The sequence below is a fragment of the Lotus japonicus genome, chromosome 2 (genome assembly GCF_012489685.1).
Source record: "Lotus japonicus ecotype B-129 chromosome 2, LjGifu_v1.2".
NCBI classification, from domain to species: domain Eukaryota; kingdom Viridiplantae; phylum Streptophyta; class Magnoliopsida; order Fabales; family Fabaceae; genus Lotus; species Lotus japonicus.
This window is the reverse complement of record NC_080042.1, coordinates 32,931,893-33,003,981: the sequence shown is the minus strand read 5'-3', so window position 1 is coordinate 33,003,981 and position 72,089 is coordinate 32,931,893. Positions and strand designations below refer to the sequence as shown.

The following is a 72,089-nucleotide window of genomic DNA, read 5'->3' as shown; positions in this document are numbered from 1 at the left end:
TTATGTTGATGACATTATATTTGGTTCCGCTAATCCCTCTCTTTGTAAGGAATTCTCTAAGATGATGCAGGCTGAATTTGAGATGAGCATGATGGGAGAGCTCAAGTACTTCCTGGGAATTCAAATTGATCAACGACCAGGAGTCACGTATATCCATCAGAAGATGTACACCTTGGAACTTCTGAAGAAGTTCAACATGAGTGACTGCAACATCTCTAAGACTCCAATGCATCCAACATGCATTCTTGGGAAAGAGGAAGTTTCCTCTAAGGTTTTTCAGAAGCTCTATCATGGAATGATATGCTCTCTTCTTTACCTAACAGCTTCCAGACCTGATATATTGTTTAGTGTGCATCTCTATGCTAGATTTCAATCAGATCCTAGAGAGACTCACTTAACAGCTGTTAAGAGGATCCTCAAATATCTGAAGGGAACCACTAACCTTGGCTTGATGTATAGAAAAACATCAGAGTATACACTTTCAGGTTTTTGTGATGCTGACTTTGCTGGAGACAGAGTGGAAAGGAAAAGCACCTCAGGAAGTTGCCATTTCCTTGGAGCAAATCTTGTCACTTGGTCAAGCAAGAGACAGAACACAATTGCTTTATCAACTGCAGAAACAGAATATGTCTCAGCTGCCACTTGCTGTACACAAACCATATGGATGAAGAATCATCTGGAGGGCTATGGTTTGTTTCTGAAGCAGAATATGTCTCAGCTGCCATCTCCTTCAGCAAAAATCCCATTCTACACTCAAGAGCAAAGCACATAGAGGTAAAATATCATTATATTCGAGATCATGTTCAGAAGGGCACTCTATCATTAGAGTATGTTGATACTGACCATCAATGGGCAGATATCTTCACTAAGCCCTTAGCAGAAGATCGGTTTTTATTTATTCTTGAAAATCTGAACATGGACTTTTGTCCAGAGTAAGGTATTTTCAGAACCTCTGACCATGGTGCTTCTGAAGTCATCAGATGTTACCTATTCAGAAGGTACTCGATCAGAAGCACTTAACCCACTGGTTAAACTTCTGTGGTAGACAACAATACACGTGTCACTTCTTTTGTGACATAGTTCCTTGTGTCGCGTGGTGTATCTGCTATAATGATGATACCCACTCTCCTCCACTGTGCTATTTTCTGACTAATTATTTTACAAACCGTTGATCTTGTTTTTTGCCTTATGCTTCTTAAAATCTCAACGGTTACTATTAAACCCACTATACGCACGATCTCACACACGATCTAATCCACACACTTACTCAAACGGTTTTCAAAACTCTTCTGTGCATTGCATTTCATTTACTCTTCTCCCTCCAATATTTCCTTCTCTCTGAACCCTAAACCTCGCATTCCTGAGAATCATGGGCAAATCAAGGAAATCGAAGGCAAATGTTACTGCTTCTTCCAAACTGACTGTCGAAGAGCAAGAAAAGCAAAGATTTGAAGAAGCTCAGCAAATTCTGAACGTGGCTAATGCGGTCACCTGCGTCAAGAAGATCGAAGAACTGGTCGTGTGCAATGAGACAAGAGTGGACCTTGATAAACTGGCTAGACACGGGTTTGACATCAGGGATCAAGTCGATCTACAAGGTTGGTCTGGCTATTTCAATCGACTCTGTGGTCGTATCTATTACAAGTTAGTTGTGGAATTCTGGAAGAATGCTGTCTGCAACGACTACTATGTCGTTTCTCATGTGTTGGATAGAAAAATTGTTATCTCCGAGGAATCCATTGCAAAATTGCTGGGAATGGAGTTCCAACAGGGCAAGAGAATCAAGAATGTGGATGCTAATGTTCCTGGCATGAGGAAATTAGTAAATAAGGCCATTTATGACAACTGGTCTTTGGAGAAGACAAAGTATACCATAAAGGAATTGAAGCCAACAATGAAGATCTGGCAGAAGATTTTCATCTACTGCATTCACCCCAGAACAGGAGGAACTGATTACCTCAATGCAACTCAAAAGGTAATCATGTACTATATCTCTAAGGGTGAGCCTGTATGTCTTCCATTTCTGCTCTTCAACTATCTGAAGGAATGTGTTGAGAAGTCAAGAACTACTGCAATTGAGACCAAGAGGTCTATCTCCTACATTCATTATGGCAGGTTGCTCTCAGATATTTTCACTCAGAACAAACTGGTCAAGACTTTGTCAATGATCTGCATTCTCTTCAACTTAGTCCCATTGAGAGCATCTCCAATGGACATAGCCAGATCCTCATGAAGTCCTAGGTCAGAAGAACCACCCTATTGATGACTATCCTCTCTGGTCTAAGAAGGATAATCCAGCCAGCATTCTGGAATATGTGAGAATGCTCAGAAGTGAAGGAGATCCAATCACTCTCGAGGAATTTATCAAAAGACTTCCTGATAGTCCTCCTAAGGTACCAACAAGGAAGTCCAAGAGAACAACTAGCAGCAAGCCTTCAGATCCCAAGGGAAAAGGGATTCTGATAGAGGAAACCAAGAAGATGAAAGCTGCATCAAAATCTGTGGTCATCAGGGAACCAATTCCAGAACCCTCTCCTGAAAGAACTCTAGTGGAGTCACCTCAGAAATCTCAGTTTGATAGCTCTGAGAGCTCTATGACTTCCTCCATTGGAACTCAAGAAGAAGAAGATGACACCAACAGAGGAGGAGCTTTTCACTCTAACTCTGTAGAAGGTTCACTCAGAAGGAATGTCAAGAGGAAAGCTGTCATGGAAGAATCTTCTGATGAGGAAACCGAAGATGATGATGTTCCTCTGACCAAGAGGCAAAGAGTTCAAGCAAATTCAAATTGAGGAGGAAGTTGAGCAGGATGATAATGAAATTATTGGGAATGTGCTCCAAGTTATAAGGGAATCTCCAGAAGCCGAAGAATCCACCGATTCTGATGAAGCGCCCATAGCCAAGATGAAGAAACTGCCTCTGAAGGGTCCACTTCAGAAGAAGGAGCCAGAACCAAAGCAAGCATCTGAGAGTGTTTCAGAGGTACAAAGGGAAAGGAGATCAAAGATAGCTTCTGATCCTGCAAGGACTGCCAGACTCACTAGATCTACCATCCTCAGAGATTCAAGTAAGGAACTTACTGAAAGCATTAATTTAGATTCTGTTTTAGTAGTTATTCCTGAACAACCTGTACCTATATCTACATCCCTGCCAACCTCAATCCAAACAGTTCCACCTCAAATAGAACCTCACACACAAACCATATCTCAAGCCGAAACACAAGCTCCCTACTTAAACATCCAAACTGCTACCACTTCCATTCCATCCATCCCAATTCAAACCTCTTCCACATCCACCACCACTGAGTCTGTACCTCTCTTTAATTCATTCATTAAGGGTATCGCTCAGAGTGAGGCCACCTTGAGGGACTTGGTTCAACAATTCACACCTAAGCCTCCATCCACCTCAAGAACCCTTCTGGTAACTGAATCTGGTGAGATTCCTGCTGTGGAAGATGAAGGAGATGAGGATGTTCAGATTCTAGAACCTCCTTTCAATGTGCAACCTATCCAGCAGGTAGCCTCCTATTTTGAAGATGTGTTCCCAGATGCTGCTATTGAGTCCTCTTATGTGTCCTTGTCTCACTACTCCACAGTAAACTCAAGAGATCTGAGTTTCACCTCGCCATTCCATACTATACATCCAGGCAAAGACAAGAGACCATTCCTGAGATTGAGCATATGGACGAATCAGATCATTCAGGACAAGAGAAGGCTCATGTGAATGAATCTGCACCTTCAGGGCAAATGAGAACTGAGAGTTCTAATGCATCAAGCTCTAACGCAACCAACACTCCTCAGCCAATCATGGATTTGACACCCTCCTTCAGACCACAAAGTCTTACTCAACTCATTCAGGAGTTCTATGATAAAGCAACCAGAAGACCGCAATGGCTATATCAGGTAACTGATAATCAATTTGATGCATCTTTAGTTGATGGTATGTGGTCTGCCTTCGGACGATGGTCAGAAAGTAGAGCTTCTGAGATTGAGAAGCAGCTTAGCAGAAAGAAGCATCTAAGAGTTCATGATGCCTCTAAGATAGCTTATGAGCAGAGGCAGAGGGTGTTACACAAGGTTTGTGAACCCATGAGAAGAGCAATGGCTGCAAGAACATATGTTGTCTCTGAACGTACCTCAGAAGATGCTGAGATGATTCCAGCAGAGGTTGCAGAGGACAGTACTGAAGAGATTATCATTCATGAAGCTGCAGAGGTTGATGAAGTTCAGATGGAAGTACCTACTCAAGTTGAGGCAGAAGTTCAAGCACCTACATATGTTCCTATTCAAGCTCCAGAACCAACTCCACATTCGGAAGTTGCTCTCCTGGCCGCCAGAATTCATAGGATACAAGATGATCAGCAGAGGCTGTTTCAGATGGTTGAGCAACAAGGCATCATTCAGAATGAACAAGGTCAGCAGATTCGGGAATCTACAAGCAGAATGGAGAATATGATGAAGTATCTGATCGAGAATCTACCATCCTCTTCAAAGTCTTGAACCCCTCCCATCTATCCTTCATGCATATTTATTCATCTTATTTGTCTGCGAACTTATTCTATGTTTGACCATGTTTTATTTTCTTATGTGTCTGCTACAACTTATTTAATGCATCGTCCACATCTCTTAGTAACTGACATGCATTTATGTTCGATGAGTTTTATGCATGTTTTTTCTGTTACTTCTCTTCTTTATAATCTATTGCTTTCCTTCTTCTCCATCGCAATTCAATTCATTCCTTTCTCTCCTTAAATCAAAATGTCTTCTGTTGATTTGATTTCTGAACTTAAGGCTCTGGTATTTGACCGGACCTTTCCCTGGAGTGTCAATCTTTCACTCACCCAAATCTCCCAAGCTCTTGGGAAAATTGAGTACTTGCTGGACTGCTGGCTGTCATCGAATCAGACCCACTGTCTGCATACTCTTCAGGAAGTTCTGAAAGAACTCCTTCGCCTGGCCTCTCGCCGGAAGGATCTTGAAGTTCAATTCGAGAGCATTTGTCTGCTCATTGAGCATGAAAAGAGGGAACAAGAAGATCAAGAAGAAGTAGGTGAAGTGCTTCAAGCTGCTACCTCCACTCCTACCATCATTGAGAGTGAGACTCTTAAGGAAGAACTGGCTGCCCAGTTAGCTTCCATTGATCAGGACATTCGTCCTTTGCACCTTCAGCTTCTTTCAATGAAGGAATCTCATGCCTTCTTATGTGTCTAGGAATTGTTCTCCTAGTATTTTCTTATCCTCTGTACTCATTTCCGTTCATTAATAATAACATGCGTTTTATCTAAGTTAATTCTTTGTTGTTATTGTTTTAGTTTTTCACTCTTTTTGCTTATGACAAAAAGGGGGAGTACATAAAATGGTTTTTGATAAACTTTTAATTTTGTTATATAATATAAAACCAGTTGAGGATAATAAGTATCAAATACTTATAGCACATAGATATTGCCAAGCGTCCTAAACAAGGAATACATTTTGTACAATCTTCTGAACAAACATGCCTCTGACTCCTTATCCCAATACATCTGGACAATACTCTATGTTTCCATGTGATCTACGCAAGTTCTGAACCATCAATTTCTGATGAGTGTACATTCTTCTATGCGTATCTTCTGATCACCTCAGAAGACTTCGAATCTAGACACTTCATCATCTCATCAAGTCATAGATTCAGGGGGAGTCAGGGGGAAACCCCAGCTCAGAATCAGGTGCAATCCTAGATTCAGAAGGAGCAACATAAATCGTTACACAAGGATAAGTTTTAACTCTGATCTCTTCTCTCTTGTGTACTCAGTTTATTGACTAAGAATTGTTCATAAAAAATACTTGTTTTGTCATCATCAAAAAAGGGGAGATTGTAAGATCAAGATTTGATCAGTGGTTGCATCTCTATATTTTGATAATTACAATTAAGGTTTTTGAGAATGAACAATTATGGTACTCTAACGTTTGTCCTTTTGAGTTGTGACAAACAGGTTCTGATTCTGACCCAAGCCGATTCCATCAGAAGAAGAAGACCCAAGGGTAACCAAAAGAGAGTTCTAAAGCTTACCATGTTCGTTTAGAACAGTGGCAAATCCTTCAGAAGTTCTGAAGATAGAAGCTCTCAAGAGGTACTGAAGAACCGGAGTCAGAAGTTCTGAAGACCAGATGTTCCAGAAGGAACGGTCCTGAAGTAGAAGACTCAAGTTCTAAAGACCTGCAAGAAGTTGGCTCTGAAGACCCAAGCTATTCTAGCTTTGGAGTTCAGAAGTTCTGAGGAACATGTCCAGAAGCAGAAGTTGCAAGGTCAGAGGATCCAAGCTTCTGTCTGACTCTGATCAGAAGCTTCACCAACATCCATCTGAAGCACACTAGATCATAAGTCAGCTGGTGAAAGGACAGGTCGCTGTCATAGTACACATCGTACAGTCATAGCCTACCCGCCACCTACCGTGTTCAGCCTAGTAGTTTGATATTACAAGATTGCCACTCCAACGGGCAAAACCCTAGCAACGGCTACACCAAATGCCTTGGAGTATATAAGGGTTGAAGATAGAAGAAAGAAGCTAAGAAACTTTGCTGATATTCTTGAATTCATTCTAACCGATCTCTTAGCAATATTTCTTCACTGTTCTTGAACATCTGAGTTTACCATTAGCTTTTCAGAAACATTTCTTGTAAACCCAAAACCTTTTACAAACACTTTGTAAAGTTCCTTAAGAGACCAAGTTTGGTCGGATCTTGAGAGGACTGAATCAAGTTTGGTTCAGTGTTTCGCTAGTCTTGAGAGGATCAGTAGATCAGCTTCTTGAGAGTATACTAGTGAGAAAATTAGTGTACTGTTAGTCACTTTGCAGGTTGCAAGTGCAGTTGTAACATTCATTGATTTTAGTGGAGTGCCTTCATCAGAAGAAGGAAGAAATCACCTTCACGGGTGGACTGGATTAACTTGAGCTTTTATCTCAAGTGAACCAGGATAAAATACTTGTGTGCTCTACTTCGTTCTCCTTAGCACCTAGTTCTTATCTTTAAGTTTTTCTAAACTTAAAAAGGGGAAACTTTGGTTTAAAAACTCTATTCAAACCCCCCATTTCTAGTGTTTTTCGCACCTTCAAGAAATAGAGCCACTGGTAAAAAGTTCAGATGGTTGCTCAAGGATCTCCTGTTCAGGAGTTTCTGAGATGGGGGAAGGGAGAGTGGCAAAGGTTGCCAAGCGATGAACTTTGATTTCCTCCGTAGAGGAAAGGGCCCCAGCAGTGGGCATCGTAAAAATGGAAGAAGAAAGAAGGGATGAAAAAACTAACCAGGAAGGGATTGTGAGAAGAGGAGCAAGAAGGGCCGGAGCTTGGAGTTTGCAAGATCGGCGAAAGGAATCAGTATAACAGCCAGGGACGAATATGAGAACAGTTGACAGCAAGTGATGAATGATGGAAAGAGGAAGAATTTAAAGGCTAAGGAGAATAGTGGTTGGGAAATCGAGCCTCGACGTGGCAAGATGAAATGATTACTCGAGCGAGTGTGACGTGGATTTCGGGAAGTGGGAACAACGCGTTAAGCGGAGGGTTACAACGGTTGAAGATCATTGGTTCGAAATCAAATCGACAGGTTCAATTGAGATTTGAAGGGGAATTTCGGGAATAGCAGTTGAGGTTTTGCAGATTCATTGACCTTTGCATTGTTTCAGCACATTAGATGTGGTGTACACGCGTCAAGGCATTGTGGACTCTAGCGGTCACAACTAAAGTCAAGGCGAGGGAACCAAGCGTCATCGCCGCAAGCCCACTTGTGGACTTGGGCCGCCAAGGGAACGTGGCAAGATGCTCAAAATGTTAATTTTAAAGCTTTAATTATCAAGCCATGTTGGTCATTATTCTTTGTTGTTAGACCACAAGTTTTAGCGTTAAATAGCTTCTCATGGCTGTCGCCCTAGTTTTTCTACTTAAAGACACACTTAGCTCTCATGCTTCGAGCTCGGTGTCTTGTGGACTTGTGGACTGGGCGAGACTCCAGGGTCCCTCGCCCAGGACCGCCGGCTTAGGGCGACGAGCGGACCAGGGACTTGGGCCTCCTCCCAGAGGCCCAACAGGCCCATTAGGAAGGGTTAAAGGCGCCAAGCCCAACTCCGCATCTATAAATAGGGGATGAATACCAATTGTAAAGGACTCTTGGCTCATTTGAGAAATAACAAGATTGAAATTTAGTGACTTTCTCTCTCTAAATCGGTTACGCTCTCATTCTCTCTAGGAATCTCACATCACATTCCTTACACTCTAGGTACTATACCTCATCTCAATGTTCATGGATAGAACAGGTTGCTCTTTAGTTAGTTCTGTTCTTTATGTGTTGATTTCCACTGGCTTTGCGTGGTTTTGAAATTAACTTAAGAGAAGTTTCATGTTGTTGTTGTCACATGATTTTAGTAGCCAATTGATTTGTACGTCTACATAAGAATTGTAGACCTTTTCGTTAGAAAACTTTTGTCGCTGGTTTCATGTCATTCCGACTTGTGTAGCTCGAATTATACACATTTTAGTGAGCATGGGTTAAGCTGTCCCGTTTCTCACGAACTGTTGTTAGTGCTCGATTTTTCCTGAATTTGTACTTCGAATTTTGACTTGAAAATTTACAAGGATTTATAAAACATGTAAAAGAAACCATGATAAAAATATTAGATTTTTCGGAGGGTATTTGACGTATTTAAAAATTTGTCAAAGTGGCTGTACTGTTATGATCGTTTAGACAAAATCGGACATTTTGATTGAAAATGGTTGTTTTGGAAAAAGATGAGAAAACCTTGAACTTTAAAATGACATTACAATGCTTTGAAGTAGGAAAAGCCTCTTTTGGATCTTACTTACGTGCGTTGTTTATTCGCTTATAAAAATGGAGAACATTTGTGTTTTACGCACGGTTATTCGTTAAATAGCGATTGCGAAAGGTTTTGAAAGTCGAACAAGTTTTTGGAGTGTTAGGGAATAAGAGTTTGGATATTATCTTTTTTGTTAATGAATGTTTTAGGCATAACATATTTGGTTAGAGATAGAGCAGTTAGGTTTGGATTCCCGAGTGAGGAATTAGACTTGGAAAGTAGATAGCTCAATTAGTAATTATGCTTTGTGTACTTATGAAGGGTACAAATAACGAGAGCGTTTGGCAACGAAGCCAAAGAATAAAAGGAAGCTAGCCAACACGAGAAAGCAAGGATGTGATTAGATTGAAGTTGCAGCTAAGGAAGGAAAACACCTAACGTAAGGGTAACTCGATTTAGAGCGTCTTTGAGTCTTGCATGATTTATTCACACTGCATGCGTTTGATATGAAGGTGTTTAATTTGATTGGCTATTGATTGAAATATCGGCATCTTTTGCTATGTTGTATACTTGTTGATGTTGAATGTTTTCGAAACTTGTGTCAAATATTTTCTGAGGCTTCGGCCATTGTTAAACAATAGAGATGTGCGTCTCCGTTATCTGGGGCTTCGGTCATTGGTTATAGTTGATAACTTGATTGTTGTTATGTTGATATATTGAACTGAGCTGGTATGCATTGAATTCATTTATGTTTCGTTGAGATTATGAATAACATGTGGTGACTCTGACTTGATTATTGGATTGAGAATTGTGGATGTTTTGATTGTTGTTGTGGTTGATGTTGAGCTGAATCACATACTAAGTATGTGCTTAGTAGTTATATGTTGTGTTGATATTTGTGCATATGCGTTATTGGATTGTATTGTGAAGCTTGTGTGGCATATTGTCGAGCCTATGTGGCATATTGTGGGCATGTGTGGCGTATTGTGAGGCCTTCGTGGCACATTAAGTGGCATTCATGAGTTATCGTTATCCGTCTGTCTCGTCTATCAGGGGCGTTATTAAGTGGCATTCAAGAGTTATCGTTCTTCGTCTGTCCCGTCTTGCGAGACGTTATTGTTTGATTATATTGTTTGTTTTGGTTGATATCTGAGTTGATCTATATTGTTGAAATTATTGTCATATGATTTAATTATATGTTGTTGATTATGTTTATATCTGATTTAATTATATGTTATCTATCCTATTTATCTATGTTTTAATTATATGTTGTTGATTATGTTTATATTTGATTTAATTATATGTTATCTATCCTGTTTATCTATGATTTAATTATATATTGTTGATCCTATTTATATCTGATTTTATTATATGTTGTTGATCTTGTTTATGTCTGATTTAATTATATGTTGTTGATTCTGTTTATATCTGATTTAATTCCATGTTGCTGATTTCGTTGATATCTATCTTGGTTTGTATTGTTAGCTTGTTTATCGGAATGTTGTGTACTACCCTAAGTGGCGATGAGGTGGGTTTGTCCCACGTGATTGTCCCGTCTTTTGAGACGCTAAAGTTGCGATGAGGTGGGTTTGTCCCACGTGATCGTCCCGTCTTGCGAGACGTTATTGTTTGATTATATTGTTGAGGTTGTTGATATCTGATTTGATGTTATATTGTTGAGGTTGTTGATATTAGATTTGATGTTAAATTTCTGAGGTTGTTGATATCTGATTTGATTTTATGTTGTTGCATATATTCCGTCATCTATCTGAATTAAGCTGCTAGCTCATATGCCATGTTATGCACTTAAAATTGAATAGCATGCTTTTTTCTTTTATAGGTGGTCATTGTATGGAGTTAACCCTTTCTGCTTGCTACTTGTTGTTTGGGCGCTTAACGCTATTAGGCGATGAAGAATCTTCGATGGAGCTTAACCTTTGTGCGAGTGGAGATGAGGACTTGAAGAACTGTGGACGACTCGAAGAATAGAGTCAGGTGTAGGGTTAGAGCCTCGGGTTAGAGAGCTTACCGTTATTGGTTTAAGCTTGCATAATGATTTTAGAAATTTATATTTGGGATTTCAGGTACTCGCCTTGTTCAAGGCTTGATATAAATCTATTTGTAGCTGAGAGTATGCATGACATGTTTTGGAAACACTTTGAAAAGAAAAAAATATACTCATGTTTATAAATCCTTTTGGAAAACATTGCATATTTATTTTATCAGGTTACTATGTTGACCCCTGAAAGTCGGGGCGTTACAATGACCCTCTTTTAAAGATAATCTAACATAAAAAACATGTTTTGAAGCCTTGGATTCATGGTTTTCGAATTAAACAAATAGAAACTCATGTATGTTAATTGTTTCGGTTTTTCAAGCTATGGCTGTGTTTTTTAGGTTTATGGGTTGAGAGAAATGTTTTATAAACCTTTTGGAAAGCTTTGATATTCCAGAAACCGATTGCAAGCCAAGGGGAAGAGAAATTCAAATGTTTTTCTCTTTTCTTCTCTTCAAAATGAACATGTTGAAAGCCATGGATTCTTGCTTTGAAACATGTTAGAAATGCTTTGTATAAATTAACAAGGAGTTTTAACCTTTGTACAGAAAAGAATAGGTATGGAATGATTTTCACCTTGAAACTTTGCCAAATAAGAGAAATTTCAATGAAAATAAGGATTTGAAGTACAATATCCATGGACATGATGAATTTTGGATCTGAATGGCTCCAAGGATACTATCATGATGAGGATTATGAGACTTGGAACATGACTTTGGACCATGAATGAGGACTTGTGCACCTTCACTAAGACATGAACCCTCAAGAAGACCTAATTAGTTAATTAAACTAATTAAAGACAGAAAGTATAATTAAGAAATATAATAAGATTATTATTTTGCACAGTGTAAGAGGCAGGAATAGGTCAAGGCGTACAGGTAGCAAGGTGTACAGGTAGTAAAGAGTACAGGTAGCAAAGGAATACAGGTAAGGGGGAGAAGGCATCAACTCAGGATGGAGAATAGTAAGAGTAAATGAGTTTTGGACCCTCCTTAGGTCATTTCTTGTGTTTGATGATGTTTTGTGCTTGTTTTGTTTGTGTGCTTTTATGTTATAGGTTGGATGGATGTGCTTTGTTTCGATGGCTTGCTATTATGCGACTGATTGGGTGTGTATACATCTAATATATTTTATACCTGAGCTTGATGGCATGTGATGTTGAGATTTGTTGATGATAATGAAGTTGTGTTGAAATAAGCTATGTGATTTACATGCTCATCCTTAAGGTATGACTTGATGTGCTGCTTGAAAAGGATGAGGAACCCCATTTAAGGACAAGAGAATGATGTTTTGGAAAAGACTATTCTAAAGTATTTTCTTGATGTTCCCTTTAAGATGTGATTTCTAAAGGCGTGTGAAAGTAAATCATAAATTATACTTGAAAGGCTAAATCGCACTTTTGGTCCCCCACAAATGTTATATGTGCCATCAGGGTCCCTAAACTTCAAAAATCTCATTATACGTCTCCAACGTTAACCTCCGTTAACAATTTTGGTCCCTCATCTTCTTTCTCTGAAAAAACTAACGATTTTTGCCTAGGTGGCATTTTTTAAATAATATTTTAATTGACAAATATTAATTAAATTTTTCTTTAAAAAAAACAGAAGCCTTCATCAGGTCTTCATCTACTTCAACATACAAACCTAGAAAACCATAAAACATTGATACATGAATCTTAACCTAATTGAACACTAATCCAAAATTATTTCAGTAATCTTAAAAGATGGGTCCCTATCTTCTCCCCTAAAACACTTGAAAATAAAAACTCTAAAACACAAATACAATTAATCATGAATTCATTAAGTCTGATTGGGAATCCACTTCTTACTTTTCAGCTTGAGTTGCAGAAGAACCAGATTACTCAGAAAATGTTTCAGAAGCAAAGAACCAAACTTTGCACAACGCCCATGTTTGTCTCAACCTTAGCTTGCATCTCGCAAAGGGCTAGCTTCTTCCTTAGGCTATGTTTGGATTGATGGAACATAATGGAGCGGAGCGGAATGGAATATAATGGAACGGAATGGAGCGGAGCGGAATTGTAACACCCCGATTTCGGTGGCGTCACTTTAGTAACCAAAATAAACTTAATGCGGAAAAACGTGAATATTTTTTTTTTTTGATAATAACTAAGACAAGACTGAATTAAATAAAACCCAACAATAACAATAATCAGAACTAATATACAATATATAAACAGCCCCCGCTGTAGTAGTAACCTCGTCACGAGTAAACCTCCAGTGACGGAAAGAAAAGTGTAACGCCCGAAGGCAAAAGGTACAATCCACAAGAAAGGTCAAGTGTCCGCAACACCATCCCTCAAAACTGAGAATAAGCTGGCCCATCGGCCTGAAGCAAGACCTCCTAAGTCCAACCAACTCTCTGTGATTCTCGTAAAGAACCACACAAAAAGCTATAGGTGGGAAACTACCCTGTCCCCAAAGAAAACAAATGATGTTCAGAGCTAAGACTCTACTCCTGCACTAATCCCATCTCGAGGAGCTCACACCAGCACTAAAACCTACATGCTAGCATGATCGTCGCCCGAATCTGAATCCAGAACGACCTAGTCTATGTACACCATCCGTCCTCCTCTCGCTACCGCGATGCGCTCCTGTTCCAGCATCTCCACTCTAGTTTCCCCCGAAGGGTGAACCGTCATGAACCAGCCCGCCAAAGACATCTGACAAAGGGCGTTTGTCCGCCAAAGCACACACAGAAGACGCGAGGGTCAACTCCAAAGAATTATGTAAATAATAGCACCAATAGATATAAATAAGATAATAGCCACTTAGGCTTATAACTAGGGATAACATCCTAGGGTTGCATATTTCCACAAAGAATATAACGACTGTAAATCACAGTTAACATGCATCAAGTAGAACTAACAAGTATCAAACACACTCATTAACTATGTCAGTATGCATGTTGCATGAAATGATATGCAGGTTAACCCAGTCAACCAATATGCAATCCGGAACGGATGGACATCAACGGATCAGCCCTTCACCAGCCACGGTGGTGCCATTTCGGCCCGCGGGCCTCTTACACCACACAAAGGTAGTCAGATCAGCCGTAACCCGTAGGTCTGCCATTTCGGTCTGCTACAAGAGACGTTTACAAACGCTCTTTCACGGAAATCCGGGTCTTATGACCATTTTGGAATCCGACGAGGTCCAGAGTACGTCCTGTGTTAATACCCCATTAATGTTGCCTGAATGCAGGATGATTAGTCAACCAACGTCTCCGATCTCACTCGACACGTCGCCACGTGTTCTAGGTAAATTAAAGTTTCTAAAAGCTTACCCTAAGGTAAAGTCGATTCTGCGACAAAATACAATAATCATAACATGAGTGCAACCACTCACGATGACTCTTCGGGTCATCAATGCTCTCACGAAGTCTCACGCTTCAGTGAAGTTTCATGCTCTCACAAGGTCTCACGCCTCAGTGGAGTTCCATGCTTTCCACAAGGTCTCACGCCTCAGTGGAGTATCCAGCATTCACAAGGTCTCACGCCTCAGTGAAGCTTCATGCTGTTCACGAGGTCTCACGCCTCAGTGAAGATCCATGCTTTCCACAAGGTCTCACGCCTCAGTGGAGTATCACGCATTCACAAGGTCTCACGCCTCAGTGAAGCTTCTCGGCTCATCCCTTGGATGGCTAACAAACTGCTCAACGAGCGAAGGAGTACCAACATACTCAGAACTTACCAAACTCCTCAACACTTGGATCCGACGACGCTCCTCGTTTTTCCAAAACTATGACTTGACTTCCAATGCCTTCCTTCGAGGTTGTTATCATTACTTAAAGATTTTGAGGTTATTTAAGGTCTTATGAATTTTCTTTATAAAATAGATTCCATTTCGTCTTATCGCAAGTCTTATACATTTGCAGGATCTCCCAATCCCAAGTCGCTTCCAGAGGATGTCTCGATCCACTAAACAAAATTAAGGCCCGAACCTCGTTCGTCCTATCAAACTTTCTCAAAACTCTCAAAATAAAATCGGCATGACCTGCCCGCTATTCTCACCATTCAGAATCTCAGATTCCAGTACAGAGCATAAACAGTAAACAATGTCGAAACATCGACCCTAAGCATTAACTAGAGATTCAGTGAGAAGCCCTCACCTGAAGGTTCTCCAGCAAAAACTTCAAACTCTTCTTCACAAGCAAGGTGTTGATCCTCAGGAAATTCCTCAAAATCACCTTTAGAACAAAACCACAAAAATCAATCAGAATCTATCGGAAACTAAGCTATCGATACTTACTAAGGTTACTCGAAGTAATCTATACTCTAAGGTACGATAATCTAGCGCGAAAGACAAGTTTTCGGAAAAGGAAAATTTCCTCCTCCCCCCTTATAGCTCTCGGCCACTATAGGTAATTGTAGGGTTCGATTTTTCTTCGATCAAACTTGGTTCCTATGCTTTCATTAGCCGTAACTAAGGGTATTCTGAACTCGGAAAAATTATCGGATCAAAAACTGTCGCAGGGGTATTTTGGTCATGATTTTTAACTTAGGATTTTCAAAACTGAAATCCCAAAAATAAAATTTTGCAGGGACGTCACCAACGACGTTTATGACAACTAATCCTACTAGCACTAAGCTAAGGCGATAGTTTTCAGCCTAAAGGTTGAAGCTTTACACCAAAAACTACATAAATGGGTATTTTAGGCTCAAATTGATTCCGACGGAATTCCGGCGACATAACGGAAAATCTAATCCGGCAGAAGTGATCTTGGGCATACATAGAAGAGGTTTAGAATCAGAAATGAAAGATTCAGGATAGTTTTGCAAAAACCCATAAACTATCCACTCAGAAAACTCTACAGAAAAGCTATGGAAAAAGCGATCGGAGGTAAGGATTAGCGACTATACCTCGAAGTCTTGAAGTAGCAACTGATTGATCGACGATCAAGCAAACGATGAACAAAATCTCCTCCTCCTTCTTCCTCTTTGTGGCCGCGGGTTTGGGTGGGGAAATGGGTAGAAAATTTGGTTTTTTCTTCCTTTATTTGCTATATATAGAAGGTGGAAATTCGCGGGAAAAAGAAAGTTTCGCGAATCTGATTTTTCCGGCGTCATTCTCCATGAATTATAAGATATGTTTTGGCAAAAGAATTCCAAAACTATAAAGAGGTCTCCTTGTATTTTTGGCAATTAATGCAAAGTCGGTGCAAAGTCGGTGTAAAACTATTTTACCCGATAAGTTGCTTTTTGCATCGAATGTCGGAATGGAAAACTTCCTTCTGAAGAAAGATTGAAATCATCAAGAGAAATGGGTGTACGCGTGTAGAATATCCATTTGAAGCTCTGAATAGATAAAGTCTTCATTGTCGAGAAATTCTAGGGTTTTGAAATACCAGGGATTCGGTTTCGGCAAACTTCCGATGATTGGAATCGGACGTTCGTAGATCCTAGAGTTTCGCCTCGAAACGATTGTGATATAAGGAAAAAGAAAAGTTCTAACACTTCTCTGAAGATTTTTGGAATTAACTGCCAACGTGCCTAAAAGTGAAAATTAGCTATATACTAGGGTTTCTGACCTAGGTTTAAGCGTAAAACGTTCGTGCTATAACTTTTATCGATCATAATGCAATCCTTGAACTTTTCCTGAACTTTCTCCTTCATAAATATATTTCATTTAATAAACTTTCGTTCAGGTTTTCCTTCACATTACATCAACCCTAATCGTGAATAAGAAGTTTATTCACTTAGCATAAGCTTAAAAACTTGGGCCTTACAGGAATGGAATAAAAATTTCATTCCATTGTTTGGATATTTTACGACGGAGCGGAATAAAGTTACCACTACATTGTTTGGATAATGGACGGAGCGGAATGCGTTATAATTTTTGTTATTCCTATATTATCCTTATTTAAAATTAAAAGACAAGCTGAAAAAGTAATTGAAAATTGGTAGCCAATATTCAATATCTTATGATCTGGTTAATGCCTTTGTTCATAGTTCAGGAAGTGCACACTTACAAATTATAGTGGAGAAAAAAATGAGAAACGATTTGCAGAATACATTATGCAGAACTCAACATCTTTACAAACTATGACAATCTGGTGTCTGCCTTGGTTAAAGCCAGAGGAAAAACTTGAAATGGAAAAAGAGTTGTCCATGTGCCCAAGAAGATCTGCAGCATGTGTGCTTTTATTTAAATGAAAACTGGTTGGCTTGTACTTGCATTAGCATGATATTTTATTTAAATGAAAACTGGTTGGCGTGTACTTGCATTAGCATGATATTGTCGAAATTGACTGCTTTTCTAAGTTATGGCCTAAGGATTTTGTCCTCGTTTTACAATTTTTGGAGAAAATGAATGTTATTAATTTTAGATTTTACAAAAAAAAATCGTGTATAGAAAGATTGCCTACAAAATTTTTGATACAGGAAGAATCAAAAGATTCAATCATCAATGGCAAAAGCAAAGCAAAGGAGAAAGTCAGATTGTTACGTGATGGATGGTAGAAAATTAGGGGCACCAACTAGGAGAAGTTATGTATGGAGGTTATCATGGGTAGAATAGTATTTTTATAATTTAATTAAGTGATTAGTTTTTCTTTCCATTCCTTTCCATCCAATTTGGGGTGGAGCAAATATGAAGGAAAGTAATGGAGCATGATGGATCTTGGACCACTACTTACCACTCCCTTCCATCATATTTTAAATAAAACAAACAATGGATCACTCCCTCCTTCCCCACCACTCCACTCCACTCCATCCCCCTCCCCCAATCCAAACAAAGCCTTAATCTCCTTCAGCCTCTTCTTCATGTCCTTCAAGTCCCGCAATATTCATTCGCAGAGGAAATGGAACCTCCAACCAAAATCCCAAAACAATAATCCCCAACCAAAACCCCAAAACAAGAAGAACAACCCCCAATCATGGTCTCCTCTCTTCCGGAAGAGAAGAATTTCACAGATCCAAATCAAGATCTGAAGCGAGTTGAACGAAAAGAAAAGTGGAGGAGGAAGCTAAACAGGAATTTGGAGCTTGAGAAGAATGATCGACGATGGTTATGGTGGCCGCGGTTGAGAGTGAGATTGGATCTCCATCACTGATCAAAGATTAAACGTTGCGAACCCTGAAAACCCACAATCTCCTTCATCGGTCCCCCACTTTTTTTCTTCCTTTAACACAAAACCAAAGACACCAACTTCTAGTTTGTAATCCTCCATTGTTGCAGAAAATGAAGAATTGAAACCTGAAACAGAAAGAGGAGGAAGAAAGAAGAGAGAGGAATGAGAGGCTTCCGATGCGGAAATCTTCCAATTTGTAATCCGCCATAGTTGTTGGCTTGGAGGTGGCAGCGATGAGGGTTGGCTTCCGGTGAAGGCAGTTGCTGGAGATGGAGGTTTGGGCTCTCTTTCATCTTTTCCCCTTGGGTTTATTGCTGCGTTTAGGGAGGTTTTTCTGGGATATGAGTTTGGCTGTAGAAGGGGGTGATTATTGATGGTGGTTCATTAACAGGGGAAGGTAATAGGTTAAGGAGAAAGGTTGATTTTAGTGACGGGTTATATAATTCATTCATGGTAAAATGGAATGATGATGATGGAAATATTGATTTGTATTTAGTTGGTTTATATGAAGATGATGGAAAAATGGAATGATGACATGAATATCTGGATTTTTCATATGAAGATTTCTATCCTAACATTCATGTTTTCTGGGTTTTTAGTTTTGTAATTTTTTTTGTTTAATTACATTTTTGTCCTTAGAAATGTTAGTTTTTTGACGGAAAACTGTCTGGAGACCAAAATTGTTAACGGAGATTAACGTTGGGGACGTATAATGTGATTTTTTAAGTTTAGGGACCCCAATAGCACATATAGCATTCGTAGGGGACCAAAAGTGCGATTAAGCATACTTGAAAACAATCTTATTAAAATATTTGGAAAATAATTTTGAAAATATATCTCTTCTTGAGAATGGTTTCAAACCTTGTTTTGAAAAGTGATTTTGAAGCCTTCTTACAAAAAAGGACTTATAAACTTGTTTTGGAAATGGTTTTCTTTTTCAGATGTACATTTTAAATGGGGTATTCTAATGCTGATATGTGAGCAAGTCTCAAGATGGTGTATTAGAATGATGATTGTATGGTGTCTTGTTTGGGTATAGTATTGATAATGTTTGTGAGACTTTTCTTGTGCGTGGTGTTTGATGGTGTTATCCAAACATCTTTAACGGTATGGTTCGAGGGTGTTATCCGAACCATTAAGAGGAAGAGGTTCGAGGGTGTTATCCGAACCATTATGAGAAAAGGTGCTCGACAGTGTTGGGAAGATAAATGGATTCCATCTTGGTTGGAATCATCTTGGTTATTGGGATAATCTTGGTTATTTCATGAGGGTGGAATGTGGCGAGTGGGTCATGGCAAAAGTATTAAAGCTTGGGAAGATAAATGGATTCCATCTTCTGGTCCTATGGTGTTTCGTAATGAGGTGGCATGGGAGTTGAATATCACTCAAGTGTTGGATCTTCTTGAAGAGAATGGAGGTCGATGGAAAAGAAATATGGTTGAGTTGTTGTGCTGGCCTCCTACTGCTACAACAATACTGTCTATTCCCCTACCTATGCAACCGCGGGAGGATTGTTTCTTTTGGCTGGAGACTATTAATGGGTGTTATAGTGTGAAAACTGGGTATTATTTTATCAGGAAGAAGCAAATGGAGGAGAATGCATCAACCTCATCAACACCTTCTCTTTCTCATGCGCAGTGGACAAAGCTATGGAAGGCTGAAGTTGTTCCCCGCTGCCGAGAGACGGTTTGGCGCGCTTGTCTTGGCCTGTTACCGGTGAAGGACGTGCTTCACTGTCGGGGAGTGGTGCAAGACCCGTGTTGTCCATGTTGCCCAGGGGTTCCAGAAACTATCCACCACGCGTTGTTCTTTTGCCCGATTGCTAAGCTGGTTTTATTTGGATCTCCATTGGCCATCCGTGTGGATGTGGAGTGCTCTGTGCAACAATTCTTGTCTCACTTCCTTGCTGCGGCGAATCTTGAGGTGGCGGGCATTCTTTTCACGCTGTTCTATGCTTTATGGCAGGTTCACAACGAGCTGGTATACAATGGGAGGGAAGCGATAGTGGCCCAGGTGTTGCAGCGCGCTGTTGCGCTCCCTCCATCGTTAGTTTTGCAGCAAGATGCTCCTCCGGCTGGTCGCAATCTACAGTCCTCATGGCGGAAACCAGTTGCTGGTCTATTCAAGGTAAATTTTGATGCTTCAATGAAGGATTCTCATGATGCAGGTCTGGGTTTTATAGCCCGCAACAGCCATGGAGAAGTTTTAGCAGCGGCAACCATGGTGACTGGCCCAGTTCAGAACCCGGTGTTAGCGGAGGCTTTGGCGTTCCGGTGGGCTCTTGGATTGGCGGCTGAGCTTGGCCTCCAGAGGGTATGGTTCGAGTCTGATTTTCTAGCTCTCGTGCAGGCTTGGGAGCGACATGATAGCGGTTTCTCGCATTTGTACACTGTTGTCCGTGATTGTCGTTTATTGTTGTCTAACTTTGATGCTTTTGAGTTCAGTTTTGTGCGTCGTACTGGTAATTGTGCCGCTGACGCGTTGGCTCGTTTAGCTTTTCATTTTGGTTGTATAGTTTGGATTGAAGAGGATCCTTTGGAGGTTTCCTCTATCATCCAGGATGATGTTATTGCCTCTATGGCTTCTTCTTAATTTGAATGAAATCGAAATTTAAAAAAAAAATTGTGAAGTTGACTAATTAGATAGAATCTTCTATTTCAATGAAAATATGTCCACAATATACATTTGTGGTGATATATTAGCTATGTTCATAGCCGAACCAAATTGAACTAAACCACTCAAAACGATCCAAAAAACCAAAAACTGAACAAACTCAAACATTGAAAATATAAAGATTGTTGTTTTCTAATTGGATTGGATCAGTTTTCAATTCCAATCCAACCGGTCCAATCCAAACTAAACAAAAACAATCATATATATATTTTTGTATTATGATATATTAAATTACATCTTTGCCCGTAGTTATAAAAAAATATCCATTTCCGCCCTTGTATTTACACCACCAATATAAATACTGCAGACGCCCTCATTGAACCCTAGCCGTGATTGACTGCTCTCCTTTCTGAAGATTGATCAATGAAGAGACCTATGACCATTCCAAAATCCAACCCCTGCCTTTCTTCCCGTTAAGAACATCACTGATCAACCCTTCGCCGCACGACTTCTCTTTGTGCACGACGTTTCTCTCTTCGCACGATGCCTCTCTTTCTCTGCACACAGTCTCTCTCTCTAGACGACGTCATTGTTACAAGCTTTTGTAACTAGCTGCCATTGAGGTAAACAAGTTATTTGCAACTTTATGTGTTATTGTTAATGGTACTTTGATTTAGCATGGTGAAATCCTTTAGTTTTCAATGTTGTGTGGTTTTTTATTTCGAATCGACAATTTCTTTCGCAAACAGTAAATTGAGGTTATGGTGTGCATGTTGTGATTACAAGTATATTTTAGGGTAATGTGTTAATAATAAAAGATGATAGATGATTGTCTATATTGTTGTTTTTCAAACTACTCCAGTTAAGAAATTGGATATAGCTTAAGTCATTTCACATTGATCCTGAGACTTCTTATCGTACTTTTATTGTGATTTACACATATAGCTCAGCTTTTGTTCTACTTCTCAATTAGCCTTAATTTATTGGTGTAAGAAATAATGTTTTGTTAATAGTTTCTTGGCCCTCTGAGTGTTTTAACCCTCATTTGTGTATTATTCGCAAGTTGCAACCATGGTTATGTGTTTACATTAAGTATTGAATTTGTTATTGCTAATTGCGTTTTATATTGAGTATTGGCTATGTTATTTTTTGATATGTTATTTTTCTTTTTCAATATCTAATAAAAGTATTTGACATTAGAAAGTAGAAAACATGAAAACAAGTCTTGGAATAGGTAGCATTGTCTCTATAACAGTGACAATAAATTTTACAATTTAATTAAGCTTTTAAATTATTCAGTTTCCTTCAACATTCACACTTTATATGAAAATGAAAAGAATGAAATCTAATCTAATCCAGATCGAAATAAATTGGAATGGATTGATTCGAATTAAAAAAAAAAACATAACTGATTGGATGATGAAGTCATAAAACCGAAGCGATTGAATTAGATGGATTTTCCCTAAAAACGAATCAATCCAATGGTTGAGAGTTAATATAATAATAGTTTGTTATATATTTACAAGTATGATCATAATCTCAACCACTGATTTCTTAACTTGAGAGAAGATTGGAGTAGTCAACTGTATGTATAACAAATGTCAGTTCATCTTAGTATTTAACTAATTTTATTTATTTAAATCTTATAGGATTGCAGGGTGGTTTTCCTTTTATGTCACTTATAGGTTTCTATCTTCCCCCTCCCCCCCTCCCCATCCCCTTCACTATTACTTTTTTTTTTATGAAATAGACAGTTCTCAGGGATCCAATCACTCTATTTGACAAGATATTGAGTTCATCAAGTTTTTCTCAAGGTCCAGACTTGATTAGTTCTCTACTTGAGGGCAATTTGATCTCTACATTGTCTCGACTTTCAAGTAGAGATGCAATTTAAACTAGTTTATTATCTACAAAATGGATTGATTTATAGACACCAGTCACAAGAGTGGATGTTGATGACTTTGAATTCTACGACAAAGCGAGAAGAAATAAGGAAAATATGGCCAAATTTGTGAAATTTGTTAATGGGGTACTTATTCATCTAAAAAATTCAACGATCGATGAACTCTCTCTCAAGTTATCCAACCAACGCTACGATCCATATGTGACAACTTCATGGATATCATGTGTGTAGAAAAAGCAAGTATGGAGTCTTCATATCCATACTATAGGCCATGCGTTCATCTCATCATACTCCCTAGCCAATAGCAGCTCTCTTTTGGAATTGGTTCTTGACATGATCTGTACCATTGGAATTCCCTCCTTTTACTCTCTTCAATATTTACATGTGCTCAAGCTTCATAAGGTTATAATATTTAAGTCCTCTCCTAATGATTCCAATGAGATAGTTCTTAACTTCCCATCACTCAAAGTGTTTGAAGCGTGACATTGTGTATGGTCCAACATCATTCTATAAGCTCCATTGTTGGAAATCTTTTCCTTTATGCTATTGGATCGTGCGCTATCTCCTACCGAAATTAAGGACATACAAGGTTCTTTTTCAGGATTTATGCTTCTCCTTTGACATTCTTATATCATGGAGATCTATTGCATGAGAGTCTAATAAAATGTAATCATGCAATAGATGTTTGAAGCGTGACATTGTGTATTTTGGAATCATGCAATAGATGTTTGAAGCGTGACATCTATTGCATGATTACATTTTATTAGACTCTCAAGCAATAGATCTCCACGCATTAGATCTCCATGATATGAGAATATCAAAGGAGAAGAATAAATCTTGAAAAAGAACCTTGTATGTCCTTAATTTCGGTAGGAGATAGTGCACGACCCAATAGCATAAAGGAAAAGCTTTCCAACAATGGAGCTTGTATAATGATGTTGGACCATATACAATGTCACGCTTCAAACACTGAGTGATGGGAAGTTCAGAACTATCTCATTGGAATCATTAGGAGAGGACTTAAATATTATAACCTTATGAAGCTTGAGCACTTGTAAATATTGAAGAGAGTAAAAGAGGGGAATTCCAATGGTACAGATCATGTCAAGCACCAATTCCAAAAGTGAGCTGCAATTGGCTTAGGAGTGTGATGAGATGAACGCATGGCCTATACTATGGATATGAAGACTTCGGACTAGCTTTTTCAACACACATGATATCCATGAATAGTTACATATGGATCATAGTGTTGGTTGGATAACTTGAGAGAGGATTCCTCGATTGTTTAATTTATAGGTGAATAAGTACTCCATTAACAAAGTTCACAAATTTGACCATATTTTCCTTATATCTTCTCGCTTTTTTTTTGTAGAATTCAATGTCATCAACATCCACTCTTGTGACAAGTCTCTATAGATCAATCCATTTTGTAGATAACAAACTAGTTTGAACCGCGTCTCTAATTGGAATTCAAAACAACATAGAGATCAAAATGTCTTCAGCTAGAGAACTAATCAAGTATGGACCTTGAGGAAAACTTGATGAACTCAATATCTTCTTAATCAAAGTGATTGGATTGATGAGTAATGTGTATTTCATAACAAGTAATAGTGAGAGGGGGAGAGGATAAAAATCTAACTTAACCACAAGTATTAAAATGCAATTCTTATGATCCACACTTATAATGTTGAAAGAATTTACTTTGTTGCTCAGATAGAAACTTGTGGATAGAAAGTTCATAAGATCAAAGAGAGAGTTTGCGTGTATAGAGTTAGCCTCAGTGACATAAGAGGAAAGCCACCTTTCAATCCTATGAGATTTAAATAAATAAAAAATTAGTTCAATACTAAGATAAACTGTCATTTGTTATACATACTGTGAGACCCAAGTTTTTAAGCTTAGAATAAATTGGTAAAATTCCTACTCACGATTAAGTTCGATGTAACGTGAAGGAAGAAAACTGGACAAGAGTTCATCAAATGGAATAAATTTATGAAGGTGATAGTTCAGGAAAAGGTTAAGGATAATATTAGAATCGATGTAACTTGTGACGCAAGAATCATTCGCTTATACCTAGGACAAGAGCATTTGTAAACGACTAATCTACCCTTAAAAGCGCGATAGAAACTGATTCCAAAAATCTTCAGAGAAATGTTAGAATTTCTCTTAATCCTTTCCGTGACAAGCGTTTCGATACGAAACCCTGAGATATACGAACGTCCGATTCCAATTCTCGGAGGTTTGCCGAAATTAAATCCCTGATAGCTCAAGAACCTTAAAATAAACTGTCGATGGAGACTTTTTCTATTTGGAACTTCAAACGAAGAATCCACACGCGTACACCCATTTGTTTCAATGTTTCTCATCTTTCTTCAGAAAGAAGTTTTCTCATTCGATATCAACTGCAAAAAGTAGTTTTTCGGGTAAAATCGATTTACACCGACTTTGGATCGTTTGCCTTAATTCTGAGAAACCTGTTTCGAGTTCTAGAATTCTGTCGCCAGAACCTATCTTAGAATTCACAGAGGAATGCACAGGAAAAATCGGAATCGCGAAATTTTCATTTTCCCGCGTTTTCCATCTCCTATAAATAGCTTGAAAAATCAAAAATTCAAACCCCATTCACCATTAGAGGCTGCGAGCTTGGAGGAGAGAATAGGAGGAGAGTTTTTCGCCGATTCTTGCCTGATCGTTGCACCGCTCGTTGCTACGCGTAGACCTCGAGGTATAGATGCTATTCCTTACTTCTGATCGTAAATTCTGTCGCTTTTCTCTATGTCTTTCTGTGCTCAAAGTTTTGAGCTTTTTGTAAAACTGTCCAAATAACTTGATTTCAGTGTCTAAACTTATTGCCTACATGCCCAAGAGCATGAATATCCGGTTGTTTTCTGCTGAATCTCGCCGAATCGTCGCGGAGCTTCAATTATGTGAAAATACCCATTTTCTGACCAAAGCTTCGTTCTTTGGATTAAAAACTCTCGACTGAGCTTAGTGTCAGTAGGATTAGTTGTTATAAATGTCGTTAGGAACACGCTCATCAAATTTATTTCTCAAAATTCTGACTTTGAGTTTTCAGGCTAAAAACACTGACAAAAATACCCCTGTGTTAGTTTTCGACCCGATAAATTTTCTGAGAGTTTCCCTGGCCTAGATCGAAGAAAAAGTTCGGGAAACCCTATTTTGTTAGTGGCCAAAACTTATTTGCTATTGTACCGTGTCCAAAAATAATTTTTGGGTCTGTATGACCTAGTTATAGTGTAGCCCTTTCAATTGTCGAAATTTTGGCGTCGGTTTCGTGTCATTCCGAGTTCGGTAGCTCGAGTTATGCACGTTTTAGCGAATGAAGTGTTTTTGTACAAAACTTGAATCGAGTCAAAACTCACCCATTCGGGGAAAGCCTTCGATTCGTGCGTAAATGTTGTACTCTGAAGCTTCTTGAGCTTTGTCGAACATTAGTTAGGATTGTTTCGACTGTATCGACTTTTTTTTATTCATTATTGCTTTGTTTGCTCAAAGGTTCAATTGTGGAAACTTTGGGGTTGACTGAACAAGCTTGTAAGGGAGACCTACACCGCGAGACTGGAACAACTCAAGGTTAGGGCAACTTACTTACTAGCTATTTGTATTGTAGGCGTCGATAACTTCGACTTGAATATTGCTTGATATTGAGGATTGCATTGAATATTGTTTATCGTTTTGAATTGGAAAATCTTTTCGGGAGGCTTCGGCCGAGTAAACTTATGTGAGACGTGTGTCTCCGTTTTCTGAGAGGCTTCGGCCGTTTACTAGTTTTCGTCTTATGATTTCCGCACTGAATTATTGTTATATTGATATTGTTATTGAACTGAGCTATATGCCATTACTTCTGTTGCGTTTACGATGTCCTGCATATGCTCTATTGAATTGTACTAACTTGAGATAGTACATGATTATATGATTTCGAGGTGTGGGAAAACGTGATGTTTTGCCATGCTAATGACGAGGTTTGGGAAATGTTAGGCAGGCTCTGACCGGAGGTCTAAGCCATAGTCATTTTAGGATCGAGACCTTCCCGGGGAATTACTTGGGTTTATTGGGATCTTTTTACTTATAGAGTTTTGGAACAAAAGAGAAACGAAACTTGACTTCATAAATGAAATTCATAATGCATTAACCAAAGATAGAACATCTTCAAATAGTAATAACAATTTCTTGGAAAAGACTTAGGATCTGAAATAAGTTTGAAAACGGGAAGTGTCGGCGATCCTAGCGTTGTGACTGGGACAGTCACTGAGTGCGGATGACACTCCTTGCTCCTTGAGCATTTGGTTCAGTCTTCAAGAGGATGAGTTGTTGTGACGAGAAGTCACAGAATGCGAGCAGCATTCTCTCTAATCGTTGATGAGTTGTTTGGCCATCGAGATGGTGAGCCAGGGTAACTTGAAAGGTCACTGAGTGCGAGATGCATTCTTTTGCTCGTGGAGCAGTTTGGTTGGCCATCGAGACGATGAGCCAAAGTGACTAGGAGAGTTACCAAGTGTGACTAGCACTTCCTTGTTTACCTTAGGGTATTGTAGAGACAATGTACTCTAGCTAGACACGCGTACCTTGGTGAGGATGTTTCGTTGTTTGGCTAACCATATTGCATTCATGCATACATTTCTTGGAAAGTGTGCTACTTTCCGAAGGACGATCTCAGATCGGACTTCATTGGAGCGAGATGCTTCACAGGAGCGTGCTGCTTCACAGGAGCGAGATGCTTCATAAAAGCGAGATGCTTTAGCGGAGCGAGATGCTTGGCTCGTCCCATCCATCGAGATGGTGACATTTTATCCGGATCATCTTTTGAGCATGACATTGCATTGGCACGCCATGCGCCTAACTATATTTGTTGATGTGTTGAAGATCCAATTGTCATTTGTGATTTGATGTCGATAAACAATTGTTATATATCTTGATGATTTGATGTTGATAAATATGCTATGTATATACCTTAGGGTAGGCAATACATAAGTTATACGTATATATACAGCATATATATATACCCCCTTATTCTTCAAATGTTGGTTGTATATCTATTGTATACTGTATGTTGACCCTAGCGCCTTGGCTTTGTTTGTATGTCTGTGTTTGGGCGGTCGGCCTGCTACCAGACGTTCGACAGCTGGTTCGTGATGATTCGTCACTCGGGGAGGACCAGGAGCATAATGACCATTACTAAAGTTTCGGCGAGGACCCGGACTGAATGCATGACCAGATGAGGGTCGATGATGGAAGTGTAGGATATGGGTGTTTAGAGCCTACTAAGGTTGGGTGTTAGTGTCATAGCTCTGATTTTCATTTCTTATTTTAGGGCAGGGTAGGTCCCCGGCGATTAGCTTTTTGTGTGGTTCTCTTCCATGAGGATCACAGGGAGTTTGTCGGACGTAGGAGGTCCTTTGGAGGCCGTTTTGGGCTGACTTACTTTCTTGGAGGACTGTATTTATAAAACTTATGACTTTGGCTATGGGTCGCACTTGTTTGTCGTTGGGCAATACTTTTAGTTACTTGATGTTACTTTCCGTCACTTGAGGACACTCGTGACGATGATTTTGGTTGCAGCGAGGGTTGTGCTTTTATTGTATATTAGTTGTTGTTAATCGCGAATGGGCTGAGTCTTTATTTCGACAAGTCTTTTTATTTAAAAAGAAAACAAAAAAAAATACCTGCTTTTCCACTTTATTTTATTTTTGAGTTACTAAAGTGACACCCGAAAATCGGGGTGTTACACATACAGTTGAGTGCTCCAATCAAATGGAAAATTTAAGTACCTCATTGTTGTTATATGTGCTTTTTTGGATTTGCCTCATCTAAAGTGATTAAGTCATCACAAGGTAAACTAATATATTACAATCAATTAAGAAATTAGTGGTTGAGATTATGATCATATACTTGTTAATATGTAACAAACTATTTGTTAAGTTCAATCGCTATTAATATCGCTATATATGACAAACTATTTGTATGTATAAGGTGATTTCTAAGGCTCTTGCAAATAGACTCACGGGAGTGATATTTGATATAATTGATGCCTGCCAGTTTGCTTTTGTGGGGGGAAGAAATATGCTAGACAGTGTTCTTGTGGCGAATGAGGTGGTTCATGATGCAAAGAAGAAGCAAACATCAACATTTGTTCTCAAAATTGATTATGAGAATGTCTATGATTCTGTAGACTGGGTTTTCTAATATACATGCTTAGAAGAATGAACTTTGGGGAGAAGTGGATAAAATGGATTAGAAGCTGCTTGGAATCTTCATCAGTCTTCGTTTCAGTCAATGGAAGTCCTATGAAGGAATCCAGGATGTTGAAAGGTCTTCGTCAAGGCGATCCACTAGCCCTCTTTTTATTCATTATTATTGCAGAAGGATTCAATGAACTCCTGAAGCAAGTTGTACTACAATGACTTTTCTCTCCTTATAAATTTGGTTTGGTGGGGGTCCTATTGTCACTCTATTACAATTTGCAGATGATACCATATTTATTGGGGAGGTGTCCCTTGAGAATAGTTTTGTTGTGAAAAGCATATTACGATGTTTTGAATTGGTTGTAGGTTTGAAAGTGAATTTTTTTGAGAAAAATTGTTGGAATTTTTTAATATTGGAACCTTTTAAGAAAAATTTCAAATTTTGATCATCCAGGCGAGGTAGGTACCCACTACAAGTCTAACGCGTGAAGAAATAAAGGGCGATGATTGCGGTGCAAACCTTAAGGCTAGGCGAGCGCCCATAAATTTCACAATTAAAAAATTATCAGCTCAAGTCAGCATATAAAGACATTTCAGCTCTCAAACCTCAAGCCTCATGTCTTGTGGGCATGTGGGCTAGGTGAGCGCCTAGAGACTTCAAAGCTACTAAATTCATCTCAACTTAGGAGACATTTCAGCTCTCAAACCTCAAGCCTCATGTCTTGTGGGGTTGTGGGTTGGGCGGACTTCTCACAAGCCAACGCTCGCCCAAGCGCTAGTCAGAAGAACAGTTAAGGCTCCAGATAAGGTAGGGCGACCACCAGGGCAGCGAATAGACGCTCGCCCGCTACTTGGACCAGGGCCTGTTTTCTCTTATTTGCATTGGGAGTTGGGTCTCGTTTGTGATGTCGAAATCCCAAAATTTTCTAAATAAGGACAACACCCACTATAAAAGGGGTCCCTCATTGTACTAGATACATTTTTTATCTTTAAGGAAAGAATATTATTATTTTACATCATCTACCATTTTTTACTCTGCTAGAATTTACTAGAATATTCAAATATTCCCTTAAGTAGACATTGGTACGAAATAGTAGCCTACACAGTTATAAAGTGCGATCGATAAAAAAAATTAAGGGTATTTTTGGGTTTTGAATATGTAAAAGAGATGAAACTAGATAAGAGACCGTTAATAACAATCTTCTTATAATTGACACTTCTTTGTGAACCCACACCACCACATCTTTCACTTAACCACTCTCTCAACTGTGAAGTGATAGAAAACATTTCGTCTCATCCGTTGCTTCCCGAAGCTCGCCGCGAAATGGCCGAAACACAGACCAAAATCCGGTTCGGAGTGATCGGGTGCGCCGACATAGCACGCAAGGTCTCACGCGCCATCTCACTCGCTCCCAACGCGTCACTCTACGCCGTCGGAAGCCGCTCCCTCGACAAGGCGCGCGCCTTCGCGGCGGCGAATGGCTTCCCTGACGGCGCTAAGGTGTACGGCTCCTACGAGGCGGTGCTCGATGACCCCGAGGTAGACGCCGTCTACATGCCGTTACCGACGAGCCTGCACGTGCGGTGGGCCACGCTGGCGGCTCGCAAGGGGAAGCACGTACTGCTGGAGAAGCCGGTGGCTCTCGGCGCTGCGGAGTTTGATGAGATTGTGGCGGCGTGTGAATCTAGTGGGGTGCAGCTCATGGATGGTACCATGTGGATGCACAATCCAAGAACCGCTTCTATGAAGGATTTCCTCTCCGATGCGCACCGTTTTGGTCAGCTCAAATCGGTACTATGCTTTTCTCTGTTGCATTTTGTTCAAAATCTTGCTTATCTTCCGTGTTTCATTTTCCATGCTTGAATGAGTTTTTCAATTGAATAAGATTGTTACTCATTTAGTCACTGATTGTTGTGATGCTTATTGTTTACTTTTCCGTTTGGAATGAGAGTTCAATTTACAAGAGACAAGTACAATTTTTCTCCTGTTGTTCCCATTTGCGATATTTAAGTGCAAGTTTCTGCTTTTCTGTTTTCTTTGGTTTTGTTTGAATGCTAATTAAACGTTAATGTACAATTTGAAATGCTCTACTTATCCCATTAAATCCTCGTAGAAGAATGCTGCAGCTTTTAAGAAACAGTTAGCTGTGAAACATGTTCTGCAGATTGTCATAAATTTTTGTTGTCAATGGTCACTGTCATCGATGGTCAAAAAAATAACTGTGGAGGATCTCAACCATGAAAGTATTCTGATATTTAATTAGAATAATTACAAATTCAAACTCAATGTATTTGGTTCATCAGATATAATAGAAGGGTAAAGGGTTTTCCAGATGAGTGTAAAGTGGTGCTTCATTGAAGCTTTTTGGCTTGAGATGCAAGAGTTGATTTTGTGTTATCAGAGTATATAAAATTTGAATCCTTAAAAGTAACTAAGTTTTTTTCCCCTCCTTTCGTTTTTCCATATTTGTATTTTGCGGTTCAGTTTCAATTTCGTTATTTAACCCGTGTCTTTTTTAATTTTCCTGCTTCACATGTGATTTATTAAGTTAACAATTTTTTGAAATATAAGCATAGATATAAGTTGAGCTTTGGGTTTTTCATGATGTCTTCTGCTTGCTGATGTTAAAACATCCAGTTGCTTGCCTGGCATTTCAGTCCCCAGTGGTGTATCATCATTGCCATATTTGGTGAAGGCACACTGCCGTGTGGGCCGTGATCTCTTTGTCCCAAGAGTTCAAGGTGAATAGGGTAATGCTCAACGAAAAAAATACTTTTGTTAATTGAATATAACAATAAACTGTAATATGACTGTATATGAGTCTATGAGACTTTTGAGTATTAAATATGAGCCAGATTCATAATTAAGAGCCAAAGAGCTACAACTGAATTATGTAACCGTAGAGTTTCAGTAAGTATATTATTAACTGCAATTTTACCTATTTTGTCCAAGTTTCATTTGCTTCCTTATTCTTTTCTCTTTGACTCTGGTTTTGTTACTTAGTTAACTGTTTCAAAATTTTGGGATTTACTGTTGTAATTTTCTTAGCAAAGTTTGTGTAAATATTTGACTCGATTCATTATTCTTCATATCTTTACTAATGCATGCAATGCAGTAATGTATATTGATTGGACTTAATAGCCGTTACTGTCAGAGGCTTGGACCTTTTGCCATGTTAGAATATTAGGTAGATTTTGTTCAAAGATGGACATTATTTTCAATGCAGATATTGCTCCTCTGAAGTTGTTCTCAACTAAGTAGATTTTAACAACTTTCCAGTTTATTATACATGTATATGTATTTCATTACAATCTTAACTGTGAATTTTTAATGACTGTTATAATTCCTTACTTTTCTTTGTAAATCGTACGTTTCAGAGGAGTCCAATTCTGTGTACATGTTCTGATACATGGTTTCTTTTTGGTTGGCACAGATTCACACCTGTTTTACATTTGCTGCTGATGCTGATTTTCTTGAGAATGATATTCGCGTGAAGCCAGATCTGGATTCTCTTGGCTGTCTAGGTGATGCAGGGTGGTATTGTATTAGGGCAATTCTGTTGGCTGCCAACTTTGAATTACCTAAAACTGCAACAGCCTCACGGGGGCCTGTGCTTAATCAAGCCGGGGTTCTATTGTCGTGCGGGGCTTCTTTACACTGGGAAGATGGAAAAGTAGCAACCTTCCATTGCTCTTTCTTGTCAAACTTGACAATGGATATAACTGCTGTTGGGACTAAAGGAACTCTACATGTTCATGACTTTATTATCCCTTACGAAGAGAAGGAGGCGTCATTTTATGCATCTTCAGAATCAAGCTTTGATGATCTTGTGACAAGGTGGTCTTCCCCGCCAAGCAAGCACACAATAAAAACTGATCTCCCTCAGGAGGCTCTTATGGTAAGTGAATTTGCCCGGTTGGTGGCGGAAATCAAATTCAACAACTCGAAACCTGAGAAGAAGTGGCCAACAATTAGTAGGAAAACACAGCTGGTATTGGATGCTGTGAAGGCCTCAATTGAAAGGGGCCTTGAGCCTGTTCAGATTCAGGAGTGAAGGTGTATCTGTACTATGCTGAATTCAAATCTTTGTCTTGTAAGTGCATGACAAATAAAAATGTGTTATTATTTTGTATGTATTTTGAAGCAATTCATTGCTGCTATACAGGGTCTGTATCACAATGAACTCATGTCCTACCGTATCATATCCTATTTATTACTTTTTCATCTTCTTAAATTCTTTCTTTTACTTCGATGAAGAAATTATTATGAAGTGACTAGTGAGTATACAGGGTAGAAAAATATAGCAATGCATTGTGGGGTTCATATGAAGGCATTTTGTTTTTGTTTGATAAGCTCATATGAAGGCTGTTGTTGCAAATAATTATCTATCTTGTATTTATTTCCAAATGTTTTTTTATTTGAATAAGCTGGATAATTCAATTTCATTACAACCTCAGGTCATACAATAGTAACTTTTTTTAAGGAATTTTCTCCTTATTTTTCATCTCATGGTTAAATTTCTATTGTAGGATTTGTGAGTCAGTTCAGTGGCGTCGCTAATGAACTGGTTATGGTAACGAAGGCAAGCATATGTTATTAAGGTTTCTTTAGATCAAGATAGTCATTGACCAAAAAAAGAAAAGATCAAGATAGTCAGAATGCTTCAAATGAGTCATGAGGGTCCTTAAAAACAAGTGTAGATCCCCACAATTGAGTTAAGAGAAAACTATAGAAGTGGATCAGACACAACTTTCACCCATAATCATAAGTTTACACTGCCAATGAAAATGTAAATAATTTTTTTTTTGAAAGAAAAATGTAAATAAATTTTAAACAGATAACTAATAAGATTTTAACCATTTTATCATCTTCTCACACTCAAATCATATTAAAATTAAAATAATAAGACTGAAGGCCAATCATCGCTTAAATGAGACAAATGCTATCCTGTTCCAATGTTTATCACATTTTCTTGGCACAGAAGTCACACTATGTTCTTCAACACGGAGGCATGTCTGGAGGCGGAGGTAGTAATTTCTCATCATCTCCTTCTCCTTCGTTTACAATAAACACTGTCTCCATGCCCCAAGAGAGATGGCGCTCTAGATGGCAATGCACAAACCACACTCCTGAGATTGAGATCAGCATTCATGCAACAATGAGCTCTGAACATATAAAACAGACATTGAAACAGAAAATGACGATGAAGTGAATGTTTGGAAATTCGTCTGAAAAACAGCTAAAACCATGGTGGACAGAAGTTAAAGCTAACAGAAGTTGCTTCTGTACACACCACACCTGAACGACTTTCCAAACATGCACTGAAGAGTGAAAGTTTTGCATGCCACATACCTGGGTTACTAGCTCTATACCTTATGGCGGCCCAACCACTTTTAGGCACTAGCACTGTATTTATAAAAGGAGGATCTCTGAGATTGTATCTCAAGGGGTCCTTATGTTAATCGAAGTTCCCAAACCCGTATACAACAACATAGAAACTAGTGCCATGGAGATGAACAGGGTGGTCTAACCCAGCCACCAAGTTTGTATCTTGGAGAACAAGTTCAACTGTTGAGCCAAGTTTAATCACTTTAACCTCAGTTCATTTCTTAGGTATCTCAAGGCTCAGAGGCAAGTACTCTGCAGTGAAGTCAAACGGGAAAGGAGGGAATGAGGGAAATCCCTTGCCATAAACCCCTTTGATGTGGTAGTAATAGGCTTCCAAGATGTGAATGCTTAGTGCTTTAAAGCTTATGTTGTTCATGCTAGCAGCCAAACGTGTTCCATTTGGTCCCTCGCAGGTTTCGCCTTCAAGGCAAGGGAAGGTGTTAATAGAAACTGTGCTCACCATATGAGTAGTGATAGTTTTTGGGACTTCATAAGGGTATGCCTCAGGCAAACCCTTAAGGCTACCAAAATACTCAAAAGCTGCAGTTGTGTCATTGTAATAAGGAAGATAAGGTAATGACGGAGATGAATTTGGAGCATGATTCCCATTGTAGTGGATCCTGGCTGTGGCTGTGGTATTATCAAAGGGAATTCCATTTGCACTTGAATATGCCCTTGCAGCCATGTAGTAGTCCTTAGGCTCTTGGTTTGCATGCAACAACGCATCCACTGTTTGTCCTGGTGCTATGCATATGTAATGTCTTGTCAATGGCTTAGTGTAGCTTGCATCAGAAGCAACAACTGTGAGATTGTGCTTTGCAACAGAGACAAATAGAATGAGATTCATGGCAGCGTTAACGAAGTGCAAAAGATAAGTTTTGTCATGGTCTACATTAAACTTGAATGTTTCTGAAATTTGAAGAATGTGATATAGTTAGTGACTGTGAAATGAAAATGTTTGCCTGAAAATAAAATATTAAGTGTGTCAAAATATGCTTGTTTTGATGGAAAAGGGTGGCCCGGTGCTTTAAAACTCCACTGTGGGTAAGTTCGGTAAGGGGAGCCTTGGTACAACAGTAAAAATTTGCAGTCATGTCACTGAGATCCAAGTTCAAGTCCTGGAAACAGCCTCTTGGGTAATCGGCGAGGTAAGATTGTTTATGACTAAGGTCGTTCCCCCTTCTGAACCCCACGCTTGCGGGAGCTTTGTGCACCCAGTACCCTTTTTAATGCGCAGGTCCAGGAAAGGGTCCGACCACATGGTCTACTGTTACACAACCTGACCTTAATTTTTATACATGAGATTGTTTCATGGACTTGAACCCGCGACCTAAATCACATGACAACAACTTTTTACAGTTGCGTCAAGCTCCTCTTCAGCTTGTTTTGATGACTTGAGAATTAAATTTTGATGCCTACCTGATTCAGAGCAAGGATAGAGGTCACCAGGTTGACCATTAATAGTGATAGCATCAGAATCATTTGGGGCTCCTCCATTACTGAGGAATTCATAATAAACATCCTGTATGAAGGAAATCAATTCCGTGAATATTATTGATGGGTAAACACCCTATTTATACAATTATATTGTTGACTTTTAATAAAAGCTAAACCCTAATTATAGGCATAATAATTACATAAGACTAATTACAAGAATATTCTATTCTATCACACCCCCGCAGTCGAAGCGGGAGGTTCACCGACGCTGAGACTGGAACGAAAATCATCAAAGAGGACCCGAGGAAGACCCTTGGTAAATATGTCCGCAATCTGATGGCGGGAAGGAACATGAAGGACGCGAGCCTGGCCACGCGCGACCTTTTCCCGGACAAAGTGGATATCCATCTCTATATGTTTGGTTCGTTGATGATGCACTGGATTTCCAGAGAGGTAGATGGCACTAACATTGTCACAATGAACCAATGTTGCCTGAGACAGAGGAAAGTGAAGCTCCAGAAGTAAATTGCGGATCCAACAAGAATCGGAGACAACATTAGCAACACCCCGGTATTCAGCTTCAGCGCTAGAGCGAGAGAGGGTGGGTTGCCGCTTTGAGGACCAAGAAAGGAGATTGTCATCGAGGAAAACACAGTAGCCAGAAGTAGAGCGTCTGGTGTCAGGACATCCCCCACAGTCAGCATCCGTATAAGAAACAAGTTTCTCAATAGGGGATGGATACAAGTGAAGACCGTAAGTCAGAGTGCCATGAACATAGCGTAGTACACGCTTGAGAGCAAGCATATGCGCGGTGCGGGGAGCATGCATGTGTAAGCACACCTGCTGAACAGCATAAGAAATGTCAGGACGAGTGAATGTGAGGTACTGTAAGGCACCAGCAAGGCCCCGATACAAAGTGGCATCCTCACAAGGAGTCCCAGAAGAAGAACTGAGCTTCTGCTTGGTGTCAACCGGGGTGGCAGAAGGGTTGCACGATGCCATGCCAGCGCGGACAATGATCTCACTAGCATAAGTGCTCTGACTGAGGAAAAGGCCAACAGCATGCCGAGTGACAGCGATGCCAAGGAAATAACTCAGAGGACCAAGATCCTTCATAGCAAATTCAGATGCAAGAAGTGCCATAAAGGATTTGCGAAGATCATGAGATGAAGCAACGAGGATGATGTCATCAACATATAGCAGAATATAGGCAATGTCAGTACCCCGCCGGAAGATAAAAAGGGAATGATCTGAACTGCTGTGTTGGAAGCCAATAGAGGAAACATAGTCAGCAAAACGCTGATACCAAGCACGAGGCGCCTGTTTCAGACCATAAAGAGACTTCTTCAGACGACAGACATAGTCCGGGTGCTGAGAGTCACGGAAACCCAAAGGCTGATGCATATAGACAGTCTCATGGAGATCACCATGCAGAAAGGCATTCTGGACATCCAACTGATGAATGGGCCAGGATCTGGAGAGAGCAATGCTGAGGACGGTCCGTATGGTAGCCGGTTTCACCACGGGGCTGAAAGTCTCGTCACAATCCACACCTGTAATTTGAGACCTGCCATCACCTACAAGACGAGCCTTATAACGCTCAAACAAACCATTAGACTTCTTTTTATGGCAAAAAATCCACATGCAACGAATAACATTAACATCACAAGGACGGGGAACCAACTCCCACGTATTAGTTCTAATAAGGGCATTAAATTCAGACTGCATAGCGGACTTCCAATTGGGATCGGATAAGGCTTGTTTTGGGTTACGAGGCAAGGGTGAGATGGACGGGTCATCAATAGAGACCGAAAGACTAAAAGGATTTTTAGGTTTGGAAATGTCGTGCATGCTACGGGTAGTCATGGTTCGTACGGGTGGTGCAGGGGGGACCGGAGGCAAGGGCAAAGGCGAGGGAGAAGCGGTAGGGGAGACGGGAGGCGATAAGGGAGGCGAAGAGTCAGTGGGACTCGACGGCGGGACCAGAGGGTCAGGTGGTCGAGAGGATACGGTTTGCCAATGGTGGATCAAATAAGGAGGGAGGTCCTCGGTGAAGCACTCATAAGAAGGGGCAGGAGTCAAGGATAGGTCAGCAAAGGGGAATCGGGTTTCATCACAAATGACATGCCGCGATATGATAATTTTTCTGTGTGACAAATCATAACATTTATAACCTCTGTGATTCATCGGATACCCCAGAAAAACACACGGAGTCGATCGTGGTTGCAATTTGTTTATTGTAGCGGAAGGAAATAGAGGAAAACATAGACAACCAAAAACACGTAAGTGTGAGTAGGAAGGGTCGCGATGATACAACAGCTGAGTAGGAGAATCATTCTGAAGAGTCTTGCGTGGCAAAATGTTCAGAAGGTACGTTGCCATTTGAAGGGCATGATGCCAAAATGAAGGAGGAACTGCGAATGAGCTAGGAGGGTACGGATCATGTTGTTAATGGTGCGAATTTTCCGTTCTGCTTTGCCGTTTTGAGAAGAAGTGTGAGGGCAAGAGAAGCGAAAAATAAGGCCATTAGCATCACAATACCGATGAAAGGATTCATTGTCATATTCACGTCCATTATCACATTGAAGACATTTAATATGTGCTGAATATTGTGTTTTAATAAGTGTAGCAAGAGTAGTAAACATTTCATAAACCTGAGATTTCTTGCTAATCGGAAACGTCCATAAAAAATCAGTGTGTTCATCCAAAAACAAAACGTAATAACGATGACCAGCAGTACTTAAAACAGGAGACGTCCATAAATCACTATGCAAAATATCAAATGGTCTCAAAGTAATAGTTTCAGATGAACAAAAAGGCAACCGAACATGTTTGCCTAAAACACAAGAATCACAAACAGAACTAGAACGCGAAGGTTCACACAAAATAAGTTTACTATTCCTATGATGGTTTAAAGCTGAGGAAGCTGGATGACCAAGTCGATTGTGCCAGACACTAGAAGCAAGACCAGCAAAAGGAGAGGAACGAGTGACTGGGTAGAGGTCGCCGAGGCTGTTACATCTCAGGAGAGGCATCCCCGTCTTGAAGTCAGACACTGAGAATCCAAATGGATCAAAAGAAACAGAAACATTATTGTCAGTAGTGAGTTGTTGCACAGAAATTAAGTTTTTAATAACTCGCGGAGTGTGCAAGACATGATTGAGTGTTAAAGGTTTGTGAGGGGTAGGAATAGAAGTGTGTCCCGAACCCTGAATTGGAATGCCCTGACCACTACCAACTATCAGTTTCTGATTTAAATGACTTAAATTAGAATAAGACGTGAGAGTACCTTGAGATGCCGCAGTATAGGACGAGGCGCCGGTGTCCATGTACCACGTGGTGTCTGGAGAAGTCAAGGACATGGTGTGCATGGCAGCAGCGATATCAGTGGGTGCTGGAGAAGCAGTAGCGGTGTAGGCCTGAGGACGCGGACCTAAAACGCCGGGTTGCTGCGGAGCACCCATGGGACGCGACCACTGAGATGTGGGGTAAGGACAAGGAGGCATGCCCCAAGGGGAAGGAGCCCAACCAGGGGGAGGAGCCCAACCCCAGGGATTCCAGGATGCCTGCGGTGGTGGGCGCCAGGGTGGAGGAGATGCAGCAGAGGAACCAGAGTAGCCAGATGATCCAGGATAACAGGAGCCACCTTTCTTCTTAGGTTTACCAGAACCACCCTGATAAGTGCGATTGTGCCCTGACCGATAACGATGGTTGGAGTGGCCCTGATCGCTGCGGTAGGTGGGGCGCTGCTGAGAGGAGTCAACGGAGGCTTGTGGACGGGAAGCAGAGGTGTGCAAAGCAGTCTGAGAGGCCGGACCTGTCATCCTGGCGAGACCAGATTCCTCTAGAATCAACATGGAGCGGACCTTGAGGAAAGGTGGCAAAGGCTCGCTCTGACGGATCAGGGTGGCAACACCACGGAAAGGCTCAGTGAGACCAGAGACCAACTGAAGAACAAGACGATGGTCACTGACTGGGGCACCAACATTCCGCAACTGATCAGAGATATGTTTCAGACGCTGACAATAGGCCGAAACATTAGAAGAATCCTCCATGCGAGTGGAGATGAAATCCTGGTCGAGAGCAACTGCACGAGAGTTCTGATTGTCCTCAAACATAGAAGCTATACGGTTCCAAGTAGCCATAGCAGTAGAACCTTTCTCCATAACAGTGGCGAGAAGGTCGAAGGAGATGGTGGAATAAATCCAGTGTTTGACGGTAGAGTCACTACTACAGAAATGGCCTATGGTCACGCCCCAATTGCCATGGTTATAGGCGGAACCGTGGCAATAGCTCAATTGCCACGGTTATAGGCGGAACCGTGGCAAAAGGGGGAAATATTTTATTATTTTTTGGAGGGACCGTGGCAATAGGGGTTATACGCTACCCAAATTTTAATTTTTTTTCTCTCACTAACCCTAGCTGCGCCAATCTTTTCCCTTTTCCCTCTCAGTCTCTACTGTTCTCGCACTCTCGCATCAGCGAATCCTCCATGGACGCGTCAAACAGGAACATCGACCGTCTCGGGAACCGCTTCAGGCTTCGGCGACGCTTCTTCTTCGAGCGAGAGAAAGAGTGGCGGCAGTGGTGTTTGGGGTTTGGGTTTCGAACGACTGTGGTGATGGCTATTTGGGTGATGGTGGTGTGAATGGAGGAGCGATTTGGGTGATGGTGGTGCGAATAGAGGAGGGGAAGTGGAGCCCAGCTTCAGATTGAGAAGGGAAAGTGGTTGTGGTGGCGTTTAGGGAGAGGAAGAGTGGCGGCAGTGGTGTTTGGGGTTTGGGTTTCGAAGGTCAATGGTGATTTGGGGGTTTGAAGGTCAGTGAAGAGGGTTTGAGGAGAGGATACAGGAAGGAGGAGACAGAATGGGTGTGGGTTTGAAGATCTGAGTTCTTCTATCTTTCAACTTTGATTTGTTGGGTTTGAAGATTCTTGGTTCTTAAATTTGGGTTTTTCAGGTTGAATGTTATTGATCTCTAACTTGTGTGCTCTTATTGAGTGTTACTTTGTTTAAATTGTGAGATGTTGAATGATCTGGGTTTATTTTAAGATTCACTCATCTTTCACGCAGAGTGAGGGAACCCTAGTCTGCGCCGTCTCTCTTCATCGAGCCCTGGTTCCGTGCAGCCGTCACCGCGTCTCTGAGAACCCTAGTTTCTTTTGCTGTTTCATGTGCTTTTGTAATTTACGAAATCCTGGTATCTTGAGTGTATCTATTGGAAGAAGCATTCTGCATTTTTCTCATCTGTTTTTTGGGTTATGCTCTGACTGAATTATTACCTACAGGTGTTGTCTGCTCTCAACCTATACAGATTTGTATTAATGACAGAATCTTCAGGTATTTAAAATCAATGAAATCTCAAATAAAGCAATAAAAAGTGCCATGAAACAAATATTTCAAAAACTTAAAGCTGTTGGGTGAAGACACATGAGTGATTTTAGATTATATTTAAAACATGCTGATAGGTTGAGTCTTAAAGATAGACATAAGGTGTATGTTAGGCACCAGAATAAGTAAAATGGCCAACTAATTGTTAGTTAGTACTTTTTGTTTTTGTTGTTAGTTAGGATTTAGGAATACTCTTTTAGTATAAATAAAATTAGAGGTGTGCTGCTGAAGTTAGTTTTTGGGAAGTTGGTAGTTGGAGGCACTGATTCATCAGGAATCAGTTACATCTTTCACATAAACTTATTCTCTCTTTCAATAGATAATACATCTCTCAATTCAGAATCACATTGATTCTGGGCAATTCTTTTCTTCTGAATCAGTGTTCTTCTTTCTCTCTTGCATTACTAGTTCTAACACATGCCCTCTCACTCAAGAGCTTATTGGGTTTGAAGCATGGACAATATACAACCTCACCTAGCTTATGCTGAAATTCAAACTTTTTATTAGAATAATGGGTAATAAGGATTGAACTCTAGACCACTTATTCATAGAGGTTATGATACTATGCCATGAATCAAATATCCCAAAGCTTAAGCTTTTGGGTGAAGAAGACACATGAATGATTTTATATTATATTTATAACAAAAAGAATTGGGAAAAATTACATAATAGGACTTCTTATATTAAATTTCAAGGATTTGGAAGATGAAAAACAAGCTTTTGTGTTAATGATCCTCTTGAATGACTAGCTGTGTTCTTGAACAGAAACATGTTTACCTAGAATTTTCTTTTGTGAGTGTCCCTGAAAAGTTTGAACTAGTTACATCTTTGTAGTGGTTTAATAATTGGTAGTTGCTAAACATAATCTAAATTAAAGTCTATTTATCAAGGTTTTGCAATTGCTTTTATAACAGGAAAGACAAACTGCAATGGTGTCCTATCAAGGAACACTTTGTTGAAGGCCTTCAATGAATGGTTGCTTCCTTTGCGGACCTTAGTGACAGGTATATTGGCAGAGAACAAGAATGATTATGATCAGCTTGCAGTTGACACTTTATGCACAATAAATCCACTTGAGTTGGTGTTGTACCGGTGCATTGAGCTTGTAGAAGATAAGATAAAGGAAGCCACATAGGCTATCCCACTAGCCAAAACTTTTATCGCTTGCTTCTTTTCAGTATCCCGTAATTTATGATTCTGCTTTTACTATTTATTGCTTGCTTCTTTTCTATCGAGATAGTTTCTTTGATTCTCTCACTGGATTGGATTTAAGAGATAATGACAATAGGATCATAATCAAGTTTATGATAATCACCCGTTGAAGCTGCTTGTAAAGGGTTTCCTGCAGACAGAGTCATGGAATAAAAGGGTAATGTTCTGAGTCTTTGAATGATTATTGAAATTTTGAGCTGCAATCTGTATGGCTCTTCTTTGTTGTTTTCCCACCTCAGAATTGACTTCAATTACCACACTAACACTTGTAGTCTAGGAACTGCTTTGGCTCTTATGAAGCAGTAGCATGGTGCGAACATGCTTTTGGTGCGAACCGGCCAGTGTTTCCTCCTCAATGGTTTCATTTTCTTAGGAAGGTATTTTATTTCTTTCTTCCCTCATCTCTTCTTCACTTTATGCAATCTGCATCATACTAATTCCTTTTATTTTTCTACTTCATAATATTAATCAACTACTAATTTTCCAAATCATCTTTTGCAATCCAATCAATGTCAACGTTGGTTACAAGGAGATGTTAAGTTACTACTAATAACAGGATCATTGTTGTCTGCCTGGGCTTTTTTAAACAGTGATGGAAAGGAATTGGAGGATTTTCAGGGTTGATTGAACTCAACAACACTACATTTTAGGCTATTCTACTTCCCTAGTCATATGTTGCACTTCTTGTTTCTTTTGTTGCTACTACCTTGTATATACTATCACCTTGATCCAACCTTTAGCTGTGTTTGCAAAATTTAAGGGAAGGATTTCAACTCTTTTAACATCTTATCTCAGGCGATGCATAAGTAAATAGTTCAAAATAGTTTAGAATAGAAACTTCTTTGTCATAATCTCCAACCTGAAATTTCACCTTCACTCTACTTGTTTTGTATATGTTTCAGGGAAGCCCTTACTTGGTACTCTACTAGATTCATATAGAAGTAGCTTGCAAAATTTAAGGGAAGGATTTCAACTCTTTTAATATCTTATCTCAGGCTCAACCTGAAATTTCACCTTCACTCTACTTGTTTTGTATATGTTTCAGGGAAGCCCTTACTTGGTACTCTACTAAATTCAGTCACATCATTTGGTTTCTAATTAGATGAAATTCAGTTACATCTTGATTAGAAAGACTAAATTGCATCCACTCATCTTGATTGAAGAAGGATATATAACAAACTGGCTTGAAGCTTCTTATATGAAGAGGTGATTTTTTGTCTACTTCATTGCATTCTCATATTTGGCCAGGACTTTCCATGATATTGGCCCTAGAGTAGTTTTTATAGCTCACTTGAGAGAGTATGTTCTCAAGAACAATTAGTTATTAATATTATTAGTATTGTTTTGGACAAGTTAGTGAAGTGGGTTCAGTATTGTTATTCTCTTGGCTGGAATATTTGAATGTAGGTTCTCTTGGCTGGAATATGTGAATGTTGTTGTTCTCAACATGTGATTTTTTGCAAGTTTATTTTTCTTGTATTTTTTCTTGCTTATGGGTTCAAACACCCCTCCCCTCCTATTTAAAATGCACTGCAATTTATGTACAGACCAGATCAAATAAAAAAAAATCCGAAAAGGGCATATTTTGTATACAATATTTGCCAAAATAGAGAGACACATATTGCCACGGTTCCTACCTGGACCGTGGCAATAGAGGCCATCTATTGCCACGGTTCCTCCCTGGCCCGTGGCAATAGAGGTCATCTATTGCCACGGTTCCTCCTTGGACCGTGGCAACAGATGCCACATATTGCCACGGTTTCCCTTTTCCAACTGTGGCAACAGCGAATCAATTGTCACGGTTCGAAGTTCAACCGTGGCAATTGAGCAATTGCCACGTGAGCTATTGCCACGGTTCAACCGTGACAAAAGGGCGGGTTTAACCGTGGCGATAAGCCTTTTCTGTAGTAGTGAGTCAAGAGTGGCCCACCGAGCATAGGAAGCATCGGTGCGCGCAGGAGGCTCCATGTCAGCTTAAGGAATGATGTGGTGGAGCACCTAAGTGGCGTGAGCATGAGTTTCAAACAATTCAGCCCACAGAGCATAATGATCCTTGTCTAGCTCGAGTTTGAAAGGAATGTTGTTTTTGATATTGGTGACAGCAAGTGCCGGATGAAAATCCGACTTGGCAGATGCTGGCGGGACAGGCGGAGTGACCATAGTGGTGGCAGTGTCACTCGTGGGGGCGCCGTTTGGAGAGCCAGGGGCAGAAGCGGAAGTTGCCATGTAATTTGCTAAATATAAAAAGTATTTTTTTTTATATTGCTGCAGGTGCGGTTGGACCGGGTTTGAAGTGAACCGGTCCGGTCTGTGGCGAACCGGAAAGCAAAAAAGAAAAATAAAAATAAAAAAGAAAAATAAAAATAACAAGGGAGGAGGACGCGGGTCGGGTCCTCTGGATCCTTGGGTTGCACGGGTCGGTGGCTGCAAACAGGGGCAGCGACGGAGACCTAGTGTCCGGGAGGACGGCGCGAGGGACGACAGTGGCCGGCGCTGGCGGTGGAGCGTCCGATCGACGGAGCGGGGCACGGAGGTCCTGCTTGGAGACGCACGCGGGCACAAGGGGAGAAGACCCTGTGCGGCGTGGGAGCGGTCTGCGATGGGAGAAGAGGAACCGCGAGAGCAAAGGAGACCGGAGGCGGCTGCGGCGGCGCTGGCAATAGAGGAACGCGGCGGCGGCGGCGGAGCGGCTGCAAGAAGGGAGAGGCAGCGACTGTGGGTGAGTTTTGGAGAGAGAAGAAGGATAGAAAATTAAAATAAAAATTAGGTCAGATTTGAAGAGGGGATCTGAACCTGCTCAATGATACCATGAAGGAAATCAATTCCGTGAATATTATTGATGGGTAAACACTCTATTTATACAATTATATTGTTGACTTTTAATAAAAGCTAAACCCTAATTATAGGCATAATAATTACATAAGACTAATTACAAGAATATTCTATTCTATCACTGTACATCGCTCTTCCACCATTCTCCTGTGTTCACCATAGTAAATAAATAAATAAGAAAAATAAACTAATAAAAAGGGTACAAGAATACTGTAAAGGATGTCTGATACCTAATAGAATTGGCACTTCGGCATCAGGTTTGGGAAAAGGGTATTCAGTACCCTTGTTTGGATAGACAAAGATAGGGCCATGGACTGTGGCTCTCAGCCACTCACTATGAGCATGCCACCATATGGTCCCTTCCTCATAAGAAAGAATCACCTTCTGTCTGAATTTGCCACCAGGTTTGATGGGGCACCTAAGTGGCGTGAGCATGAGTTTCAAACAATTCAGCCTACAGAGCATAATGATCCTTGTCTAGCTCGAGTTTGAAAGGAATGTTGTTTTTGATATTGGTGACAGCAAGTGCCGGATGAAAATCCGAATTGGCAGATGCTGGCGGAACAGGCGGAGTGACCATAGTGGTGGCAGTGTCACTCGTGGGGGCGCCGTTTGGAGAGCCAGGGGCAGAAGCGGAAGTTGCCATGTAATTTGCTAAATATAAAAAGTATTTTTTTTTATATTGCTGCAGGTGCGGTTGGACCGGGTTTGAAGTGAACCGGTCCGGTCTGTGGCGAACCGGAAAGCAAAAAAGAAAAATAAAAATAAAAAAGAAAAATAAAAATAACAAGGGAGGAGGACGCGGGTCGGGTCCTCTGGATCCTTGGGTTGCACGGGTCGGTGGCTGCAAACAGGGGCAGCGACGGAGACCTAGTGTCCGGGAGGACGGCGCGAGGCACGACGGTGGCCGGCGCTGGCGGTGGAGCGTCCGATCGACGGAGCGGGGCACGGAGGTCCTGCTTGGAGACGCACGCGGGCACAAGGGGAGAAGACCCTGTGCGGCGTGGGAGCGGTCTGCGATGGGAGAAGAGGAACCGCGAGAGCAAAGGAGACCGGAGGCGGCTGCGGCGGCGCTGGCAATAGAGGAACGCGGCGGCGGCGGCGGAGCGGCTGCAAGAAGGGAGAGGCAGCGGCTGTGGGTGAGTTTTGGAGAGAGAAGAAGGATAGAAAATTAAAATAAAAATTAGGTCAGATTTGAAGAGGGGATCTGAACCTGCTCAATGATACCATTAAAGAAATCAATTCCGTGAATATTATTGATGGGTAAACACTCTATTTATACAATTATATTGTTGACTTTTAATAAAAGCTAAACCCTAATTATAGGCATAATAATTACATAAGAATAATTACAAGAATATTCTATTCTATCACTGTACATCGCTCTTCCACCATTCTCCTGTGTTCACCATAGTAAATAAATAAATAAGAAAAATAAACTAATAAAAAGGGTACAAGAATACTGTAAAGGATGTCTGATACCTAATAGAATTGGCACTTCGGCATCAGGTTTGGGAAAAGGGTATTCAGTACCCTTGTTTGGATAGACAAAGATAGGGCCATGGACTGTGGCTCTCAGCCACTCACTATGAGCATGCCACCATATGGTCCCTTCCTCATAAGAAAGAATCACCTTCTGTCTGAATTTGCCACCAGGTTTGATGGGGCACCTAAGTGGCGTGAGCATGAGTTTCAAACAATTCAGCCCACAGAGCATAATGATCCTTGTCTAGCTCGAGTTTGAAAGGAATGTTGTTTTTGATATTGGTGACAGCAAGTGCCGGATGAAAATCCGACTTGGCAGATGCTGGCGGAACAGGCGGAGTGACCATAGTGGTGGCAGTGTCACTCGTGGGGGCGCCGTTTGGAGAGCCAGGGGCAGAAGCGGAAGTTGCCATGTAATTTGCTAAATATAAAAAGTATTTTTTTTTATATTGCTGCAGGTGCGGTTGGACCGGGTTTGAAGTGAACCGGTCCGGTCTGTGGCGAACCGGAAAGCAAAAAAGAAAAATAAAAATAAAAAAGAAAAATAAAAATAACAAGGGAGGAGGACGCGGTCGGGTCCTCTGGATCCTTGGGTTGCACGGGTCGGTGGCTGCAAACAGGGGCAGCGACGGAGACCTAGTGTCCGGGAGGACGGCGCGAGGGACGACGGTGGCCGTTGCTGGCGGTGGAGCGTCCGATCGACGGAGCGGGGCACGGAGGTCCTGCTTGGAGACGCACGCGGGCACAAGGGGAGAAGACCCTGTGCGGCGTGGGAGCGGTCTGCGATGGGAGAAGAGGAACCGCGAGAGCAAAGGAGACCGGAGGCGGCTGCGGCGGCGCTGGCAATAGAGGAACGCGGCGGCGGCGGCGGAGCGGCTGCAAGAAGGGAGAGGCAGCGGCTGTGGGTGAGTTTTGGAGAGAGAAGAAGGATAGAAAATTAAAATAAAAATTAGGTCAGATTTGAAGAGGGGATCTGAACCTGCTCAATGATACCATGAAGGAAATCAATTCCGTGAATATTATTGATGGGTAAACACTCTATTTATACAATTATATTGTTGACTTTTAATAAAAGCTAAACCCTAATTATAGGCATAATAATTACATAAGACTAATTACAAGAATATTCTATTCTATCACTGTACATCGCTCTTCCACCATTCTCCTGTGTTCACCATAGTAAATAAATAAATAAGAAAAATAAACTAATAAAAAGGGTACAAGAATACTGTAAAGGATGTCTGATACCTAATAGAATTGGCACTTCGGCATCAGGTTTGGGAAAAGGGTATTCAGTACCCTTGTTTGGATAGACAAAGATAGGGCCATGGACTGTGGCTCTCAGCCACTCACTATGAGCATGCCACCATATGGTCCCTTCCTCATAAGAAAGAATCACCTTCTGTCTGAATTTGCCACCAGGTTTGATGGGGCACCTAAGTGGCGTGAGGATGAGTTTCAAACAATTCAGCCCACAGAGCATAATGATCCTTGTCTAGCTCGAGTTTGAAAGGAATGTTGTTTTTGATATTGGTGACAGCAAGTGCCGGATGAAAATCCGACTTGGCAGATGCTGGCGGAACAGGCGGAGTGACCATAGTGGTGGCAGTGTCACTCGTGGGGGCGCCGTTTGGAGAGCCAGGGGCAGAAGCGGAAGTTGCCATGTAATTTGCTAAATATAAAAAGTATTTTTTTTTATATTGCTGCAGGTGCGGTTGGACCGGGTTTGAAGTGAACCGGTCCGGTCTGTGGCGAACCGGAAAGCAAAAAAGAAAAATAAAAATAAAAAAGAAAAATAAAAATAACAAGGGAGGAGGACGCGGGTCGGGTCCTCTGGATCCTTGGGTTGCACGGGTCGGTGGCTGCAAACAGGGGCAGCGACGGAGACCTAGTGTCCGGGAGGACGGCGCGAGGGACGACGGTGGCCGGCGCTGGCGGTGGAGCGTCCGATCGACGGAGCGGGGCACGGAGGTCCTGCTTGGAGACGCACGCGGGCACAAGGGGAGAAGACCCTGTGCGGCGTGGGAGCGGTCTGCGATGGGAGAAGAGGAACCGCGAGAGCAAAGGAGACCGGAGGCGGCTGCGGCGGCGCTGGCAATAGAGGAACGCGGCGGCGGAGCGGCTGCAAGAAGGGAGAGGCAGCGGCTGTGGGTGAGTTTTGGAGAGAGAAGAAGGATAGGAAATTAAAATAAAAATTAGGTCAGATTTGAAGAGGGGATCTGAACCTGCTCAATGATACCATGAAGGAAATCAATTCCGTGAATATTATTGATGGGTAAACACTCTATTTATACAATTATATTGTTGACTTTTAATAAAAGCTAAACCCTAATTATAGGCATAATAATTACATAAGACTAATTACAAGAATATTCTATTCTATCACTGTACATCGCTCTTCCACCATTCTCCTGTGTTCACCATAGTAAATAAATAAATAAGAAAAATAAACTAATAAAAAGGGTACAAGAATACTGTAAAGGATGTCTGATACCTAATAGAATTGGCACTTCGGCATCAGGTTTGGGAAAAGGGTATTCAGTACCCTTGTTTGGATAGACAAAGATAGGGCCATGGACTGTGGCTCTCAGCCACTCACTATGAGCATGCCACCATATGGTCCCTTCCTCATAAGAAAGAATCACCTTCTGTCTGAATTTCCCATCAGGTTTGATGGGGCACTGGGTGATATATTCAGGGCCATCTAACCATGGATTACCTGGTTGTTTCACTCCATGCCTGCCCACAAATCAGTTGCAATGTTACTAAAATTAATGAAGTTTGTATTGTTTAATTTCGAAAGGGGAGCCTTGGCATAAAAGTAAGAAGTTATTGCCACGGTCATATGTTCAGATTCGAAACAGTTTGAATAAAAACTATGGTAAGGCAGCGTACCATAGATAAAGTGTCGAGACCACTCCCCGGACCCACACATGGCGGGAACTTTGATGCACAAGGCAGCCTTTTTATTTATTTATTTTTATAACACTATCTAAACTTTTTAGTTAAGGAATCAATACCAGTGCAAAGTGATGTTGTATTTTCCCTTGTTATGAACATTTACATATACCGTTTCACCTCCGTATGCTCTGATAATAGGACCAGGAAATTCTCCATTTACAGTCAATATGGATTTTGTGCTACAGAGTCTTGTATAACGAGCTTCTCTAACCTGTAACATTTGTCAAATTAACTATTTAGTCTATAGTCTAAACAGATAGGATAAATAACATGATTGGAGAGAGAAATTACTGTTTGCAATCTCATGCAACAAGAGAGTCTGGAAAGACACTAAGAAAAATTATTTAGAATTATGATGCTGTTGCAAATGGAACATAATTTGTTAGCATATATACTTACAACGAAATTGTATTCATTTGGTCTTTGGGAAGTAATTCCAATGAAAGAAAAACAGTAGAGTTTGAAGTAAGACTATTTTCATGCTGAGTCTCATTTTCATGATAGGAAGTGTTTAATTCGATCCTGCTATAGTGTTACTGCTGATTTCCCATGGTTTATGAATTGAAAGCATTTCACTGGGATATTTTATATATGCAGAGGAAGAAAACTTGATGAGATTTGTTGATGAGCATTAATCTTAGTCATTGAACATGATTTGACATCAGTGTCATTGTTTATCAGGATAACATCAGCTCACGTTAGCTATGACAATAGAGGAAAAATTTGCAAAAGTGAGGAGGTGGTATTCTTCAACTAATGGTGCCTGCTCTGGGTAGCTTATTACTTCTTAGAGCATAGATAGCTTTATTGAGTGAAGTTGATCCAGTTTGGAAAATAATGGAGTTGTAATACCAACAACTTGGCTAGTGGAAGGTTGTTAACAATTATGAACTGTGATTTTACTTAGCTAATTAGAGTAGATGCTTTCTTTGATAAGGAAATGAGTGGGAAAAGAAAAATTGATTATTTCCTTATCTTGGAGCTCGTATTTTGTCATAGAAATAGTAACATGAAAAGAGATTTTGTTTAGTTCAACCTAATAATTGAGAAACTTGCACTACAACAAAACTGGTTTCTAGCGACGGTCATTTTGCGGCGCTTCAACGAAAACCGCTGCTAGAAGTCACTTTGCGGCGCTTCCCGAGGCGGTTTTTATAACTGCGGGGGTTTCATTTCATTTAGCGGCGGTTTTATTTCATTTAGCGGCGGCTTTTAAAGGGTCAAACTTGTAAATTGGAAAAAGAAAAGCATATAATTAGTTGAAAAATTCCTCTTTCTCGCGATTCTCACTCGCTCTCACGCCCTCTGCGAACCAATTCCTTCGTGTTGTTCAGCGAACCACCGCCCACCTCGCCGCCGTTGCGCCGCCACCAAAAACCCTCAGGTTCTCGTTGAATCGCGGTTTCAGATCCACTGCTGCGTCGAGTACCACTGCGACACGGAGGTTTCGACGGCGGAGTATGGAGTGCAGTCGGTGATGATTGTGGAGCCTGGATTCAAGAGGCACCTCTTCGCCGATAGGCTCTCGAAGCTTCGGGATGCTCTTCACATTTCCATGGCCACGCTCCTCCCCTAGAAACTCAACCCTCGCTCCTCTCTTTACAAACAGTTATTTACAAAATTCGTCACTTTCTAGGGTTTCCTTATGCTTCGTTTTGCCTCTGATTTAGATTAATTTCTGAATAATCATCTCCAGATGAATCTTTTTTTGTTATCCATTATTCATACCTTGGAACTGGTCCAAGAACGTTGGTCATAGAAATAGAGATTGTTGATGAATGGGGAGAATAATCATATTAGAACTTTGCGGCGGTTAGAAACCGCCGCAAAATAGAGGCGGAAGAAATTACAGATTCTGCGGCGCTTTTAACCGCCGCTATATTCTGCGGCGGTTATTCCCACGGTTGGTCAAAAGCGCCGCAGAATGCCCCGCGACGCTCGTAACTGCGGCGCTTAAGGAAACGCCTCATTATACATTCTGCGGCGGTTAAAACCGCCGCAAAATGCTTCCAGAAGCGCCGCAAAAAGCATTTTTTTTTGTAGTGTTGATTGAAGTTAAAATATGTAATGTCACTTGTCAAATTTAATGAGTTCAGGCATCAAAGATTAGTAGTCAGTCCAGTTCATCTTTGGATTCTTTTCGGATGAAATTTTGGTTTTCCTTAGCTAATTAGAGTATATGCTCTTTGATGGGGAAATGAGAGGGGAAAAAATAGATTGTTTCCTTGTCTTGGAGCTAGTATTTTGTAATAGAAATAAGAACATGGAAAGGGATTTTGTTTTGTTCAACCAAATAGTTGACAAACTTGATTGAAGAAATATGTAATGTAACTAGTCAAATTTAATGAGTTTAGGCATCAAAGGTAAGTAGTGATCAGTCCACTTCATCTTTTGATTCATTTCGGATGAAATTTAAGCGTAACTCTTTTTATGATTATGTACTTGTACTTTTTCAAATCGCGGAAACAAAATTAGAGGAAAGAAAAATACCAACAGACAGAATCGATAGAGTACAAAATGAAGAAAAGATATGTGGATTTCATTGAGTTCAAGAGGAAATGAAAACAAAGAAACTAGAATTTTGGCAGTCAATTTATTTTAGGCCAATATCTCTCCGTAATGTGTTTTTTGAGTTGGTTACTCAGACTCGTTTGGTTTGTTATATAGTATAAAACTTGATAGTATTAGATTTGATATTATACATGATTTGATCATATATTGTATTACTTATCATATCATTTGTTTACATTGAAACAATCATATCTTTGGTGGAGGATTGTGGTGGTGAAGACTGGTGGTGATGGTGGTAGTTGTCGCGGTAATGGTGGTGTCGGCAATGAAAATGGTGGTGGTGGGTGGTGGTGGTGGTAGTGTCGAGGGCAGTGGTGGAGGCAATTGTGAGAGGGTGGTGGAGTTGGTTGTGGTGATAGTCATGGAAGTGTTGTAGGGTCATGGTGGCGGTAATGGTGGTGGCAGCGGCGAAGGGCAGTGGTGGCGATAACAGTCGTGACAGTGAAGAAGGGTGGTTGTTGTGGTTGTAGTGGCGGCGACGACAGTGGATATGGTGGTGGTGGTTAGTGGTGGGTGGTGGTGGTAGAGTAGTGGTGGTGGTGATGGTGGTGGAGGTGGTGGTGTGGGTGGTGATGGAGTTCGTTGTTGTGTTGGCGATTGCGGTTGTGTTGGTGAGGGGTGTGAGTGAGAGTAGTGGCGCTGGCGGAGTGTTGTGTTGGTGGTGATGGCGGCGATGACTGTCATGAAAGTGGTGGCGATGGTGATGACAATGGCAACAACGACGTGGTGGTAGTGGTGAAGGGCGGTGGTGGTTCTGATAGTGAATTAAATAATTTCTAGTAGCTTTTACGTCACTTAACTTATCAGGCCTTATCCATCATATTTATATGCTTCATTATATAATTCATAATTTTAATGTATAATACTTGATGGATGAATAAGCCTATACAACACATTATTAGCACGAAACAATTGATACACTCATAATGTATTTTATAAGCTTATAATATATCCATTTAAAAAAAAACTTATAATATATCATTTTTAAAAAAAAAACTTATAATATCATGCTTAATACGGCAGACCAAACGAGTCATAAAATCACTACTAACCGGATTAAGAGTGACCATCTGTCCATCTTGATATCATTGGTGAAGAGCAGAGTGCCTTTGTAACTAATAGGTTGATCACTAATATGCACTGATTGTGTTTGAATGTTTGCACCATATGAAAAGTAAAACAAGAGGTAGGGAGGGTACCATACCCTTAAAGCTAGACATGTCGAAGGATTATCACTATGTTGAGTGTGTTAGAACTGGTAATCAAGATCCTTGAGAAATTGGGAACAAGATGAGAATTCTCCAGAAATGGAGAAGAATCTTATTGAACAGAACAGAAACGGTTACAGAGGTAGAGAAAACCCAACTGAATTCCACAATTCAGTTATGCCAATCCCAACTAACCAAAAAACTGAATAACCAACTAGCTATCAGCTATTTATAGCCATCATACACTTATTCTACTAATTGGACTTTAAGTCCCTTAACAAACCCCTTATTACACCAAAGCCCCTAACTGACTCAATTACTTATCCTTAGTTGGCCTCCTAACATACACATTAACCACAGGCCTACCTCTGATCCTATCAATACTCCCCCTTAAAGAACCACCTTGTCCTCAAGGGGAAATTGAGGAAAAGTAGCCAGTATATCAGCAGCCAATTCCCAAGAATTCTCACATGGTGGAAGGCCCTGCCACAAGATGAGAACTTCTAGATGTCCCTGAGCAGTTGTCCTCCATTCTAGTAAATCTGCAGGTTCCACTGCTAATTCATACTCCTCATTGAGCATAGGAGGAAGCGGCTGAGGTTGTTGTTGAGGTTTGAGAGCTGCCTTCAACAGTGAAACATGGAAGACAGGATGTATCTTGGCATGAGCAGGTAATGCCAACTTGTAAGCCACTTCTCCTACCCTTTCTACAACCTGGTAAGGTCCATAATACCTAGCAGCCAGTTTAGCATAGGATCTATGAGCCAGGGATTTCAACTTATAAGGTTGCAATTTCAAGTAAACCCAATCCTCCACAGCAAAAGTAATATCCCTCCTATGCTTATCTGCTTGAGCCTTCATTAAATCTTGGGCCTTCAGCAGATGTTGTTGTAAGACACCTAACAACTCATCTCTATGTTGTACCAACTGGTTCACATCTTCAATTTTAGAAGGAATTGTACAGCTCCTAACCAGCACTGGGGGTTCCCTGCCACAGAGGGCCTTAAATGGAGTCATACCAGCTGAGATATGGTGGGTATTATTATACCCATACTCTTCCCACATCAACCCCTTCAACCACCTCTTGGGATTGGGCCCCACATAACAACTGAGATAGGTTTCCAAGCATCGATTAACAACTTCAGTCTGACCATCAGTTTGTGGATGGTAGGATGTGCTGTATTTCAGCAAAGTGCCTGATAGTTTGAAAAGTTATTTCCAAAAATTACTCAGAAAAATGGAATCCCTATCAGTGATGATGGTAGAGGGAAAACCATGCAATTTGACCACTTCAGAAGTAAAAAGCAGGGCCACATCCTTGGCTGTAAAGGGATGTCCCAAAGCTAGGAAGTGAGCATACTTTGTTAACCTATCAACCACTACCAATATAGTGTCTTTAGCTCTCACCCTTGGCAATCCAGTGACCAAATCCATAGAGATGTCCTGCCATACCTGAGATGGAATGGGTAATGGCTGTAATAAACCAGCTGGAGCTAATGTGGCATACTTATTTTTCTGACACACATCACATTCAGCTATAAATTGCTGAATATCCTTTTTCATCCCCTTCCAATAGAGAAAACTGGAAATTCTCTTGTAAGTTCTTAATAATCCAGAATGGCCACCAGTAGGTGTGGCATGACACTCTGAAATGAGTAGGGGAATTCGATTTGAAGAGCTGGAAAGAACTAATTTACCTTGGTAGTGCAGCAGTCCCTGTTTGAGAGTATAACCTGAATGAGAAGTAGGTGAAACCACCAGGGCCTGCTTGATATGTTGTAGCTCCTCATCCTGATCTACCTCTTGAATCCATGCTGCTGTGTCATCACTGTTGATTACAGATAAAGCACAGTACATATCCCTCCTAGACAAGGCATCAACAACCTTGTTTTCCACCCTTGGTTTGTACTGAATTTCAAAGTCCATGCCAATGAATTTCAAAGTACTTAAACTGCCTGTACTAGTGCCATAAGTTCTCTTTCATAAACTGACCTCTGTTGTGTCCTCTTTGAAAGGCCCTTACTCCAAAAAGCCAAAGGTCGACCTTCCTGCATTAGAACTGCCCCTAGGCCCCTGCTGGAAGCATCAGTTTCAATTACAAACTGTTTTGAGAAATCTGGAAAAGCAAGCAGTGGTAGTTCCACCATGGCAGATTTCAAGGTATTAAAGGCATGAGTAGCCTCTTCACTCCATTTGAACCCATCTTTCTTAGTCAAGTCAGTCAAAGGTTTGGCTAACTTACCATAGTCCTTCACAAATTTCCTGTAATATCCAGTCAAGCCAAGGAACCCTCTCAATCCCTTGATATCCTTTGGTATAGGCCACTGCTGCATAGCTTCTACCTTCTTCAAATCTGCAGCAACTCCTTGCCCAGAAATGATGTGTCCCAAGTATTCTAAGCTGTCTTGACCAAAGCTACACTTCTTCCTGTTGGCCTTCAAGAAATTGTTGTCTAAGACCTCCAACACTTGGCCTAAATGAGAGACATGATCCGAAATACTCTTGCTATACACCAAGATATCATCAAAGAAGACCAAGGCAAACCTCCTCAGAAATGGTTTCAAGACTTTGTTCATTAATGCTTGGAATGTTGAGGGAGCATTTGTAAGGCCAAAAGGCATAACAAGAAACTCATAGTGACCTTCATTAGTTCTGAATGCAGTCTTTTCTATATCCTCAGCCCCCATTCTAATTTGGTGATAACCAGATTTGAGGTCAAGCTTAGAGAAGACTTGGGCTCCCCCAATCTCATCCAGCAATTCCTCAATAATGGGGATAGGAAACTTGTTTGGAACTGTAATCTTATTTAGTGCCCTATAATCAACACAAAACCTCCACCCTCCATCCTTCTTTTTCACCAAAATAATAGGACTAGAGTAAGGGCTTATACTAGGCCTTATTATCCCAGCTTGTAGCATTTCCCCAACCAGTTTTCTACCTCTGACTTCTGAAAATGAGGACATTTGTATGGTCTTAAATTTGGAATTTCACCCCCCTCCTTAAGATGTATGGCATGGTCTTGCACCCTTGAAGGTGGTAACCCCTCAAGATCTTGGAAGACAGAATCAAATTGTTGCAACACTTCTGAAAGTGCCAATGGTACAGGCAACTCCTTCCTATTCTCTGGAATTTCCTCTGTACAGTGGAGTAATAATCCCTCCTCCTCAGTTTTGAGTACTTGCATAAGAGAGCCCAAAGATAGTTGAGTTTTGGCCAATGCTGGATCACCAGAAATCTTCATCCATTTGTTTCCCTGCTTTAGAGACAGCTCTAATTTTCCAAAGTCTGCCTTCACCTTTCCTAGGCTTGCTAACCAGTCAAGACCCAAAACCAGGTCAACCCCCTGTAACCCAAACAGGTAAAAGTCTTGTAAGATGTCCACCCCTTGCACATTCAATAATAACTGCTGGCATTTTCCTTGACATTTGACCTTGTGTCCATCCCCCACCTCCACAACATACTTTGGAGTAGCCAATACTGGAATTTGAAGCTGGAATGCAGCCTCTTCTGCAATGAAATTGTGGGAAGCTCCACAATCAATGAGCACCACCACTGATTGCCCTTTTAAGGTTCCTGCAATCTTCCAAGATTTAGCAGTTGTCAGACCAGCCATGGAGTAAATTGACAACTGAATAGACTTGAACTGCTCCACATCCATGTCTCCTTCCTCTCCCTCACTACCCTCATCTTCCTCCATAATAATCATTCTCAATTGCTTATTCTTGCACCTGTGTTCCCTGCTGTAAGGCTCATCACATCTAAAACAGAGCTTCTTTTCCCTCTTGTCTCTCATTTCAGCACTAGTGAGATGCCTATAATCTCCACTTCTGATTGTAGTAGTTGTTCCAACACTACTAGTACTAGAATTTCCAGCTACTGCCTCAGTTTTCTTATCTCCAAGACCCTTAGCATCCACAGTTACCACTCTATTGAATGTGTTACTTCTATTATAGCTATTAGGCTTAGAATAATTGCTGGAACTAGGCTTATTCAAAACTGAATTTTTCTGTTCTATCATTAGAGATTTCTGAATAACAGCAGTCAAAGAGGAAAGTTCATACAGTTTTACCTCTACTCTAACCTCCTCCTTCAAGCCATTCAGGAAGATTCCTTTAGCAAAATCTTGATCAATTTCTTTCAGTGCTCCCACATATTTCTCAAATTCTTCAACATAGTTTTCTACAGTACTGGTTTGCTTCAAGGATAACAACAATTCAAAAGGATTCTGCACCATTGCTGGTTGAAACCTTCTTATTACTGCGAGTTTGAAACCCTCCCATGTAGGTGCTGGATTACACCTCTCCCACCATTGAAACCAGCTTAGAGCCTTCCCTTCCAAGGCCAAGAGTGTTGCTTGCATGCGTTCATCTTCCTCAACACCTCTCAAAGCAAAATAGCGCTCCAATTTGTGAGTCCAACCGTAAGCATCATCACCTCCAAAAATTGGAATCTCCAATTTTCTCCATCTACTGCTACTGCTACCTTTATCGCGATCGGGATTGGGGTCGATTCCTTCCTCAGCTTGCACTTCACGAGCTAGGGTTTCATCAACAGTGGAAATCCCCAATTTTGTGAGAACCGCGAAGAGCGAATCTTCGATTCTCTTTGCTCTGGCCTCGTTTTCCTGAATCGCATCTTCCATGCGCTTGGTTCTGGCTTCGTTGAGCTCCATGCGAGCTCGAAGCTCCTCTTTCTCTGTCAAAGCTTCATCTTCAACCTGTGATACCGCGCGAGTGGTCACCATCTCCAAAATTCTTCTGGCGTTCACGAACTCTTCAGCGGAAGCAAATCAGGGCACCAAGATCGGTGCTCTGATACCAGTGTTAGAACTGGTAATCAAGATCCTTGAGAAATTGGGAACAAGATGAGAATTCTCCAGAAATGGAGAAGAATCTTATTGAACAGAACAGAAACGGTTACAGAGGTAGAGAAAACCCAACTGAATTCCACAATTCAGTTATGCCAATCCCAACTAATCAAAAAACTGAATAAACAACTAGCTATCAGCTATTTATAGCCATCATACACTTATTCTACTAATTGGATTTTAAGTCCCTTAACAAACCCCTTATTACACCAAAGCCCCTAACTGACTCAATTACCTATCCTTAGTTGGCCTCCTAACATACACATTAACCACAGGCCTACCTCTGATCCTATCAAGTGGCCCTTTTGCAAAGCGTTATTCAACAAATGGGTTTCCGTCATACATGGGTTACCCTTATTATGCAATTTGTCTCTACGGCCAGGTTTTCTATTATGGTTAATGGGCAGCTTATCATGATTTCTCCACCTAAAGAGGACTTTTCCAAGGAATCCTCTCTCTCTCCCTATTTGTTTATTTCATGTGGATATCTTATCCTCCATGGTTAAAAAGTCTTTGTTTGACTTCTCCCTTCATGGTATTCGTACTGCTATGGGTGCCCCTAGTGTTTCTCAAATTCTCTTTGCATATGACAGCATTATCTTTGCACGGTCTACAAATCAAGAGGCTTTTTAGGATAAACTTGTCCTGCTACTGGGAGTAGGCTTCGAGCCAGAAGAGAAATCTTAACACATCCCAGGTTTCTTTTGGCTGCTATGTTCCTGGTTGTAGAATTGATGAACTTGTCCTGCTACTTGGAGTTAAGGTAGTTGAAAGCAATGATAAATAACATAGTCTTACAATCGTCATTGGTAAATTGAAGACCAGGTTCTTAATTTTGTCAATCATAGAGTCTAGAAGAAGCTAAAGGGTTGCAAGGAGAAGGTCCTTTCAAGAGCAGGGAGGGAAGTGTTGATCAAGTCTATTGCCGAAGCCATACTATCCTTATCATGAGGTTCTTTTAGATTCTTAAGCCTATCTACCGCCAGATTGTAGGAATTATCAACAAGTTTATTTGGGAGGTGAGGTTGATACAAGACTTCTCCATTGAGCCAGTTTGGATGATCTTACCTCTCCTAAATCTTTCGGTGGTTTGGGTATCCGTAAGTTTTCTGCTTTAAATACTGCACTTTTAGCTAAGCAATGGTGGCATCTACTCTCGTGCCCTGCCCGCATTCTAAAGGCTAAATATTTCCAAAATAGCTCTCTCCTAGAAGCTCAAAGGGTGCCTAATGCGAGTTATTGCTGGCGGATTGTGTTTGGTGCTCAGTGGGTCTTTGATTATAATTGGTATTGGAGGGTGGGTAATGGTGAAAGTATTAGATTGATCCTAACTTGTGGGTCTCCTCCTTAATTGATCAAGTTCATCGTGAGTGGAACACAGATCTCATTCGCTCACTTGTATTGCATGATGAGGCCGAAAATATCCTTTCAATTCCTTTGTTCGTGAGGGATGTTGCCAATTGACTAGTGTGGCATGACTCAACTGATGGTGCCTATTGTGTTAAGTCAGGTTAAAGGATAATTTTGAGCGCGCGACTGCAAGGATAGAGCGTCATCTTTCATGGCACATTTTACACATTATGGTAAGCATGAAGCATGATTCGGAAGGCGAGGGTAGGATCTGTTATGGAGGGCATGTAAAAACATTGCCCCCATTAAATCACTGCTACATACAGGGTATTTGTCTGAATGCAATGTGCCCTTCTTGAAGTAGGAAGAGGAAACTGATATGCATGTGTTGGTTATATGTCCTATAGCACAAGAAATATGGTTTGCGTCTTCACTATCTATACGTGCTCCTAGTCCTCCTTTCCCTTATCAATTTTATTGGGTTGTTGGCTTTCTTAAAGATTGTGATGATTGGTTCTTAGATACATTTTGGGTTGTGTGGGTATGTAGAAATCAAAAAAGCATTCAAGGATTACCTACTCCCAGTTCCTCATGTGTATGCATTTAGATGTTGACGCAGTTTCAACTATTCAACTTGCAGGTGCAACGCCTTCTTTGAAGCCACTAAATTTCCCACATACTTGAAATCTGATTGGCCGATAGTGTCAGTGCGCGTACCTTATTCCCATGTTTAAGTAAACTTTTGATCCCCGTTTTAAATTGATATTTGGTTTTTATCCGTACCATCTCAAAATTTTTTGGTTTTGCCCAAACTTTTAGAGAATTTTCATTTTGGTCATCACGATTAATATCTCACGGATAATCGATGTAACTAATGAAGGGCCATACCACCATTGTCACTTCTCATGCTTATGTGGCATTGCCCACTTGTTTAAGTGATGTTGACATGGCTAACACATGTATGGCCCTTCACTCCCTCACCAAACCCTAACTGGATCCATGCACCTCTTACCCAACCTTGCCACAAACTGTACTGAACACATCCTCATCGCTCAAAGAATGTCTTAAATTAACCACATTCAACATTAAGGAAACATAAGTTTTGTCCTTCAACAAATTATTTACTTCAACTGACAGAGGACAATAAGATTATGAAGCCTTGTGAAAAAAAATTACCTTATTGATACAAAACATTCAGCCGATTAGATACAGATCAAAGAACACTTATTAGAGAACCTCTACTAAAAATTGACTAGATAAGCTCCAACAAGTACTCATTGGTCAGTATCCAAATGAGCTTATATTAACTTGAAAATACAAAAAAATTCGTATCCAGTCACGTCTTTGCTACCAGATATGTTAAGCAATGAAAAATTGCTTGATGATATACGTGTGTATAAACCAGGGCCTAAGCAGAACTCAAGTTTGCTCGGTTTGCCATATATGTTAAATAGATGGTCCACACATAAGCGCAGGAACTATTCAGCAGTGGCTGCAGCAATTACAAAACAGAGATATTAGCTAAAACGGCATAAAGTAATTGCTGAGTTGAAGGAGCTTAGATACTTGATTAAAATCAAATTAAAACAGAAAACTAAGTACTTGAAAAAGACGTTTGATCCACATATACAAACCTGTAAATGGATTGGAACGAATTTGAAGGTAACAAAATCACATGGAGGCCAAAACAGAGCGCCACCTAATAATGTAGGAAGTAAATCTCGCTTCAACCTAGCAATAATTTCATCACAACTTTCACCTGATAATAGCATTAAAATAATAACTCAGAATCACCATTAACCCTTGAGATTTTGCAAAAAATGAGACAGTGTTCTGTAACTAATTAAGATTTAAGAATGTTTTTAGTCTCTTTAAATATAGCACTTGCTGGTTTTGGCTCTTTTTAAAGTGTTCAGCTTTTGATCTTAATAAATAACTGCCTATAACTGCTATTATAAACTGCCCATAACTGCTATTATATACTTATTTACAACTAAAAACATACGAAGACATCACCACACATTGATACCATATATTCCTAATACAATACGCAAAAACATAACTACTTATAACTAACACATTTAATTCTCGGTTCCTATCATTTCCCGTCTTTGGAAAATCAATCAGCCTTGTCACCAAGTCTCATTTCCCGCATAAAATTCAATAGTGATCGCTTCTCCAGCTTCACTGTCTCCCGAAAATCAGTAATCCCAATTGTTTTTCTGCGCAATGATGTAGTGCGTGGAATTTCTCCCCACAACCACAATATAGGCCCTTGTTTTTCCTGTCCATCAACACCTGGTAGTAAGTAAACCCTGCCTTTTGTCTCAAAAAGTTCCTTTAATCATCATTGGGTTTCCCCTCAGCAGACACTGAAACAGCAGCAATGGCTCGGTTTGGCGAAAATCTCAAAATATCAGACAAATATCACAATTTTTATCTGCTTCCAAACTAGGATCGCCTTTGCTGCAATTTCAGCTTGGTATTCCCATTTATGACAACCTGTACTACCTTTAGAAAATCTTCTAGCACCATGTCCTCTGATTTTTGGAATTCCACAAATCGTCTCCTACTGCAGGACAGTAGTCAACCATTTCTGCTTCTAAATCTCATGCCAATTGCATGGCTTCTAAACTGTTCTTCGGTTTAAAGATGTGAATCCTGCATTTTATATCAATATAAAGGTCCCAAAAGACAAAAACCCCAAGTGCTGCTCCTCTTGCAATTTTCTCACTTGAAGAGTTCTGGGGGCAGAAATTGCAAGCCTAATTCCAGTTTGCTACAACTCAGCCAACTCTTCATATTGATCTCTAACCTTTCTTCCACCAAACCATGCAATTAAGGATCTTGTTAATAATGACCATGAAAGAGGAATATCAATTTCTCTCAATCTATTAAACCAGTGAATGGTCGGGCCTTTCATACTTAGCGAACATAATCCTTATAACTTCACTTGTGCACTTCGAAGTAAGTTTCAGCCCCATAAAAGGCTGAAAGTCCTACTTTCTTAACAGCCATTTGGTAAACATCTAATACAGAACAGCACAGAAATAAGGTATGCGATGTATATCATTTATGAAAAGAGAAATACACTAGAGAACCACTGCCCAGAGCTATGCTCCAGTAGAAAATCAGATTTCTCCATTCTCCCTAACTGCAATATTCTCATTGATACCCCCTCTCATGCTAACTTGTTCCTATATGTAAATCACAAACCTTACAAAAACCACACTCCCATAACTAATCACTCAGTAACCTCTCTCTCTGCCACCTCATCATGCTCTGCTAACCTCTTCCATTCTGTTTCTCCTAGCGTAAACACGCCACACCCTGGGCCTACGTGATCCAAACTCAGCTTGTGCATCCCGTTGGGCCACAGAATCATTTTGGGTTCCTATCAATCCCACCTCCTTGAGACACAACCTTGTCCTCAAAGGTTGAAGGCTGGGAACTGATTTTTTGCCTCATCTTCTAGTTTGTCTTGCCACTGAATCAGTTACTGTTTCACCTCTTCCCCCCTGGCGAGACTCTGTTCTGGTTGCTAACACAGCTGCCGGTGATGCTACCTCAATAATTTCACCTGACAAACCCTCTGGCAGATCCTGCTCCACCTCTAAACTGCCAACTCTTCAAAAGTGAAATGTGAGACACCGGGTGGATGTGTGAACTGTCTGGTAGCTGGAGCTTGTAAGAAACTGAGCCAATGCATTCCACCACTTGAAATGGTCCAGAAAACCTAGTTGACAACTTAGGATTGATTCTTTGAGCCAATGCATTTCCAAGTTTGAAATGGTCGTAATTTCACAGAAACCCACTCCAACCTCATACTTCTGCTCATGTCGTTTCTTATCAGCTTGAGACTTCATCCTTCCTTGTGCCCGCGGTAAATGACCCTTTAACTGTCGTAGAGCTTCATCAGTATCCAGCAGCTGTTACTGTACAGCTTCCACCTTAGTTTCTCCATTTGTGAATCAAAATAACGTTGGAGGTTCACGTCCATAAACTATATGAAAAAGAGTGACCCTAGTGAACTCACGGAAGGTAGTGTTAGACCAATACTCCGGCCAATGCAACCATTGAATCCAAGTCCTCGTCTGATCAGCAATAAAACACCTCAAGTATGTTTCTAAGCAGCGGTTAATGACCTCAGTTTGCCCATCAGTCTCTGGGTGACAAGCTGAAGTGGTAAGGTGCGTACCATGCAACTTAAACAACTCTTTCCAAAAGTTACTGACAAAGATCGGGCCAGTCAGTCACTCACTATAGATTTGGGAACTCCGTGTAAACGAACCACCCCCTTGGCAAAGCTTTCAGCCACCACCAGTGTTATTAAACTCGACTCAGTGTTTGACTCGGTCGAGGTACTGGGTCAATGGGTTATTGGTTCAACCGGTGAGTCATTGGTTCAACCGATTAAATCAAATATACATATATAACACAATCTACAACATTTTCTGAATTGGTCTAGTGGTTGCCATATATCTTTTACGTTTATCTTTTAGTAGAGGTTCACGGGTTTGAACCCAAACCACAACAAAAAAAAATTTTTGTTCCCCATAGTTTCGGCGATATATAATATATATAAACATTTCCATCTTTTGTTCATCATTCAGGTGTAGCCTAGCGGTACAATGCTTTTATTTTCACCTGTAAGGTGGGATGTTCGAACCCTGTTCCAAACTTTTTTCCTAAAATTGCTCAACATCACATTTTAAAGATTTTTCAAGGTATAAACCCGGTTGAACCATCCGGTTTTTATCCTGTTAAATATGAGTTTGATCAGTTCATGCTGAGTTTGATCAGTTCATGCTGAGTTTGATCCAACTTTATAAACGGACCGGCTGGTCCAAGTTTAATAACTATGGCCACCACGATCACAAACACGGTGTCACGTCCTTGGCCTTAGGCAACCCATTGATAAAATCAATGGATAATTCCTCCCACACTTTTTTTGGAATAGGCAAAGGTTGGAAATAAACCTCCTGGAGTTGTAGCTACATATATATGTCGTTGGTACACAATGCAAGCCCTAATATATTCCTGAACTAGCCGTTTCATGCCAATCCAAAAGATATTGGCTGCTAGCTTCCGGTACGTCTGGTAAAAACCTGAGTGGCCACCTTGAGGAGTATCATGGAATTCTTGGAGCAACTTAGGCATCCACATGGACTTGGATGAGATTACCAAACATCCTTCACAGTACAGGACCCCTTCTTTGTACACAAATCCTGGTTTACTAGTTGGATTTGTTTTCAGGTCAGTGATGATCTCAGCCAATGCCGCATCTTGATGAACTTCCTCAACCAACTTCCTGCCATCTACCCACATTGTGTATGAAATCAAAGAGTCTGATTCCCCTTCTTCATACATCCGAGATAATGCATCAGCCCCTCTATTTGTTACCCCTGGTTTGGAGACAATGTCAAACTGGTATTCTAAAAGCTTGGCAGCCCGATTTTGTTGGCCCATGGTAGAAATTCGCTGATGTAACAATTGGCATAGGCTTTTTTGGTCAGTAAAGACTGTAAAATGTCTGCCAAATAAATAGCGACGCCAATGTTGCACGGCCAAGACAATTTCCATCAATTCTTTTTCATAGGCTGACATGGTCAGATTTCTTCCACTCAAGCCTTTGCTGAAAAAAAGCCATAGGTCTGGAATTTTGCATCAGAATAGCTCCCACTCCACTCCCCGAAGCATCACTCCCAATGATGAAAGGCTGTGAAAAATCAGGCTAGGCAAGAGCGGGAGCTGTTGTTATTTTATCCTTCAATGTGTCAAAGGCTGTTTGTGTCTTAGTATTCCATGTGAACCCATCTTTCTCGGTCAATTCAGTTAGGGGGAGTGCTATCCTTCCACAGTCCTTGACAAATTTCCGATAAGAAACCTCTCACTCCTTTCACATTTTAGGTATGGGCCAACTTGTAATACTTGTAATTTTTGGAGGAGCACTTCTTTTTGTTAGCAACTAGATGCTGGTCACGCAATATTTACAACATTGTGGACAAGTCATGGAGGTGGAACTGCCATTCAGGGCTATAAACTAAGATGTCGTAAAAAAATACCAGCACACATTGTCTAAGCCGGGGCCTAAATACCTCATTCACGAGGGCTTGAAAGGTAGAAGCGGTGTTCATCATGCCAAAGGGCATAACCAAATATTCATAATCCTCTTCATGCGTGCCGTAGGCAGTTTTATGGACATACTCACTTCTCATTAACACTTGGTGATATTCAGATTTGAGATCAAGCTTGGAGAAGTACTTAGAACCATGTAACTCATCTAGCAGCTCATTGATCACAGGAATAGGGAATTTGTTAGGTACGGTGACTTTGTTTACGCCAAGACCCATCCTTCTTTTTTACCAAAATGACTGGACTTGAAAAAGTACTCTGACTATGGCGTGTCATCCCTGCCTTCAGAAGTTCCTTGGTTTGTTTATCAATTTCCTCTTTGCCACAGTGGGAGTAGCGATAAGGTCTAATTACCAGACCGTGTCCTTCAAGCAACGTGATTTTGTGCTATTTTTGTCTCTTTGGAGGTAATCATGTGGGTGTAGCAAAGACCTCTGCAAACTGTTCCAACAACTGTGCTAGCCGCTGTGCCTGTGTAGGAGAAGCTTATCCATCATGTTGGCTTGTGTACCCATGGGTTGGGCAATTACTTCTCATAAAAGAAAACATTCCTCAATCCAATGACATGCTTTCCCTACAAAGCTTTGCAAAGCTATTGACTCACTGTCTTCCTTGCTCTGACCCTGTACCATCACGCCATCACCCACTTATTGTTATTTTGGAACTTCATAGTTTGCTTTCCCAAATCCACAATCATCTCCCCCAGGTCCGCGCCGTTGAACATGAGAAGTTCCACCTTCTTCACCGATTGGCGAAATTCGTCCAGAAGGTTCCTGTTCAACCTCGCCCACCCGGACGTGAAAGTAGGTCCAGTTGAGTCCCCCTTCTCCTTTCCGTTCAGATCCTTGTCTCCACTGCTGCCTGTGATTTCCTTCTCGCCTTCAGATGGTTTTGATTCCAAACTCAGGGTGAGCAGAGTAAGCAGCTGCTGTTGATTGCTCTCTGCTTGCAGTTGCATCACAGAGAGCATGCAACGGAGGTTAGCGCAGTTTCCAATGAAGCTACTTTGGCCTCCATTTTCTTCAGTGGCATCCGTCAGAGTGTCCTTGCGCCGGTGACCATCTCGCAGATCCGGCAGGACGGACCAGTTTGATACAGATCAACACATAAATAAGGTAAGTGATGTATATTACTTATGAAAAGAATAGAAATACAGTAGAGAACAACTGCCCAGAGCTATGCTCCTATAGAGAATCAGATTTCTCCATTCTCCCTAACAGCAATATTCTCATTGATACCCCCTCTCATGCTAGCTTGTGCCTATGTGTAAATCACACACCTCACACAAACCACACTCCCCTTAACTAACTATCACTCAGCAACCTCTCTCTCTCTCCGCCACCTCATGGTGCTCTGCTAACCTCTTCCATTCTGTTTCTCCTAGTGTAAACACGCCACACCCTGGGCCTATGTGATCCTAACTCAGCTTGTGCACCCGTTTGGGCCTCAGAATCCTATCATCATCCAAGCCAAGGTAATTACAATCTGATCACATTCCTTCAGAAACAGCCTTCTCTCTGGTTGGAGATCTCAAGTTCTTCATCTGTCAGTTTCCCCATGCCCTTCATTTCATTTAGTAATGTCTCTCTGTCAAGTTGACTTCCAAACTTCCTATCATATCATCCATGTGCCTCAATCTTTCAACCACACAAGATAAAATTCTACTCTCAATTCTATCTTACATTTCTTCAAAATTCTCTTCCAACAGACCCATTATTCTGCTTGTCAACCTAGTCGTGGCTGATTACTGAATTTTCTGGCCTTATGATTCTCTCTCTTCAATTCAGCCGATTGGACAAAAATGATAGAACACCAGTTGGAAATAGAATTAAATCAAACCAATTACGGAAATTATAACATTCCCTTACTATCCTCATGTTCTATGACTCGTACAGTAAGTATTCTCTGTTCAGAGATACAATTAAAATCACGCACTTTCTTTTCACGCATCAGTCATCACATCATATAATCCTAATGGCCTAACACATAATTACAGTCAGCGTAGTTATTAACAAGTAACATAACTATTTTTAGATACCATTACAACATCTACTCACTACTCAAATACATAACTACTTATAACTGCAACTTTTATCTCTTGGTTCCTGTAGCTTTAGAAGAAAAAATTATAACTTTTATTTCCAGTTTTGCAAAGATGAGATATATAGGATTAACAAATCTGCTGAAAATAATAATAAATTAGAAGGTAACTCTGATCTTAGCAAATTTAAGATTCTAGAAGCCTAACCCGATCTTCTTGGATTATTTCGAATTCATAATTAAAATTCCTAATAACTTCTAAGTTTCTCATCAATTATTTAAGTCATGATATGGCAAATGAAATGTCATGTCACAAGCTGCAAATGCCATTATTAGTAAAATTACTCAGTCAATCAGTTTTTTGTTCAATAGATCATACTAATGGTTAAACAATCAAGATTACCACACCTAAGTCTGCATGGGTTCATATGGAGGTCTAGATGAAACCTATGAACATTCCAAATGGGAGTATTATATAAAACTATCTAAATCAACTTACAGTCTACATTAGTTACATTCCATATGGAGGCATAAACTATCTAAATCAACTAACAATCCACTTCAGTGGACAATCATCAAACTTACAGCAATTGAAGATTCAAGAATAGGTCACCATCAAATATTAAAAATCACCTTGTACTGCACCATTATAAGAGAAGAAAACGGAATTGATGACTGGACCGAATACAGCTTGTCCCAAGAAGATTTTCTTCAAGGTTGTTGGCACATCTGTCTTTGGTAAGATTTTGGACAGGAAATTAAACCACATATGCTGTGATGGCCCTAAAATTAGCAATCCATAAATTGCCATGCGGGATGTCCTTTTCAAATCGAAAGAAGCCGAAGAGGCTAATGTAATCATCTAACAAGTGTGTAAATAGGATGTTAGTAAAGACACAGACCAAATAACCAATAGCAGTAATAAAAATAATGATAGTAAACAGAGTGTTCTTTCAACCATTTCGGTAAATAGTGTTCCTAGACTTCAGATAAAATTAGACATGTAAATCTATAAAATATAAATTCATTAGAGAATACATTATAAAAAAGTATTTCAGTCCACTGTACGCTGATTTGAAGATGAAAACAAAATTTATTCTTGCTTGTTCAATAATCGTTAAACATACATTCACCAACATTTGGAAACAAAATCAGCTTAATCTTGTTCCTCAAGAAAATGGTGAAAGCAGCATGGGATTCAAGCTGAAACTATAAATCCATAACATTTTCCCACAAACACATTTGGCTGTATGGACCGACATAGCATAAACCTAGTGGGAAAAGGCTCTTGTTGTAGTTCTTGCTTACCTTACAAGTTCGATTAGTTAGTCACCGTAAAGCAAAGGGAAGTGAAATTCACATGTTAGAAATTTAGCCACTTGTTTCTGAATATTAGATACTTATTATAAGCCACAGTCAACTAATGGTGATTAACTGTGTGGCAAGAAAAAGATCTTGGATAAACAGATTCAGGGGAAAGTTAGGGCAGAAAAGTCCTTCCCTCTTGTGTTCAGTTTCAGGCACTATTGTCTTGTCATTATGTTCCCAAATCACCCCTCCAATACACTACTATACTCTTACTATTTTGCACTGAATTTTTTTTTAGAAAATCTAAGCGACAAAGGATGAATCTCAGGGGATCGTATTTTGCACTGAAACTTAATCTCTTAACGAAAATAAATAAAATGGAACCATGGTCTATAGAAATGTACCACACATGCAATTCAGCCAATGAAAAATTCAAACACCTTACGCATCAGTTTGTGCAAGAGATAACAATACCGCATATCAAATTTTAATAATTTGCATTGATCTAAAATTTCACATAGTAAACTTTCAACAAAAAAGGAGTTCAAAACAGCAATGCTATTTGGGCATTTGCTCAACAAATCATAATTCCGAAATATTCTTCGTAACAAATGGCATTTCTGACGTAAAACCTCAACATTGCATTTTTACAACGGCAAGGAACCATTCAACTTTTGTGAATGCCCGTAGACTCAGCAAACTAAACACTATTCTATCATGAATGCTGAAAAAGACAATAAATTTGGAAATTGGAAAATGATGGTTTACTATTTAAGCATTGCAATATAGTCACAATAACCATAACTATTATCACTGCAATTTAAAACCATGCACGCGGTTATAGGCAAGAGTTTCAGTTACCTGTGAAGTCAAGTCAGAAGCGGCGAAAATGATCGAGGTCGTTATGCTCTTGGTTAGAACAGGGTGAGCTTCAAGCTTACGTAGATACCAACCGATGAATCCAAGCTTATGAGAGGAAGAAGAAGAAGAAGAAAATGAGGGATAGGGCTTGGGTGAGAGAGAAGGGTGCGAGGATTTACGATGCGAATGAGCTTTATCGATGCGATGGTAATATCGTCGAATACGTGGTAGGCGAAGTGGGTTAGCGAGGGAATGAGTACGGAGTGTGGAGAGACCGAGAGAGAGACGGTGTGCCATGTTTGGTGAGAGGGTGGTGAAAGCGAAGAAGGCTCATGCCGGAGCCATTTGATTGATGGAGTTAGAGAAATGGTGGTGTGAAGTGGATGCAATGCAAATGCAATGGAGGTACGTCAAAGTGGTTTGCTATCTTCGCGGAAACTCGGTACATCTACATTTATCAATGTTCAAAAAAAGAAACACTAATTTAAAATTTAAGGGTCTAACTGTTATTTAATTGAGATCGACCGGATTGTAATTAAATAATAGTTTTAGTGAAAATACAAAGAAAAATAAATAAGAAACCTATAAAAATGTTTTAGTGATTGATTTATCAGGATTAAGTAAAATATGTTCAAATGTGATTTAGATGAAAAATAAAAAAGTATAGCTCACATATAAATGAAATCATAAAAGAATAAATGGGGTACAAAACGTTAAAGGTTGAACACCAAATCATTTTTTTTTTACTTTTTTATAATTTTTTTCATAGTATGGTCTTTATGGAATGGGAGAAACGATTTTCTATTTAAAAATAAACGCATTGATTGTCAGAAGATATGGGATATACATTTGATGATCATCATTTGGTGGATAAAGGGGAATTGGAAGGATTGTTCCTATGATGACAACCAATTCATAACAAATTTCTGCAAGATTAACATCAAAAGCCAAGCATCAAAACTAAATTTGCAGCGTGGACACCACCTTCTTTGGGAGTGTTGAAATTCATTGTTGATGGGGCGTCTAAAGGGAATCATGGTCCCTATGAAGCAGGTGGTTTTCGTAGAGACTCAAATAAGACGCTATTGGGCCACTTATCAAAGAATGCAGGTTTTATGTGGGCTTACGAAGCGAAGGTCAAAGCAATTTTATATGTTCTCATGTTCAGCCAATAGTTTCTCTATAGTAACATGATCATCGAAGGCGACTCGACTTCAGTAGTTGGTTGGGCCAATTCTAATAGCCATAGGACACTGAAACTCTTAAATGATTTGAATCAAATCGATTTTTTGATGGGACATGTATTTGTATGCTATTTGCGAGTGCATCATTTTTTAGAGAGGCAAATAGGGAAGCTTGAACGTTAGACCATATTGTCACCGCAACCTCCTCTACCCGCCGACGTTGGCACCACCACCCACACAACCGCCTCCACCACTGCCTTCACTACCAGTGGTGCTACTGCCACCGGCACCACATTCGCCATTCTCGTTGCCATTAGGTAACATCGACCTCTACCACCACTACTACCTAACCTCTCCATTATCATGTCACTACTACAAGGCATTTTCATGAACTTACAAATTTGATAATTTTTGTGACTATTGTGGATTTATAAAAGGCTTAATTGCAGTTTTAGTCCCTGATCTAAAATGCTTGTGTGGAAGTGGTCCCTCGTCTTTAATATGAGCGGTCAACATCCCTTATGTTTTTGCCGTGAGCGAAATTGGTCCTTCCGTCCATCTCCGTCAATTGACTAACAGAAAAGCTGACGTGGCACTCATTTTATTAATAAAAAATAAAATTTCTGATTCAATAATAATAACCATACTCCCTTCTTCTTCCTCCTTATCCTCAACAAGAAAACCCAGAAAATTAAAACACCCAAATAAACAAACCCAAAAGCCAACAACCCAACCTATAGAGCCTCAGCCACTCATCACTCCCTTTTCTTTTCCTTTTTTTTTTTCTATGCTACCACCACCATGAAAAACCATCATCCCTGGTTCCGTAAAAGGGGAAGAGAAAAAAATGTCACCCCTGTTTCCATAAAAGGGGGAAGAAGGAACATTTCTGAAATAGGAGGAAAGTGGAATTCAGAGTTTGGTTTAGAAAAGCAAAAAACTCAGACTAGAAAATCAACCCAACATAACAAAAACCTTGTTAATCAATTACAACCTTGATTGAAAAAAAAAATGCCAAATTCTTTCTTTCGATCTTTGAGGGCTCCACCAGACAGTACAATCCTCTTCACAGCCTAACTAAAATCTCCCTTGGTAAAAATTCAGCCACCGCCATCCCTGCCAATGATCAGTGCAAACACTCCCAGACAATATCAAAAGTGGGTTTTCGAAGAGAGAAGAGCATTATCCATAGGGAGAATGAGGGAACAC

The 72,089-nt window shown here is 40.5% G+C and overlaps 3 protein-coding genes, 1 long non-coding RNA gene and 1 pseudogene across 4 annotated transcripts; 3 read left to right on the top strand and 2 right to left on the bottom strand.

Annotated features, from left to right (window-relative positions):
• Window positions 1-19,207: 19,207 nt before the first annotated feature.
• On the top strand, window positions 19,208-20,524 carry LOC130736352 (uncharacterized). The gene has a single exon (XM_057588188.1). The coding sequence runs from the start codon at window positions 19,208-19,210 to the stop codon at window positions 20,522-20,524; it is 1,317 nt and encodes a 438-aa protein (XP_057444171.1).
• Window positions 20,525-29,867: 9,343 nt separating this feature from the next.
• Window positions 29,868-32,886, top strand: LOC130737906 (uncharacterized oxidoreductase At4g09670). Its single transcript, XM_057589766.1, has 2 exons — window positions 29,868-30,443; window positions 32,086-32,886. The coding sequence occupies exons 1-2, from the start codon at window positions 29,976-29,978 to the stop codon at window positions 32,704-32,706; spliced, it is 1,089 nt and encodes a 362-aa protein (XP_057445749.1). The 5' UTR covers window positions 29,868-29,975; the 3' UTR covers window positions 32,707-32,886.
• Window positions 32,887-33,650: 764 nt separating this feature from the next.
• On the bottom strand, window positions 33,651-49,855 carry LOC130737904 (laccase-15-like; annotated as a pseudogene).
• On the top strand, window positions 41,797-43,684 carry LOC130737905 (uncharacterized). Its single transcript, XR_009019025.1, has 3 exons — window positions 41,797-42,235; window positions 42,351-42,455; window positions 42,981-43,684. It is a non-coding gene; the product is annotated as an uncharacterized LOC130737905 (long non-coding RNA).
• A 10,649-nt stretch (window positions 49,856-60,504) lies between the features above and the next one.
• On the bottom strand, window positions 60,505-70,163 carry LOC130737903 (uncharacterized). Its single transcript, XM_057589765.1, has 4 exons — window positions 69,697-70,163; window positions 68,161-68,389; window positions 60,987-61,111; window positions 60,505-60,844 (listed from the first exon to the last, which is right to left on the bottom strand). Exons 1-4 carry the CDS (start codon window positions 69,991-69,993, stop codon window positions 60,761-60,763), a joined length of 735 nt encoding a protein of 244 aa, XP_057445748.1. The 5' UTR covers window positions 69,994-70,163; the 3' UTR covers window positions 60,505-60,760.
• Window positions 70,164-72,089: the final 1,926 nt, after the last annotated feature.

Coding starts and splice junctions, on each gene's coding strand:
- LOC130736352 (XM_057588188.1), top strand. CDS start 19,208: ATGTGGCGAGTGGGTCATGGCAAAAGTATTAAAGCTTGGGAAGATAAA.
- LOC130737906 (XM_057589766.1), top strand. CDS start 29,976: ATGGCCGAAACACAGACCAAAATCCGGTTCGGAGTGATCGGGTGCGCC. Junction 30,444..32,085: donor GTTTTGGTCAGCTCAAATCG/GTACTATGCTTT, acceptor TGGTTGGCACAG/ATTCACACCTGTTTTACATT.
- LOC130737903 (XM_057589765.1), bottom strand. CDS start 69,993: ATGGCACACCGTCTCTCTCTCGGTCTCTCCACACTCCGTACTCATTCC. Junction 61,112..68,160: donor TTATAATGGTGCAGTACAAG/GTGATTTTTAAT, acceptor TGCTATTATCAG/GTGAAAGTTGTGATGAAATT. Junction 60,845..60,986: donor TCGTTCCAATCCATTTACAG/GTTTGTATATGT, acceptor TAATTGCTGCAG/CCACTGCTGAATAGTTCCTG.